Here is a 72,089-nt window from a genome sequence, read left to right as displayed (position 1 = left end):
CAATGTCGCTCCTCCTTCTCCATCCTCCATATAGCTCCTCCATATCGATCCTCCAGGTCACTCCTCCATTTAGATCCAACATATTACTCCTCCATGTCGATGTTCCATGTCGCTCCTCCATGTCACTCCAAATTGTTGCTCCTCCGTGTCACTCCAGAATGTCGCTCCACCATGTCCCTCCAGAATGTACATCCTCGTTGTCAGACCTCCATGTCGATCCTCCATGTCATTCCTCCATGTAGATCCTTCATGTTACTCCTCCATGTCGATCTTCCATGTAGCTCCTCCATGTCACTCTTCTATGTCGCTCCTCCATGTCACTTCTCCATGTCACTCCAGAATGTCCCTCCAGAATGTCCCTCCAAAATTTCACTCCTCCATGTAACTCCTCCATGTCGATCCTCCATGTCACTCCTCCTTGCTCCTCTATATCACTCCACACATGTTCCTCCAGAATGTAACTCCAGAATGTCACTCCTCCATGTCCCTCCTCCATGTCACTCCTCCATATCGATTCTCTATTTCGCTCCTCCATGTCACTCCTCCCTGTCTTCCACGTCAAACCTCCATGTAACTACTCCATGTCAATCCTACATGTCACTCCTCATGTCACTTCACCATGTCACTCCTCCATGTCACTCCTCCATGTCGATCGTCAATGTAACTCCTCCATGTCACACTTCCATGTCACTGCTCGATGTCGATCCTCCATTTTGATCCTCCATGTTGCTCCACCATGTCACTCCTCCATGTCTTCCATGTCACTCCCCCATGTACCTCATCCGTGTCGGTCCTCCATGTGACTATTCCATGTCGATCCTCCATGTTGCTCGTCCCTGCTCGTCCATATCACTCCTCCATGTCACTCCTCCATGTCACTCCTCCATGTCACCCCAGAATGTTGCTCCTCCATGTCACTCCAGAATGTCACTCCAGAATTTGACTCCAGAATATCACTCCTCCATATCCCTCCTCCATGTCAATCCTCTAAGTAGATCCTCCATATCACTCCTCCTTGTCACTCCTCCATGTCGATACCTCCACGTCACTCCAGAATGTCCCTCCAGAAAGTCACTCCAGAATGTCACTCCTCCATAAACCTCCTCCATGTCACTCCTCCATGTCAATCCTCTATTTCACAACTCCATATCTCCCCTCCATGTCACTCCTCCTCCTTGTTAGTCCTCCACGTCGATCCTCCATTGCGATCCTCCATGTTGGTCCACCATGTCACTCCTCTACGTCAACCCTCCATGTCGCTCCTCCATGTCAACCCTCTATGTAACTGCTCCATGATGATCCTCCATGTTGATCCTCCATGTTGCACATCCATTTCACTCCTCCATGTCTTCCATGTAACTCCCCTATGTACCTCCTCCATGTAGCTCCTCCTTGTTACTCCTTCATGTCGCTCCTACATGTCGATCCTCCATGTCGCTCCTCCTTGTTAGTCCTCCACGTCGATCCTCCATTGCGATCCTCCATGTTGGTCCACCATGTCACTCCTCCATGTCTTCCATGTCACTCCCCAATGTACTTACCCCATGTAGCTCCTCCATGTAGATCCTTCATGTTACTCCTCTATGTCAATCCTCCATATGTCTCATCAATGTCACTCCAGAATGTGACTCCAGAATGTCGCTCCTCCATGTCACTCCAGAATGTCTCTCCAGAATGTCCCTCCAAAATGTCACTCCTCCATGTAACTCCTCCATGTCGCTCCTCTTTGTCACTCCTCCAAGTCACTACTCAATGTCGGTCTTCCATGTCGACACATGTCGATCCTCCATGTCACTCCTCCTTGCTCCTCCATATCACTCCACCATGTCGCTCCTCCATGTCACTCCAGAATTTCAATCCAGAATTTAACTCCAGAATGTTACTCCTCCATGTCCCTCCTCAATGTTGCATCTCCATGTCACTCCAGAATGTCCCTCCATAATGTCACTCCAGAATGTCACTCCTCCATGTTCCTCCTCCATGTCACTCCTCCATATCGATCCTCTATTTCGCTCCTCCATGTCACACTTCCATGTCACTGCTCAATGTCGCTCTTCCATATCGATCCTCCATGTCGCTCCTCCATGTTACTCCTCCTTGTCGCACCTCCTTGTCACTCCTCCATGTCACTGCTCCATGTCGATCCTCCATGTCACTCCTCCAAGTTAATACTCCATGTCACTCCTCCATGTCGATCCTCCATGTCCCTAATCCTTTCTCCTCAATGTCACTCCTCCATGTCACTCCAGAATGTCGCTCCTCTATGTCCCTCCTTCCTGTGACTCCTCAATGTAACTCTTCCATGTCACTACTCCATGTCTTCCATGACACTCCTCCATGTCACTCCTCCATGTCACTCCTGCATGTCGATCCTACATGTCACTCCTTCATTTCGCTCCTCCATGTCAATTCTCCATGTCACTCCTCCATGTCACTTCTTCTTGTAACTCCTCAATGTCACTCCTCCTTGTCACTCCTCCATGTCGATCCCACATGTCGCTTATCCTTGCACCTCCATGTCAATCATCCAAGTCGCTCCTCCATGTCACTCCTCCATGTCACTCCTTCATGTCACTCCTCCATATCAATCCTCCATGTCGCTCCTCCATGTCGATCATCCATGTCGCTCCTCCATGTCGATCATGCATTTCACTCCTCCTTGTCGCTCCTCCATGTCACTCCTCCATGTCGCTCCTCCATGTAACTCCTCCATATAAATCCTCCATGTCGCTCCTCCATGTCGATCATCCATGTCACTCCTCCTTGTCGCTCCTTTATGTCACACCTCCATGTTGCTCCTCCATGTCGCTCCTACATGTCACTCCTCCATGTCGATCCTACATGTCACTCCTCCATGTCGCTCCTCCATGTCAATCCTCCGTGTCTATCCTCCATGTGGCTCCTCAATGTCACTCCTCCATTTCCCTCCTTCCTTTGACTCCTCAATGTAACTCCTCCATGTCACTACTCTATGTCTTCCATGACATTCCTCCATGTCACTCCTCCATGTCACTCCTGCATGTCGATCCTACATGTAACTCCTCCATCTCGTTCCTCCTTGACAATCCTCTATGTCTATCCTCCATGTTGCTCCTCCTTGTCACTCCTCCATGTCACTCCTCCATGTCACTTCTTCTTGTCACTCCTCCATGTCACTCCTCCATGTCGATCCTCCATGTTGCTAATCCTTTTTCCTCCATGTCGCTCCTCCATGTCACTCCTCCATATCAATCCTCCATGTCGCTCCTCCATGTCGATCATCCATGTCACTCCTCCTTGTCACTCCTCCGTGTCTTCCATGACACTCCTCCATGTCACTCCTCCATGTCACTCCTGCATGTCGATCCTACATGTCATTCCTCCATGTCACTCCTCCATGTCACTCCTTCATGTCCCTTCTTCATATCACTGCTCCATGTCGATCCTCCATGCTCGTCCATGGCACTCCTACATGTTGCTCCTCCATGTCACTCCAGAATGTCGATCCTCCATGTCATTCTAGAATGTCACTCAAAAATGTCACTCCAGTATGTCACTCCTCCATGTCCCTCCTCCATTTCACTCCTCCATCTCGATCCTCTACATTGATCCTACATGTCACTCCTCCATGTCAATCCTCCATGTCGATCCTCTATGTCGATCCTACATGTCGCTCCTCCATGTCACTCATCCATGTCTTCCTTGTCACTCCTACATGTAGATCTTCCATGTCACTCCTCCATGTCACGCCGACATGTCACTGCTCAATGTCACTCCTCCATGTCGCTCCTCTATGTCACTCCAGAAACTCGCTCCTCCATGTCACTCCAGAATGTCACTCCAGAATGTCAACCCAGAATGTCGCTCCTCCATTTCCCTCCTTCCTGTGACTCCTCAATGTAACTCCTCCATGTCACTACTCCATGTCTTCCATGAAACTCCTCCATGTCACTCCTCCATGTCACTCCTCCATGTCACTCCTGCATGTTGATCCTTCGTCACTCCTCCATGTCGCTCCTCCATGTCAATCCTCCATGTCTATCCTCCATGTCTATCCTCCATGTCGCTCCTCCATGTCACTCCTCCATGTCACTCCTTCATATCACTGCTCCATGTTGCTCCTCCATGTAACTTCTCCATGTCAGTCCTTAATGTCACTCCTCCATGTCACTCCTCCATGTCGATCGTCCATGTCACTCATCCTTACTCCTCCATGTTACTCTTCCATATCGCTCCTTCATGTCACACCAGAATTTCACTCCAGAATGTCACTCCTCCATGTCACTCCTTCATATCACTGCTCCATGTTGCTCCTCAATGTAACTTCTCCATGTCAGTACTTAATGTCACTCCTCCATGTCAATCCTCCAAGTCGATTCTCCATGTCACTCCTCCATGTCGATCCACCATGTCGCTCATCCTTGCTCCTCCATGTCATTCCAGAATTTCGCTCCTCTATGTCCCTCCTTCCTTTGACTCCTCCATGTAACTCCTCCATGTCACTCCTCCATGTCTTCCATGACACTCATCCATGTCACCCCTCCATGTCACTCCTCCATGTCACTCCATATCACTGCTTCATGTCGATCCTCCATGCTCCTCCATGGCACTCCTCCATGTTGCTCCTCCATGTCACTGCAGAATGTCGCTACTTCATGTCATTCCAGAATGTCACTCAAGAATGTCACTCCAGTATGTCACTCCCCCTTGTCCCTCCTCCGTGTCACTCTTCCATCTCGATCCTCTATGTCGATCCTATGTGTCACGCTTCCATATCACTCATCCATGTCTTCCTTGTCACTCCTCCATGTCGATCTTCCATGTCACTCCTCCATGTCACGTCGACATGTCACTGCTCAATTTCGCTCTTCCATGTCACTCCAGAATGTCACTCCAGAATGTCAACCCAGAATGTCGCCTCTCCATGTCCCTCCTTCCTGTGACTCCTCCATCTCGATCCTCCATATTGATCCTTCATGTCACTCCATGTCGATCCTCCATGTCGATCCTCTATGTTGATCATACATGTCGCTCCTCCATTTCACTCCTCCATGTTTCTCTTCCATGTAGAACGTACATGTCGCTCCTCCATGTCGATCCTCCATGTCTCTCATACTTGTTCCTACATATCCCTCCTCCATGTCACTCCTCCATGTCGCTCCTGCATGTCGCTCCTCCATGTCAATCCTCCCTGTCACTCCTCCATGTCACTCCTCCATGTCACTCCTCCATGTCACTCCTTCATATCATTGCTTCATGTCGATCCTCCATGCTCCTCCATGGCACTCCTCCATGTTGCTCCTCCATGTCACTCCAGAATGTCGCTCCTCCATGTCATTCCAGAATGTCACTGCTTCATGTCGATCCTCCATGCTCCTCCATGGCACTCCTCCATGTCGCTCCTCTATGTCACTCTTCCATCTCGATCCTCTATGTCGATCCTATGTGTCGCTCCTCCATATCACTCATCCATGTCTTCCTTGTCACTCCTCCATGTCGATCTTCCATGTCACTCGGAGGAGTGACATGTCTACGTGACATGGAGATGTCACGTAGACATGTCACTGCTCAATATCACTCCTCCATGTCACTCCTTCATATCACTGCTTCATGTTGATCCTCCATGCTCCTCCATGGCACTCCTCCATGTCGCTCCTCTATGTCACTCCAGAATGTCGCTCTTCCATGTCATTCCAGAATGTCACTCCAGAATGTCAACCCAGAATGTCGCTCCTCCATGTCCCTCGTTCCTGTGACTCCTCCATCTCGATCCTCCATATTGATCCTTCATGTCACTCCTCCATGTCGATCCTCCATGTCGATCCTCTATGTCGATCCTACATGTCGCTCCTCCATTTCACTCCTCCATGTTTCTTTTCCATGTAGAACCTACATGCCGCTCATCCATGTCTCTACTCCATGTCGATCTCCCATGTCGCTAATCCTTGCTCCTCCATTTCACTCCTCCATGTCGCTCCTCCTTGTCACTCCAAAATCTCCCTCCTCAATGTCACTCCTCAATGTCGATCCTCCATGTCGATCCTCTATGTCGATCCTACATGTTGCTCCTCCATTTCACTCCTCCATGTTTCTCTTCCATGTAGAACCTACATGTCGGTCCTCCATGTCGATCCTCCATGTCGCTCATCCTTTTTCCTCCATGTCCCTCCTCCATGTCCATCCTCCAAGTCACTCCTCCATGTAACTCCTTAATATCACTCATCACTCTCATTCTGCCATGTCACTCCTTCATGTCACAGCTTCATGTCACTCCTCCATGTTTCTTCTCCAGGTCACTCGTCCATGTCGATCCCCTATGTCACTCATCCCTCTCATTACGCCATGTCTCTCCTCCATGTCACTCCTCCATTTCTCTCCTCCATGTTACTCCTCCATGTCACTTCTTCTTGTCACTCCTCAATGTCACTTTTCCATGTCACTCCTCCATATCAAACCTCCATGTCACTCATCCTTGCGCCTCCATGTCACTCAGGAATTTCGCTCCTCCAACCCAGAATGACACTCCTCCATGTGCCCTCTTCCTGTGACTCCTCCATGTAATTCCTCCATGTCACTCCTTCATCTCTTCCATGACACTCCTCAATTTCACTCCTCCATGTCACTCCTGCATGTCGATCCTACATGTCACTTCATGTCGCTCCTCCATGTCACTCCTTCATATCATTACTCCATGTCACTCCTCCATGTCGATCCACCATGTCGCTCATCCTTGCTCCTCCATGTTACTCCTCCATGTCACTCCAGAATTTCGCTCCTCCATGTCACTCCTTCATATCACGGCTTCATGTCAATCATCCATGCTCCTCCATGGCACTCCTCCATGTTGCTCCTCCATGTCACTCCAGAATGTTGCTCCTCCATGTCATTCCAGAATGTCACTCAAGAATATCACTCCAGTATGTCACTCCCCCTTGTTCCTCCTCCGTGTCACTCCTCCATCTTGATCCTCTATGTTGATCCCACGTGTCGCTCCTCCATATCACTCATCCATGTCTTCCTTGTCACTCTTCCATGTTGATCTTCCATGTCACTCCTCCATGTAACGTCGACATGTCACTGCTCAATGTCACTCCTCCCTGTCGCTCCTCCATGTCACTCCAGAATGTCACTCCAGAATGTCAAACCAGAATGTCGCTCCTCCATGTCCCCCCACCAATGTCACTCCTCCATGTCACTACTCCATGTCACTCCTAAATGTCGATCCTACATGTCACTCCTCCATGTAACTCCTTCATATCACTGCTCCATGTCGATCCTCCATGTCACTTCTCCATGTCAGTACTCAATGTCACTCTTCCATGTCACTCCTCCATGTCGATCCTCCATGTTGCTCCTCCATGTCACTCCAGAATGACATGGAGGAGCTATGTCATTCAAGAATGTCACTCAAGAATGTCACTCCACCCTCTCACTCCGCCATGTCGCTCTCCTCCATGTCACTCCTCCATGTCACTCCTCCATGTCGCTCCTCCTCGTTACTCCAACATGTTCCTCCTCCATGTCCCTCGTCCAAGTCACTCCTTCATGTCACTCCCTAATGTCATTCATCCCTCTCACGCCGCCATGTTGCTCCTCCATGTCACAGCTTCATGTCACTCCTCCATGTTTCTTCTCCATTTCGCTCCTCCAGGTCACTCGTCCATGTCGATCCCCCATGTCACTCATCCCTCTCATTACGCCATGTCTCTCCTCCATGTCACTCCTCCATTTCTCTCCTCCATGTTGCTCCTCATTGTAGATCTTAAATGTCACTCCTCCATGTCGCTCCTCCATGTCAATTCTTCTTGTCACTCCTCCATGTAATTCCTCCATGTCCTCCATGACACTCTTCCATGTCACTCCTGCATGTCGATCCTACATGTCACTCCTCCATGTCAATCCTGCATGTCACTGCTCCATGTCACTCCTCCATGTCGATCCTGCATGTCGCTCCTCCATGTCGCTCCTCCATGCCACTCCTCCATGTCACTCCTCCATATCAATCGTCCATGTCACTTCTTCTCGTCACTCCTCCATGTCACCCCTCCATGTCGATCCTCCTTGCTCCTCCATGTCACTCCTACATGTCGATCCTGCATGTCACTGCTCCCTGTCAGTCCTCCATGTCCCTCCTCCCAGTCACTCCTCCATGTCACTCCTTAATGTCACTCCTCAATGTCACTCCTCCATGTCGATCCTCCATGTCACGCCTCCATGTCACTCCTCCATGTTGCTCCTCCATGTAGAGCCTAGATGTCGCTCCTCCATGTCGCTTCTCCATGTCGATCCTACATGTCACTCCTCCAAGTTGCTCCTCCATGTTACTCCTCCATGTCACTCCAGAATGTCACTCCTACATGACACGCCAGAATGTTACTCCAGAATGTCAACCCAAAATGTAGCTCCTCCATGTCCCTCCTTCAGGTAACTCCTCCAAGTTGCTACTCCAACTCTCTCCTCCATATCGATCCACCACGTCGCTCATCCTTGCTCATCCTTGCTCCTCCATGTCACTCCTCCAACTCACTCCAGAATGTCACTCCAGAATGTCAACCCAGGATGTCTCTCCTTCATGTCCCTCCTTCTTGTGACTCCTCCATGTAACTCCTCTATGTCACTCCTCCATGTCTTCCATGACAATCCTCCATGTCACTCATCCATGTCATTCCTGCTTGTCGATCCTACATGTCACTCCTCAATGTCGCTCCTCCATGTCAATCATCCATGTCTATCCTCCATGTCACTCCTCCATGTCACTCCTCCATGTCACTGCTCATTGTCACTTCTTCTTGTCACTCCTCAATGTCACTCCTCCATGTCACTCCTCCATGTCGATCCTCCATATCGCTAATCCTTGCTCCTCCATGTCAATCATCCATGTCGCTCCTCTAAGTTTCACCTCCATTTCACTCCTCCATGTCCCTACTCCATGTCACTACTCCATATCAATCCTCCATGTCGCTCCTCCATGTTGAGCATCCATGTCACTCCTCCTTGTCGCTCCTCCATGGCAGTCCACCATGTTGCTCCTCCATGTCACTCCTCCATGTCGCTCCTTCTTTCAGTCCAAAATGTTCCTCCTCCATGTCCCTCCTCGAAGTCACTCCTCCATGTCACTCCTTAATGTCACTCCTCAATGTCACTCCTCTATGTCGATCCTCCATGTCACACCTCCATGTCACTCCTCCATGTTGCTCCTCCATATAGATCCTAGATGTCGCTCCTCCATGTCGCTTCTCCATGTCGATCCTCCATGTTACTCCTCCAAGTTGCTACTCCATGTTACTCCTCCATGTCAATCCAGAATGTCACACCTACACGTTCCTCCTTCATGTCACTCCTCCAAGTTGCTACTCCATGTCTCTCCTTCATGTCGATCCACCATGTCGCTCATCCTTGCTCCTCCATGTCACTCCTCCATGTCTTCCATGACAATCCTCCATGTCACTCATCCATGTCACTCCTGCATGTCGATCCTACATGTCACTCCTCCATGTCACTCCTTCATGTCACACCTCCATGTCACTTCTTCTTGTCACTCCTCCATGTCACTGCTCCATGTCGATCCTCCATGTTGCTAATCCTTGCTCCTCAATATCAATCATCCATGTCGCTCCTCCATGTTGATCATCCATGTCACTCCTCCTTGTCGCTCCTCCATGTCACTCCTCCATGTCGCTCCACCATGTTGATCCTCCATGTCACTCCTCTATGTCACTCCTCCTTTCCTTCCATGTCACTCCTCTATATAACTCCTCCATGTCAATAATACATATCACTCCTCATTGTCATTCTGCCATGTCGCTCCTCCATGTCACTCCTCCATGTTGATCCTCAATGTCACTCCTCCATGTCACACTTCCATGTTACTGCTCGATGTCAATCCTCCATGTTGATCCTCCATGTGTATCTTCGATGTCTCTCCTCTATGTCACTCCTCCATCTCTACCATGTCACTCCTCCATGTAACTCCTCCATGTCGATCCACCTTGTTGCTCCTCCATGTTGATCCTCTATGTAGCTCCTCCATGTCGATCCTCCATGTAGCTCCTCCATGTCGATCCTCCATGTCACTCCTACATGTAGATCCTACATGTCACTCCAGAATTTTACTCCAGAATTTAACTGTAGAATGTAACTCCTACATGTCAGTCCTCCTTGTCAATACTCCATGTTGACTCCTCCATGTCGATCCTCCATGTCACTCCTCCATGTCACTCCTCCATGTCGATCCTCCATGTCGCTCCTCCATGTTACTCCTCCATGTCACTGCTCCATGTCGATCCTCCATGTCGATCCTCGATGTTGCTCCTCCATTTCACTGCTCCATGTCTTCCATGGCACTCCCCTATGTACCTCCTCCATGTAGCTCCTCCATGTAGATCCTTCATGTTACTTCTCTTTGTCACTCCTCCATGTCACTGCTCAATTTCGATCCTCCATGTCACTCCTCCATGTCGCTCCTCATTTTTACTCCTTCATGTCGCTCCACAATGTCACTCCTCCATGTCACTCCTCAATGTCGCTCCTCCATGTCCCTCCTTCAAGACTCCTCAATGTAACTCCTCCATGTCTTCCATGGCACTCCTCCATGTAACTCCACCATGTCGCTCCTCCTTGTCAATCCTCCATGTCTATCCTCCATGTCGCTCCTCCATGTCACTCCTCCATGTCACTCCTCCATGTCACTTCTTCTTGTCACTCCTCCATGTAACTCCTCCATGTCGATCCCCCATGTTGCTAATCCTTGCCCCTCAATGTCAATCATCCATGTCGCTCCTCCAAGTTTCTCCTCCATGTCACTCCTTCATGTCGGTCCTCCATGTCACTCCTCCATATCAATCCTCCATGTCGCTCCTCCATGTCGATCATCCATGTCACTCCTCCTTGTCGCTCCTCCATGTAATTCCTCCATGTCACTCCTCCGTGTCTTCCATGACACTCCTCCATGTAATTCCTCCATGTCACTCCTGCATGTCGATCCTACATGTCACTCCTCCATGTCGCTCCTCCATGTCACTCCTCCATGTCCCTCCTTCATTTCACTGCTCCATGTCAATCCTCCATGCTCCTCCATGGCACTCCTCCATGTTGCTCCTCCATGTCACTCCAGAATGTCGCTCCTCCATGTCATTCCAGAATGTCACTCAAGAATGTCACTCCAGTATGTCACTCTTCCCTGTCCCTCCTCCATGTCACTCCTCCATATCGATCCTCCATATTGATCCTACATGTCACTCCTCCATGTCAATCCTACATGTCGATCTTCTATGTCGATCCTACATGTCGCTCCTCCATGTCACTCATCCATGTTGATCCTCCATGTCACTCCTACATGTCGCTCCTCCATGTTAATCCTCAATGTCTATCCTCCATGTCGCTCCTCCATGTCACTCCTCCATGTCACTCCTTCATATCACTGCTCCATGTCGCTCCTCCATGTAACTTCTCCATGTCAGTCCTCAATGTCACTCCTCCATGTCACACCTCCATGTCGATCGTCCATGTCGCTCATCCTTACTCCTCCATGTTACTCTTCCATATCGCTCCTTCATGTCAAACCAGAATTTCACTCCAGAATGTCACTCCACCATGTCGCTTCTCCATGTCACTCCTCCATGTCAGTCCTCCATGCCGATCCTCCATGTCACTCCTCCATTTCACTCCTCCATGTTGCTCTTCCATGTAGAACCTACATGTCGCTTCTCCATGTCAATCCTCCATGTCGCTCATCCTTACTCCTCCATGTCACTCCTCGATGTCGCTACTCCATGTCAATCCAGAATGTCCCTCCTCCATGTCCCTCCTCCATGTCACTTGTCCATGTCACTCCTCCATTTCTCACCTCCATGTTGCTCCTCCATGTAGATCCTAAATGTCACTCCTCCATATCGCTCCTCCATGTCACTGCTTCATGTCACTTCTCCATGTCACTCCTCCATATATATCCTCCATGTCACTCCTCCATGTCGATCCACCATGTCACTCATCCTTGCTCCTCCATGTAACTCCTCGATGTCACTCCAGAATTTCGCTCCTCCATGTCCCTCATTCCTTTGACTCCTCCATGTAATTCCTCCATGTCACTCCTCCATGTCTTCTATGACACTCCTCCATGTCACTCCTCCATGTCACTCCATGTCACTCCTTCATATAACTGCTTCATGTCGATCCTCCATGCTCCTCCATGGCATGTTGCTCCTCCATATCACTCCAGAATGTCGCTCCTCCATGTCATTCCAGAATGTCACTCAAGAATGTCACTCCAGTATGTCACTCCTCCTTGTCCCTCCTTCATGTCGATCCTTTATGTCGATCCTACATGTCTATCCACCATGTCACTCATCCATGTGTTCCTTGTCACTCCTCCATGTCAATCTTCCATGTCACTCCTCTATGTCACGCCGACATGTCACTGCTCAATGTCACTCCTCTATGGTACTCCAGAATGTCGCTACTCCATGTCCCTCCTTCCTGTGACTCCTCAGTGTAACTCCTCCATGTCACTACTCCACATCTTCCATGACACTCCTCCATGTCACTCCTCCATGTCACTCCTGCATGTCACTCCTCCATGTCACTCCTCCATGTCACTTCTTCTTGTCACTCCTCCATGTCAGTCCTCCATGTCGATCCTCCATGTTGCTAATCCTTGCTCCTCAATGTCAATCATCCATGTTGCTCCTCTAAATTTCTCCTCCATGTCACTCCTCCATGTCGCTCCTCCATGTCACTCCTCCATATCAATCCTCCATGTTGCTCCTAAATTTCGATCATCCATGTCACTCCTCCTTGTCGCTCCTCCATGTAATTCCGCCATGTATCTCTTCCGTGTCTTCCATAACACTCCTCCATGTCACTCCTCCATGTCAATCCTGCATGTCGATCCTACATGTCACTCCTCCATGTCCCTCCTTCATATCACTGCTCCATGTCGATCCTCCATGCTCCTCCATGCAACTCCTCCATGTTGCTCCTACATGTCATTCCAGAATGTCGCTCCTCCATGTCATTCCAGAATGTCACTCAAGAATGTCACTCTAGTATGTCACTCCTCCATGTCCCTCCTTCATGTCACTCCTTCATCTCGATCCTCCATATTGATCCTACATGTCACTCCTCCATGTCAATCCGCCATGTCGAACCTCTATGTCGATCCTACATGTCGCTCCTCCATGTCACTCATCCATGTCTTCCTTGTCACTCCTCCATGTCGATCTTCCATGTCACTCCTCCATGTCACGCCGACATGTCAATGCTCAATGTCACTCCTCCATGTCGCTCCTCCATTTCCCTCCTTTCTGTGATACCTCAATGTAACTCCTCCATGTCACTACTCCATGTCTTCCATGACATTCCTCCATGTCACTCCTCCATGTCACTCCTGTATGTCGATCCTACATGTAACTCCTCCATCTCGCTCCTCCTTCTCAATCCTCACTGTCTATCCTCCATGTCGCTCCTCCATGTCACTCCTCCATGTCACTCCTCCATGTCACTTCTTCTTGTCACTCCTCCATGTCACTCCTCAATGTCGATCCTCCATGTTGCTAATCCTTTTTCCTCAATGTCAATCATGTCGCCCTTCTAAGTCACTCTTAAATATCACTTCTATATGATGAGCCTCCGTGTTGCTTTTCCATCTCACTCCTCCATGACGATCCTTAAATTCACTCCACCATGTCCGTCTTCCATGTCGCTACTCCTTGTCACTCCTCCATGTCACTCCTCCATGTCGATCCTCTATGTCACTCCTACAAGTCACTCCTCCATGTCACTCCTCCATGTAGCTCTTCCATGTCACTCCTCCATGTCACTCTTCCTTGCTCCTCAATGTCACTCCTCCATTTCACTCCTCTATGTCACTCCTCCATATCACTCCTCCAGGTCTATCCTCCATGTCACTCCTCCATGTCACTCCTCCATTTCGCTCCTCCATATCGCTCCTCCATGTTGCTTCCTCCATGTCACTCCTCTATGTCGATCCTCCATGTCACTACTTCATGTCATTCCTACATGGCACTCCTCCATGTCACTCCTCCATGAAGCTCCTCCATGTCACTCCTCCATGTCACTCTTCCTTGCTCCTCAATATTACTCCTCCATGTCACTCCTCTATTTCACTCCTCCATGTCACATCTCCATATCACTCCAACTTCTCACTCCTCCATGTCACCCATCCATGACACTCCTCAATGAAACTCCTCCATGTCACTCCACCATGTCACTCTTCCTTGCTCCTCAAAGTCACTCCTCCATGTCACTCCTCTATGTCACTCCTCCATGTTGCTCCTCCATGTCACTCATCCATGTCGCTCCTCCACATCACTCCTCTATGTCACTCCTCCATGTTGAGCCTACATGTCGCCCTTCAATGATACTCCTCCATGTCACTCCTCTATGTCACTCCTCCATGTTGAGCCTCCATGTCGCCCTTCAATGTCACTCCTCAATTTCACTCCTATATGTTGAGCCTCCGTGTTGCTTCTCCATGTCACTCCTCCATGACGATCCTTAAATTCACTCCTCCATGTCCGTCTTCCATGTCGCTACTCCTTGTCACTCCTCCATGTCACTCCTCCATGTCGATCCTCAATGTCACTCCTACAAGTCACTCCTCCATGTCACTCCTCCATGAAGCTCCTCCATGTCACTCCTCCATGTCAATCCTCCATGTCACTCTTTCTTGCTCCTCAATGTCACTCCTCTATGTCACTCCTCCATATCACTCCTCCATGTCTATCCTCCATGTCTATCCTCCATGTCACTCCTACATGTCACTCCTCCATGTCACTCCTCCATGAAGCTCCTACATGTCACTCCTCCATGTCACTCTTCCTTGCTCCTCAATGGCACTCCTCCATGTCACTCCTCTATGTCACTCCTCCATGTCAATCCTCCATGTCACTCCTCCATTTCGCTCCTCCATATCGCTCCTCTATGTCGCTCCTCCATGTCACTCCTCCATGTCAATCCTCCATGTCACTACTCCATGTCACTCCTCCATGTCGATCCTCCATGTCACTCCTAAATGTCCCTCCTCCAATGTAACTACTCAATGAAGCTCCTCCATGTCACTCCTCTGTCACTCTTCCTTGCTCCTCAATGTCACTCCTCCATGTCGCTCCTCCACATCACTCCTCTATGTCACTCCTACATGTCAATCCTCCTTCATGTCACTCCTCCATGTCACTCCTCCATTTCGCTCCTCCATGTCACTCCTCCATGTCACTCTTCCTTGCTCCTCAATGTCACTCCTCCATGTCACTCCTCTATGTCACTCTTCCGTGTCGCTCCTCCATGTCACTCCTCCATGTCGCCCCTCCATATCACTTCTCAATGTCACTCTTCCTTGTTCCTCAATGTCACTCCTCCATGTCACTCCTCTATGTCACTCCTCCTTGTCGCTCCTCCATGTCACTCCTCCATATCGCTCCTCCACATCACTCCTCTATGTCACTCCTCCTTGTCACTCCTCCTTCATGTCACTCCTCCATGTCACTCCTCCATTTCGCTCCTCCATATCGCTCCTCCATGTCGCTCCTCCATGTCAATCCTCCATGTCACTTCTCCATGTAACTCCTCCATGTCGATCCTCCATGTCACTCCTAAATGTCACTCCTCCATGTAACTCCTCCATGAAGCTCCATGTCACTCCTCTATGTCACTCCTCCTTGTTGCTCCTCCATGTCACTCATCCATGTCGCTCCTCCTTTTCATTCCTCCATTTCAATCCTCCATGTCACTCCTTCATATCACTCCAACATGTCACTCCTCCATGTCACTCTTCCATGTCACTCCTCCATTTCGCTCCTCCATGTCACTCCTCCATGTTGCCCCTCCACATCACTCCTCTATGTCACTCCTCCATGGAAAGCCTCCATGTCGCCCTTCAATGATACTCCTCCATGTCACTCCTCCATGTCACTCCTCTATGTCACTCTTATATGTTGAGCCTCTGTGTTGCTTCTCCATGTCACTCCTCCATGAAGATACTTAAATTCACTCCTCCATGTCCGTCTTCCATGTTGCTACTCCTTGTCACTCCTCCATGTCACTCCTCCATGTCACTCCTCCATGTCGATCCTCTATGTCACTCCTACAAGTCACTCCTCCATTCACTCCTCCATGAAGTCCCTCCATGTCACTCTTCCTTGCTCCTCAATGTCACTCCTCCATGTCACTCCTCTATGTCACTTCTCCATGTCACTCCTCCATGTCACTCTTCCATGTCTCTCATCCATGTTGCTCCTCCATGTCATTCCTCTATGTCACTCCTCTATTTCGCTCCTCCACGTCACTCCTCAATGTCACTCCTCCATGTCACTTCTCCATGTTGCTCCTCAATGTCACTCCTCCATGTCACTCCCACATGTCACTCCTACATGTTACTCCTACATGTCACTTCTCCATGTCCCTCCTCCATGACGATCCTTAAATTCACTCCTCCATGTCACTCTTCAATGTCGCTTCTCCATGTCACTCCTCCCTTTTGATCCTCCACGTCACTCCTCTATGTCACTCCTCCATGTCACACCTCGATGTCTCTCCTCCAAGTCGATCCTCCATGTCACTCCTACATATCACTCCTCCATGTCACTCCTCCATGAAGCTCCTCCATGTCACATCTCCATGTAACTCTTCCTTGCTCCTCAATGTCACTCCTCCATTTCACTCCTCTATGTCACTCAGTCCTCCATGTCGATCCTCCATGTCACTTCTCCATTTCACTCCTCGATGTTGCTCTTCCATGTAGAACCTACATGTCGCTCCTCCATGTCGATCCTCCATGTCGCTCATCCTTGCTCCTCCTTGTCACTCCTCGATGTCGCTACTCCATGTAAATACAGAATCTCCCTCCTCCATGTCGATCCTGCATGTCACTGCTCCATGTCACTCCTCCATGTCGATCCTGCATGTCGCTCCTCCATGTCACTCCTCCATATCACTGCTTCATGCCGCTCCTCCATGTCGCTACTCCATGTCGATCCTCCATTTTGATCCTACATGTTGCTCCACCATGTCACTCCTCCATGTCGCTCCTCCTTGTCACTCCAAAATGTCCCTCCTCCTTTGACCTCCTCCAAGTCACTCCTCCATGTCACTCCTTAATGTCACTCCTCAATGTCACTCTTCCATGTCGATGCTCCATGTCAATCCTCCATTTTACTCCTCAATGTTGTTCCTCCATGTAGATCCTACATGTCGCTCCTCCATGTGACTTCTCCATGTGTATCCTCCATTTAGATCCCAGATGTTGCTCCTCCATGTTGCTTCTCCATGTCAATCCTCCATGTCACTCCTCCAACTTGCTACTCCATTTCACTCCTCCATGTCGATCCACCATGTCCCTCATCCTGGCTCCTCCATGTCACTCCTCCATGTCACTCCTCCTTGATCCTCCATATCACTCCTCCATGTCAATCCAGAATGTCTCTCCAGAATTTAACTCCAGAATATTACTCCTCCATGTCCCTCCTCCATGTTGCTCCTCCATGTCACTCCAGAAAGTCCCTCCAGAATGTCACTCCGGAATGTCCCTCCTCCATGTCACTCCTCCATATCGAACCTCTATTTCGCTCCTCCATGTCACTCCTCCCTGTCTTCCACGTCACTTCGCCATGTCGCTCCTCCATGTCACTCCTACATGTCGATCCTCCATGTTGATCCTCTATTCCACACTTCCATGTCACTGCTCGATGTCGCTCCTCCATATATTTCCTCCATGTCGCTCCTCCTTGTGACTCCTCCATGTCACTCCTCCTTGTCACTTCTCCATGTCACTTCTCCATGTCGATCCTCCATTTTGATCCTACATGTTGCTCCACCATGTCACTCCTCCATGTCTTCCATGTCACTCCCCCATGTACCTCATCCGTGTCGGTCCTCCATGTGACTATTCCATGTCGATCCTCCATGTTGCTCGTCCCTGCTCGTCCATATCACTCTCCGTGTCACTCCTCCATGTCACCCCAGAATGTTGCTCCTCCATGTAACTCCAGAATGTCACTCCAGAATTTAACTCCAGAATGTCACTCCTCCATGTCCCTCCTCCATGTCAATCCTCTATGTAGATCCTCCATATAACTCCTCCTTGTCACTCCTCAATGTCGATACCTCCATGTCACTCCAGAATGTCCCTCCAGAAAGTCACTCCATTATGTCACTCCTCCATAAACCTCCTCCATGTCACTCCTCCATGTCGATCCTCTATTTCACACCTCCATGTCGCCCCGCCATGTCACTCCTCCCTGTCTTCAATGTCCCTCCTCCATGTCGATCCTCCATGTCGATACTCCATGTCGATCCTCCATGTCACTCCTCCATATAACTGCTCCATGTCGATCCTCCATGTCGATCTTCCATGTTGCACCTCCATTTCACTCCTCCATGTCTTCCATGTCACTCCCCTATGTACCTCGTCCATGTAACTGGTCCATGTCGATCCTCCATGTCGATCTTCCATGTCAAGCATGTCACTCCTCCATGTCCATCCTCCATGTTAAACTTCCATGTAGATCCTCCATGTCTCTCCTCCATGTAACACTTCCATGTCACTGCTCGATGTCGCACCTCCATGTCGATCCTCCTTTTCGATCCTCCATGCTGATGCACCATGTCACTGCTCCATGTCTTCCATGTCACTCCAGAATGTCGCTCCTCCATGTCAATCCAAAATGTCGCTCCTCCATGTCCCTCTAGAATGTCATTCCTCCATGTCTGTCCTCCAAATCGCTACGTGATGTTGCTCCTCATGTAGCTCCTCCATGTAACTCTACTATGTTTCTCCTCCATGTCACTCTTCCATCTCGATCCTCCATTTCGCTCCTCCATGTCACTCCAGAATGTCGCTCCTCCTAGTCACTCCCCCATGTTTATTCTCCATGTCGCTCCTCCTTGCTCCTCCATATCACTCCTCTATGTAACTCCTCCATGTCAATGCTACATGTCACTCCTCCATGTCACTCCGCCATGTCACTCCAGAATGTCACTCCAAAATTTAACTCAAGAATGTCACTCCTCCATGTCCCTCCTCCATTCTATTCCAGAATGTCACTCCAGAATTTACCTCCAGAATGTCACTCCCATATATATTTTCTCCATGTCAATCATCCACGTCGCTCCTCCATGTCGGTACTCCATGTTGCTCCTCCATGACACTCCTCTTGTTACTCCATGTTACTCCTCCATGACGATCCTCCATGTTGATCTTCCATGTCTCTCAACCATTTCACTCCTCCATGTCTCACTTCCATGTCATTCCTCCTTGCTCCTCCATATCACTCCTCCATGTTGCTCCTCCATGTCACTCCAGAATGTTGCTCCTCAATGTCACTCCAGAATGACACTCCAGAATTTAACTCCAGAATGTCACTCCTCCATATCCTTCCTCAGTGTCAATCCTCCATGTCGATCCTCCTTGTCACGTCTCTATGTCGATCCTCCATGTCAGTCCTCAATGTCGCTCCTCAATGTTACCCCACCATTACACTCCTCCTTGTCACTCCTCCATGAAACTGATCCATGTCAATCTTCCATGTCAATACTCCATGTTGTTCCTCCATTTCACTCCTCCATGTCTTCCATGTCATTCCCCCATGTACCTCCTCCTGATGCACCATGTCACTGCTCCATGTCTTCCATGTCACTCCAGAATGTCGCTCCTCCATGTCAATCCAGAATGTCCCTCCTCCATGTCCCTCCTCCATGTCACTTCTCCATGTCACTCCTTAATGTCACTCCTCAATGTCATTCCTCCATGTCGATTCTCAATGTCGCTCCTCCATGTCACTCCTCCATGTTGCTCATCCATGTAGATCCTAGATGTCTCTCCTCCATGTCTATCCTCCATGTCGCTCCTCCATTTCACTCCTCCATGTCATTCCTTCATATCACTGCTCCATGTCGATCCTCCATGTCACTTATCCATGTCTTTCCTCAATGTCACTCCTCCATATCACTCCTTCATGTTGCTCCTCCATGTAGATCCTAGATGTCTCTCCTCCATGTCGCTTCTCCATGTCGATCCTCCATGTCTTTCATCCTTGCTCCTGCATGTCACTCATCGATGTCGCTACTCCATGTCAATCCAGAATGTCCCTCCTCCATGTCCCTCCTCCATGTCACTTCTCCATGTCACTCCTTAATGTCACTCCTCAATGTCATTCCTCCATGTCGATTCTCAATGTCGCTCCTCCATGTCACTCCTCCATGTTGCTCATCCATGTAGATCCTAGATGTCTCTCCTCCATGTCTATCCTCCATGTCGCTCCTCCATTTCACTCCTCCATGTCATTCCTTCATATCACTGCTCCATGTCGATCATCCATGTCACTTATCCATGTCTTTCCTCAATGTCACTCCTCCATATCACTCCTTCATGTTGCTCCTCCATGTAGATCCTAGATGTCTCTCCTCCATGTCGCTTCTCCATGTCGATCCTCCATGTCACTCTTCCAAGTTGCTCCTCCATGTCACTCCTCCATGTCACTCCAGAATGTCGCTCCTCCATGTCACTCCTTCCTGTGTCTCCTCAATGCAACTCCTCCATGTCACTACTCCATGTCTTCCATGACACTCCTCAATGTCACTCCTTAATGTCACTCCTCAATGTCACTCCTCAATGTCACTCCTACATGTCGATTCTCCATGTCGCTCCTCTATGTCGCTCCTCCATGTCGATCCTCCATGTTGCTCATCCTTGCTCCTCCATGTCACTCCTCAATGTCGCTACTCCATGTTAATCCAGAATGTCCCTCCTCCATGTCCCTCCTCCATGTCACTTCTCCATGTCACTTCTCCATGTCACTCCTTAATGTCACTCCTCAATGTCACTCCTCCATGTCGATTCTCCATGTCGCTCCTCTATGTCGCTTCTCCATGTAGCTTTTCCATTTCAGTCCTCCATATCGATCAACAATGTCACTCCTCCATGTCACTCCCCCATGTTGCTCCTCCATGTAGATCCTAGATGTTGCTCCTCCATGTCACTATTCCAAGTTGCTACTCCATGTCACTCCATGTCGATCCACCATGTCGCTCCTCCATGTCACTCCTCCATGTCACTCCAATATGCCGCTCCTCCATGTCACTCCTTCATGTGTCTCCTCAATGTAACTCCTACATGTCACTAATCCATGTCTTCCTTGACACTCCTCCATGTCACTCCTCCATGTCACTCCTGCATGTCGATCCTACATGTCACTCCTCCATGTCGCTCCTCTTTGTCAATCCTCCATGTCTATCCTCCATGTCGCTCCACCATGTCACTCCTCCATGTCACTCCTCCATGTCACTTCTTCTTGTCACTCCTCCAGGTCACTCATCCATGTCGATCCCCCATGTCACTCATCCCTCTCACTACGTCATGTCTCTCCTCCATGTCACACCTCCATTTCTCTCCTCCATGTTGCTCCTCCATGTTGATCCTAAATCTCACTCCTCCATGTCGCTCCTCCATGTCACCTCTTCTTGTCACTCCTCCATGTCACTCTTCCATGTCGATCCACCATGTCGCTCATCCTTGCTCCTCCATTTCACGCCTCCATGTCACTCCAGAATTTCGCTCCTCCATGTAAATCCAGAATGTCAATCCAGAATGTCAAACCAGAATGTCGCTCCTCCATGTCCCTCTTTCCTGTGACTCCTCCATGTAATTCCTCAATGTCACACCTCCATGTCTTCCATGACACTCCTCCTTGTCACATCTCCATTTCACTCCTGCATGTCGATCCTACATGTCACTCCTTCATGTCGCTTCTCCATGTCACTCCTTCATATTACTGCTCCATATCGATCCTCCTTGATCCATGTCACTCCTCCATCTCGATCCTGTTGTTGATCCTTCATTTCACTCCTCCATGTCGATCCTACATGTCGATCCTCTATGTCGATCCTACATGTCGCTCCTCCATGTCACTCATCCATGTCTTCCTTGTCACTCCTCCATGTCGATCTTCCATGTCACTCCTCCATGTCACGCCAACATGTCTCTGCTCAATGTCACTCCTCCATGTCACTACTACTTGTCTTCCATGACACTCCTCCATGTCACTCCTCCATGTCACCCCTGCATGTCGATCCTACATGTCACTCCTCCATGTCGCTCCTCCATGTCTATCCTCCATGTCTATCCTCCATGTCGCTCCTCCATGTCACTCCTCCATGTCGCTCCTTCATATCACTGCTCCATGTCGATCCTCCATGTCACTTATCCATGTCTTTCCTCAATGTCACTCCTCAATGTCACTCCTCCATGTCGATCGTCCTTGTTGCTCATCCTTACCCCTCCATTTTACTCTTCCATATCGCTCCTCCATGTCACACCAAAATGTCACTCCAGAATGTGACTCTTCCATGTCACTGCTCCATTTCGATCCTCCATGTAGAACCTACATGTCGCTCCTCCATGTCTCTCATCCTTGCTCCTGCATGTCAATCCTCGATGTCGCTACTCCATGTCAATCCAGAATGGCCCTCCTCCATGTCCCTCCTCAATGTCACTTCTCCATGTCACTCCTTAATGTCACTCCTCAGTGTCACTCCTCCATGTCGATTCTCAATGTCACTCCTCTATGTCCCTTCTCCATGTAGCTTTTCCATTTCAGTCCTCCATGTCTATCCTCCATGCCGCTCCTCCATTTCACTCCTCCATGTCACTCCTTCATATCACTGCTCCATGTCGATCCTCTATGTCACTTATACATGTCTTTCCTCAATGTCACTCCTCCATGTCACTCCTTTATGTTGCTCCTCCATGTCGCTCCTCCATGTCACTCCTCCATATCAATCCTTCATGTCGCTCCTCCATGTCGATCATCCATGTCACTCCTCCTTGTCGCTCCTCCATGTCACTCATCCATGTCTTCCTTGTCACAAAAAAAATCTTCTGTCTTGGATTCCTTGGAAGCTGCTTTAAAACTAGATTTCCTGTGTTGTTTCTTTGATCAAAGAAAGTGCTCCATGTCGATCTTCCATGTCACTCCTCCATGTCACGCCAACATGTCACTGCTCAATGTCACTCCTCCATGTTGCTCCTCTATGTCACTCCAGAATGTCGCTCCTCCATGTCACTCCAATATGTCACTCCAGAATTTAACTCCAGATTGTTAATCCTGCACTGCTCCATGTCGACTGCTCCATGTCGATCCTCTATTGCACTCCTCCATGTCATTACTCCCTGTCTTCCACGTCACTCCTCCATGTAACTACTCGATGTCGATACCTCCATGTCACTCCAGAATGTCCCTCCTGAAAGTCACTCCTCCATGTTGACCCTCCATGTAACTCATCCCTGTCTTCCATATCACTCCTCCATGTTAGTCCTCCATGTTGCTCCTCAATGTTGCTCCTCCTTGTCGATCCTCCATATCGCTCCTCTATGTCAATCCTCCATGTCACTCCTCCATTTAGATCCTACATGTTACTCCTCCATGTCGATCTTCCATATCGCTACTCCATGTCACTCCAGAATGTCGCTCCTCCATGTCACTCCAGAAAGTCGCTCCACCATGTTCCTCCAGAATGTACCTCCTCGTTGTCAGTCTTCCATGTCGCTCCGTGATGTCGCTCCTCCATGTAGATCCACCATGTCGCTCTTCCATGTCGATCCTCCATGTCACTCCTCCATGTCAATCCTCCATGTTGCTCCTAAATTCCACTCCTCAATGTCTATCCTCCATGTCACTCCTCCATGTCGATCCTCCATGTCGCTCCTCCATTTCACTCCTCCATGTCACTCCATAATGTCGCTCCTCCAAGTCACTCCTCCATGTTGATCCTCCATGTCGATACTCCATGTTGCTCCTCCATGTCACTCCTCCATATGTTCCATGTCACTCCACCGTGTCGCTCCTCCATGTCACTTATTCATGTCGATCCTCCATGTCGCTCCTCCATGCTCCTCCATATCACTCCTGCATGTCATTCCTCCATGTCACTCCAGAATGTCGCTCCTCCATGTCACTCCAGAATGTCACTCCAGGATTTAACTCCAGATTGTTATTCCTCCATGTCCCTCCTCCATGTCACTGCTCCATGTCGATCCTCTATTGCGCTCCTCCATGTCAGTCCTCCATGTCGATCGTCCATGTCACTCCTCCATGTTGATCCTCGATGTCACTCCTCCATGTCGATCCTTCATATCGCTCTTCCATGTCAATCCTCCATGTTACTCCTCCATTTAGATCCTACATGTTACTCATTCATGTCGATCTTCCATGTCACTCCAGAATGTCGCTCCTCCATGTCCCTCCAGAATGTACCTCCTCGTTGTCAGACCTCCATGTCGCTCCGAGATGTCGCTCCTCCGTGTAGCTCCTCCATGTCGCTCTTCCATGTCGCTCCTCAATGTCGCTCCTCATAGTCGATCCTCAATGTCGCTCCTCCATGTGGATTCAACATGTTACTCCTCCATGTCGATCTTCAATGTCGCTCCTCCATGTCACTCCAGAATGTCGCTCCTCCATGTCACTCCAGAATTTCGCTCCAGAATTTAACTCCAGATTGTTACTCCTCCATGTCCCTCCTCCATGTAACTCCTCCATGTCAATCCTACATGTCACTCCTCCATGTCACTCCACCATGTCGCTCCTTCTTGTCACTCCTCCATGTCGATCCTCCATGTCACTCCTCCATGTCACAGTTCCATGTCACTCCTCCATGTCACTGCTCCATGTCGATCCTCTATTGCGCTCCTCCATGTCATTCCTCCCTGTCTTCCACGTCACTCCTCCATGTAACTCCTCAATGTCAATCCTACATGTCACTCCTCAATGTCACTCCACCATGTCGCTCCTCCTTGTCACTCCTCCATGTCGATCCTCCATGTCACTCCTCCATGTCACACTTCCATGTTACTCCTCCATGTCACTGCTCCATGTCGATCCTCCATTTCGATCCTCCATGTTGCTCCACAATGTCACTACTCCATGTCTTCCATGTCACTCCACCATGTCACTCCTCAATGTAGCTCCTCCATGCAGATCCTTCATGTTACACCTATATGTCAATCCTCCATGTTGCTCCTCCATGTCACTCCTCCGTGTCGCTCCTTCTTGTCTCTCCTCCATGTCACTACTCAATGTCGATACCTCCATGTCACTCCAGAATGTCCCTCCTGAATGTCGCTCCACCATGTCACTCCTCCCTGTCTTCCATGTCACTCCTCCATGTCAATCCTCCAAGTCGATCCTCCATGTCACTCCTCCATGTCACTGCTCCATGTCGATCCTCCATGTCGATCCTCCATGTTGCATCTCCTTTTCACTCCTCCATGTCTTCAATGTCACTCCCCTATGCACCTCCTCCATGTAGCTCCTCCGTGTAGATCCTTCATGTTACTCCTTTATGTCGATCCTCCATTTCACTCCTCCTTGATCCTCCATATCACTCCAGAATGTCTCTCCAGAATTTAACTCCATATTGTTACTCCTCCATGTCCCTCCTCCATGTTGCTCCTCCATGTCACTCTAGAAAGTCCATCCAGAATGTCACTCCGGAATGTCCCTCCTCCATGTCACTCCTCCATGTCTTCCACGTCAAACCTCCATGTAACTCCTCCATGTCGATCCTACATGTCACTCCTCATGTCACTTCGCCATGTCGCTCATCCATGTCACTCCTCCATGTCGATCCTCCATGTCGATCCTCCTTGTCACACTTCCATGTCACTGCTCGATGTCGCTCCTCCATATCAATCCTCCATGTCGTTCCTCCTTGTGACTCCTCCATGTCACTACTCCTTGTCACTCCTCCATGTCACTTCTCCATGTCGATCCTCCATTTTGATCCTCCATGTTGCTCCACCATGTAACTCTTCCATGTCTTCCATGTCACTCCCCCATGTAACTCATCCGTGTCGGTCCTCCATGTGACGATTCCATGTCGATCCTCCATGTTGCTCGTCCCTGCTCGTCCATATCACTCCTCCATGTCACTCCTCCATGTCACACCAGAATGTTGCTCCTCCATGTCACTACAGAATATCACTCCAGAATTTGACTCCAGAATGTCACTCCTCCATGTCCCTCCTCCATATCAATCCTCTTTGTAGGTCCTCCATATCACTCCTACTTGTCACTCCTCCATGTCGATCCTATATTTCACACCTCCATGTCTGCCCTTCATGTCACTCCTCCCTGTCTTCCATGTCGATCATCCATGTCGATCATCCATGTCGATCCTCCATGTCGATCCTCCATGTCACTCCTCCATGTAACTGTGCCATGTCGATCCTCCATGTCGATCTTCCATGTTGCACCTCCATTTCACTCCTCCATGTCTTCCATGTCACTCCCCTATGTACCTCCTCCATGTAGCTCCTCTGTGTAGATCCTTCATGTTACTCCTCTATGTCAATCCTCCATATCTCTCATCAATGTCACTCCAGAATTCAGTCCAGAATGTCGCTACTCCATGTCACTCCTACCTGTCTTCCATGTCACTCCTCCATGTAACTCCTCCATGTCATTCCTCCATGTCGCTCCTCCATGTCGATCCTCCATGTCGCTCCTCCATGTCGCTCCTCCTTATTACTCCTTCATGTTGCTCCTCCTTGTCACTCCTCTATGTCAATCCTCCATGTCAGTCCTCCATGTCACTCCTCCATGTCGATCCTCCGTGTCACTCTTCCATGTTGATCCTCCATGTTGCTCCTCCATTTCACTCCTCCATGTCGCTCCTCCATGTTACTCCAGAATGTCACTCCAAAATATAACTCCAGAATGTCACTCCTCCATGTCCCTCCTCCATTCTATTCCAGAATGTCACTCCAGAATTTAACTCCAGAATGTCACTCCTCCATGTCTTTTCTCCATGTCAATCATCCACGTCGCTCCTCCATGTCTATCCTCCATGTCGATCTTCCATGTCTAGCATGTCACTCCTCCCTGTCCGTCCTCCATGTCAATCTTCCATGTCGATCCTCCATGTCACTCCTCCATGTCAATCCCCCATGTCAGTCCTCCATGTCACTACTCCTTGTTACTCCTTCATGTCGATACCTCCATGTCACTACAGAATGTCCCTCCAGAAAGTCACTCCAGAATTTCACTCCTCCATATACCCCCTCCATGTCGATCCTCTATTTCAGACCTCCATGTCGCCCCTCCATGTCACTCCTCCCTGTCTTCAATGTCAGTCCTCCATGTAACTCCTCCATGTCGATCCTCCATGTCGCTCCTCCATGTCACTCCTCCATGTCGCTGCTCCATGTCGATCCACCATGTCAATCCTCCATGTTACTCCTCTATGTCTTCCATGTCGACACATGTCGATCCTCCCTGTGGCTCCTGCTTGCTCCTCCATATCACTCCACCATGTCGCTCCTCCATGTCACTCCAAAATGTTGCTCCTTGATGTCACTCCAGAATATCACTCCAGATTTAACTCCAGAATGTCACTTCTCCATGTCACTCCTCCATGTCGATCCTCCATCTCACTCGTCCATGTCACACTTCCATGTCACTCCTCGATGTCGCTCCTCCATGTCGATCCTCCATGTTGCTACACCATGTCACTCCTCCATGTCTTCCATGTCACTCCCCCATGTACCTCCTCCATGTAGCTCCTCCATGTAGATCCTTCATGTTACTCTTCCATATCAATCCTCCATTTTTTATCATCAATGTCACTCCAGAATGTTATTCCAGAATGTCGCTCCTCCATGTCACTCCAGAATCTCCCTCCAGAATGTCCCTCCAAAATGTCACTCCTCCATGTAACTCCTCCATGTCGCTCCTCTTTGTCACTACTCCAAGTCACTACTCAATTTCGGTCTTCCATGTCGACACATGTCAATCCACCATGTCACTCCTCCATGTCTTCCATGTCATGAGGTACATGGGGGAGTGCCCCCATGTACCTCATCCGTGTCGGTCCTCCATGTGACGATTCCATGTCGATCCTCAATGTTGCTCTTCCCTGCTCGTTCATATCACTCCTCCATGTCACCACAGAATGTTGCTCCTCCATGTCACTACAGAATGTCACTCCAGAATTTGACTCCAGAATGTCACTCCTCCATGTCCCTCCTCCATATCAATCCTCTATGTAGATCCTCCATATCACTCCAGAATGTCCCTCCAGAAAGTCACTCCAGAATGTCACTCCTCCATAAACCTCCTCCATGTCACTCCTCCATGTCAATCCTCTATTTCACACCTCCATATCTCCCCTCCATGTCACTCCTCCCTGTCTTCCATGTCACTCCTCCATGTCAACCCTTCGTGTCGATCCTCCATTTCACTCCTCCATGTCACTCCTCCATATCGATCCTCCATGTCACTCCTCCATGTAGCTCCTCCATGTCACTCCTCCATGTCAGTCCTCCATGTCGCTCCTAAATGTCACAACTCCATGTCACTTTACCATGTTTCTCCATCTGGTCACTCATCCATGTCGCTCCTACATGTTGCTCCACCTTGTCGCTCCTCCTTGTCACTCCTCCATGTCACTGCTCCATGTCGATCCTCCATTTCGATCCTCCATGTTGCTCCACCATGTCACTCCTCCATGTATGTCCTCCATGTTACTCCTCCATGTCTTCCATGTCACTCCCCCATGTAAGTCCTCCATGTAGCTCCTCCATGTAGATCCTTCATGTTACTCCTATATGTCAATCCTCCATATCTCTCATCAATGTCACTCCAGAATATCCCTCCAGAATGTGCCTCCAAAATGTCACTCCTCCATGTTGCTCCTCTTTGTCACTCCTCCATGTCACTGCTCAATGTCGATCCTCCATGTCACTCCTCCATGTCGACACATGTCGACACATGTTGATCCTCCATGTCGCTGCTCCTTGCTCATCCATATCACTCCACCATGTCGATCCTTCATGTCAATCCTCCATGTCGATCTTCCATATCTATCCTCCATGTCACTCCAGAATGTCACTCCTCCATGTCACTCCAGAATATCGCTCCTCCATGCCCCACCAGAATGTTATTCCTCCATGTCAGTCCTCCAAGTCGCTCCGTGATGTTGCTCCTCATGTAGCTCCTCCATGTAACTCTTCTATGTTTCTCCTCCATTTCACTCCTCCATCTCGATCCTCCATTTCACTCCTCCATGTCACTCCAGAATGTCGCTCCTCCAAGTCACTCCTCCATGTTTATCCTTCATGTCACTCCACCATTTAGATCCTACATATTACTCCTCCATGTCGATCTTCCATGTCCATCCTCCATGTCACTCCTCCATGTCCATCCAGAATGTCCGTCCAGAATGTCACTCTAGAATGTCACTCCTCCATGTCCCTCCTCCATATCACTCCTCCATATCGATCTTCAATATAACACCTCCATTTCGCTACTACATGTCACTCCTCAGTCTCCCATGTCACTCCTCCATGTCACTCCTCCATGTCGATCCTCCATGTCACTCCTCCATGTCGCTCCTCCTTTTTACTCCTTCATGTGGCTCCTCCTTGTCACTCCTCCATGTCACTGCTCCATGTCTTTAATGTCACTCCTCCATGTCTCTCCTCCGTGTCACTTCTCCGTGTCACTCCTCCATGTCTTCCATGTCAATCCCTCATTGAGGAGGTCCTCAATGTCGTTCATCCATGTAGATCCTTCATGTTACTACTCCATGTCAATCCTCCATGTCGCTCCTCAATGTCCCTCCAGAATGTCACTCCTCCATGTCACTCATCCATGTCGCTCCTCCTTTTCTTCCATGTCCCTTCCCCATCTCACTCCTCCATGTCAGTACTCAATGTCGCTCCTCAATGTCGATCCTCAATGACGCTCCTCCATGTCGATCCTCCATGTCACTCCTCATGTAGATCCTACATGTTACTCCTCCATGTCGATCTTCCATGTTGCTTCTCCATGTCACTCCAGAATGTTGCTCCTTCATGTCTCTCCAGAATGTCACCCCTCCATGTCCCTCCAGAATGTCATTCCTCCATTTCAGTCCTCCAAGTTGCACCGTGATGTTGCTCCTCATGTAGCTCCTCCATGTCACTCTTCTATGTTTCTCCTCCATGTCAATCCTCCATCTCGATCCTCCATTTCGCTCCTCCATTTCACTCCTTCATGTCACTCCAGAATGTCGCTCCTTCATGTCACTCAAGAATGTCACTCCAGAATTTAACTCCAGAATGTTATGCCTCCATGTCTCTCCTCCATGTCGCTCCTCCATGTCACTCCAGAATGTCCCTCCAGAATGTCACTCCTCCATGTCCCTCCTTCATGTCACTCCTTCATGTCGATCCTCTATTTCAATCCTCCATGTCGCTCCTCCATGTCACTCCTCCCTTCCTTCCATGTCACTCCTCTATGTAATTCCTCCATGTCAATACTACATGTCACTCCTCCATGTCACTCCTCGATGTCGATCTTCCATGTGACTCTTACATGTCGATCGTCCATGTCTCTCCTCCATGTCACTGCTCCATGTCACTAATCCTTGTTGATCCTCCATGTCAGTTCTCCATGTTGCTACTCAATGTCGCTCCTCCATGTCGATCCTCAATGTCGCTCCTTCATGTAGATCCTCCATGTCATTCCTCCATGTAGATCCAACATGTTACTCCAGAATGTCGCTCCACCATGTCCCTCCAGTATGTACCTCCTCGTTGTCAGTCCTCCATGTCGCTCCGCGATGTCGCTCCTCCATGTCGATCCTCCATGTCATTCATCCATGTAGATCCTACATTTTACTCCTCCATGTCGATCTTCCATGTCTCTCCTCCATGTCACTCCAGAATGTCACTCCACCATGTCACTTCAGAATGTCGCTCCAACATGTCGCTCCTCCATGTCAATGCTACATGTCACTCCTCCATGTCACTCCTCCATGTCACACTTCCATGTCACTCCTCCATGTCACTGCTCCATGTCGATCGTCCATTTCTATCCTCCATGTTGCTCCACCATGTCACTCCACCATGTCTTCCATGTCACTCCCCCATGTAACTCCTCCATTTCACTCCTCCATGTAGATCCTTCATGTTACTCCTCTATGTCAATCCTCCATGTCGCTCCTCCATGTCACTCCTCCATGTCTCTCCTGATTGTCACTCCTCCATGTCACTACTCAATGTCGATCCTCAATGTCACTCCTGCATTTCTTCCATGTCACTCCTCCATGTGACTATTCCATGTTTATCCTCCATGTAGCTCATCCCTGCTCCTCCATATCACTCCTTCTTGTTGCTCCTCCATGTCACCCAAGAATGTCGCTCCTCCTTGTCACTCCAGAATGTCACTCCAGAATTTAACTCCAGTATGTTACTCCTCCTTGTCAGTCCTCCATGTCGATGCTCCATGTTGATCCTCCATGTCGCTCCTCCTTGTCATTCCTTTATGTTACTACTCCATGTCGATCGTCCATGTCGCTCCTCCTTGATCATCCATATAACTCCTCCCTGTTGTTCCTCCATGTCATTCCAGAATGACGCTTCTCCATGTCCCTTCAGAATTTCCCTCCAGAATGTAACTCCAGAATATCACTCCACCATGTCCCTCCTCCATGTCGCTCCTCCATGTCGATCAGCTATTTAACACCTCCATGTCGTTCCTCCATGTCACTCCTCCAGGTCGATCCTCCATGTCACTCCTACATGTCACATTTCCATGTCACTTTTCCATGTCGCTCCTCCATGTAAATCCTCCATGTCGCTCCTCCGTGTTACTCCTTCATGTTTCTCCTCCTTGTCACTCTTCCTTGTCACTCCTCCATGTCACTGCTCCATGTCTATCCTCCATGTCGATCCTCCATGTAGCTCCTCCATGTCACTCCTCCATGTCTTCCAAGTCACTCCACCATGTACCTCCTCCATGTCACTCTAAAATGTCGCTCCTCCATGTCACTCCAGAATGTCGCTCCTCCATGTCCCTCCAGAATTTAACTCCAGAATGTCACTCCTTGTTGTCCCTCCTCCATGTCAATCCTCTCTGTCCATCCTCCAAGTCTCTCCTCCATATCAGTCCAGAATTTCCCTCCAGAATATCACTCCAGAATGTCCCTCCAGAATGTCACTCCAGAATGTCATTCCTCCATGTTCCTCCTCAATGTCACTCCTCCATGTCGATGCTCTATTTAACACCTCCTTGTTGCTCCTTTGTGTCATTCCTCCCTGTCTTCCTTGTCACTCCTCCATGTCACTCCTCCATGTCGTTCCTCCATCTCACTTCTCCATGTCGATCCTCCATGTCGCTCCTTCATGTCACACTTCCATGTCACTGCTCCATGTCAATCCTCCATTTCGATCCAACATGTTTCTCCTCCTTGTCAATCCACTTTGTCACTCCTCCATGTCACTGCTCCATGTCGATCTTCCATGTCGATCCTCCATGCTGCTCCTCCATGTTACCTCCTCCAAGTCACTCTAGAATGTCACTCCTCCATGTCAATCCAGAATGTCACTTCAGAATTTAACTCCAGAATGTCACTCCTCCATATCCCTCCTCCATGTCAATCCTCTATTTCCATCCTCCATGTCACTCCTCCATTTCACTACAGAATGTCCCTCCAGAATGTCACTCCAGAATGTCACTCCTCCAGGTCTCTCCTCCATATCACTACTCAATGTCGATCCTCCATGTCACTCCTCCAGGTCTCTCCTCCATATCACTACTCCATGTTGCTCTTCCATGTCGCTCCTCTTGTCACTCCTCTATGTCGATCCTCCATTTCTCTCCTCCATTTCACTTCTCCATGTCACTCCAGAATGTCGCTCTTCCAAATCACTCCTCCATGTTGATCCTCCATGTCGATCCTCCATGTCACTCCTCTATTAAAGTCCTCCATGTCAATCCTTCATGGCACTCCTCCATGTCACTCCTCCATGTCACTCCCCTATCTCTCTCCTCTATGTCACTCCTCCATGTAGATCCTTCATGTTACTCCTACATGTCGCTCCGCCTTTAGACTCCTCCATGTAACTACTCAATGTCGATCCTCCATGTCACTCCTCCATGTCTTCCATGTCACTCGACCGTTCCGCTCCTCCATGTCGCTCCTCCTTGATCATCCATATAACTCCTCCCTGTCGCTCATCCATGTCATTCTAGAATGAGGCTTCTCCATGTCACTCCAGAATTTCACTCCAGAATGTAACTCCAGAATATCACTCCACCATGTCCCTCCTCCATGTCGCTCCTCCATGTCGATCCGCTATTTAACACCTCCATGTCGTTCCTCCACGTCACTCCTCCAGGTCGATCCTCCATGTCGCTCCTACGTGCTACATTTTCATGTCACTTTTCCATGTCGCTCCTCCATGTAAATCCTCCATGTTGCTCCTCCGTGTTACTCCTTCATGTTTCTCTTCTTTGTCACTCTTCCTTGTCACTCCTCCATGTCACAGCTCCATGTCTATCCTCCATGTCGATCCTCCATGTAGCTCCTCCCTGTCACTCCTCCATGTCTTCCAAGTCACTCCCCCATGTACCTCCTCCATGTCACTCTAGAATGTCGCTCCTCCATGTCACTCCAGAATGTCGCTCCTCCATGTCCCTCCAGAATTTAACTCCAGAATGTCACTCCTCCATGTCCCTCCTCCATGTCAATCCTCTCTGTCCATCCTCCAAGTCACTCCTCCATGTCAGTCCTGAATTTCCCTCCAGAATGTCGCTCCAGAATGTCATTCCTCCATGTCCCTCCTCCATGTCACTCCTCCATATCGACGCTCTATTTCACACCTCCTTGTCGCTCCTATGTGTCATTCCTCCATGTCTTCCTTGTCACTCCTCCATGTCACTCCAGAATGTCGCTCCTCCATGTCCCTCCAGAATTTAACTCCAGAATGTCACTCCTCCATGTCCCTCCTCCATGTCAATACTCTATTTCCATCCTCCATCGCACTCCTCCATTTCACTCCAGAATGTCACTCCTCCATGTCACTCCAGAATGTCGCTCCTCCATGTCCATCCAGAATTTAACTCCAGAATGTCACTCCTCCATTTTACTCCACCATGTCAATCCTATATGTCACACCTCCATGTCGCTCCTGCTTGTCACTCCTCCATGTAACTACTCAATGTCGATTCTCCATGTCACTCCTCCATGTCTTCCATGTCACTCGACCTTGTCTCTCCTCCATGTAACTTCTCCATGTCGATCCTTCATGTCTCTCCTCCTTGCTCCTCCATATCATTCCTCCATGTCGTTTTTCCATGTCAATCCAGAATGTCGCTCCTCCATGTCACTCCAGAATGTCACTACAGAATTTAACTCCAGAATGTTACTCCTCGTTGTCAGACCTCCGTGTCGCTCTTCCATGTCGCTCCTCCATGTCACTCCTCCATGTCGATCGTCCATGTCACTCCTCCATGTCGATCCTCCATGTCACTCCAGAATATCACTCCGGATTTAACTCCAGAATGTCACTCCTCCATGTCACTCCTCCATGTCGATCCTCCATCTCACTCGTCCATGTCACACTTCCATGTCACTGCTCGATGTCGATCCTGCATTTCGATCCTCCATGTTGCTCCACAATGTCACTCCCCCATGTCTTCCATGTCACTCCCACATGTACCTCCTCCATGTAGCTCCTCCATTTAGATTCTTCAAGTTACTCCACTATGTCAATACTCCATATGTCTCATCAATGTCACTCCAGAATGTCGCTCCTCCTTGTCACTCCAGAATGTCCCTCCAGAATGTCCCTCAAAAATTTCACTCCTCCATGTCACTCCTCCATATCGATCCTCCTTATCACTCCTCTATGTCAATCCTCCATGTCAGTCCTCCATGTCACTCCTCCATGTCGATCCTCTGTGTCACTCTTCCATGTTGATGCTCCATGTTGCTCCTCCATTTCACTCCTCCATGTCGCTCCTCCATGTTACTCCAGAATGTCACTCCAAAATATAACTCCAGAATGTCACTCCTACATGTCCTTCTTCCATTCTATTCCAGAATGTCACTCGAGAATTTAACTCCAGAATGTCACTCCTCCATGTCTTTTCTCCATGTCAATCCTCCACATCGCTCCTCCATGTCTATCCTCCATGTCGATCTTCCTTGTCTAGCATGTCACTCCTCCATGTCCGTCCTCCATGTCAATCTTCCATGTCGATCCTCCATGTCACTCCTCCATGTCAATCCCCCATGTCAGTCCTCCATGTCACTACTCCTTGTTACTCCTTCATGTCGATACCTCCATGTCACTACAGAATGTCCCTCCAGAAAGTCACTCCAGAATTTCACTCCTCCATATACCCCCTCCATGTCGATCCTCTATTTCAGACCTCCATGTCGCCCCTCCATGTCACTCCTCCCTGTCTTCAATGTCAGTCCTCCATGTAACTCCTCCATGTCTATCCTCCATGTCGCTCCTCCATGTCACTGCTCCATGTCGATCCTCCATTTCGATCCTCCATGTTGCTCCACCATGTCACTCCTCCATGTCTTCCATGTCACTCCCCCATGTATGTCCTCCATGTTACTCCTCCATGTCTTCCATGTCACTCCCCCATGTACGTCCTCCATGTAGCTCCTACATGTAGATCCTTCATGTTACTCCTATATGTCAATCCTCCATATCTTTCATCAATGTCACTCCAGAATGTCCCTCCAGAATGTCCCTCCAAAATGTCACTCCTCCATGTTGCTCCTCTTTGTCACTCCTCCATGTCACTGCTCAATGTCGATCCTCCATGTCACTCCTCCATGTCGACACATGTTGATCCTCCATGTCGCTGCTCCTTGCTCATCCATATCACTCCACCATGTCGATCCTTCATGTCAATCCTCCATGTCGATCTTCCATGTCTATCATCCATGTCACTCCAGAATGTCACTCCTCCATGTCACTCCAGAATATCGCTCCTCCATGCCCCTTCAGAATGTTATTCCTCCATGTCAGTCCTCCAAGTCGCTCCGTGATGTTGCTCCTCATGTAGCTCCTCCATGTAACTCTTCTATGTTTCTCCTCCTTGTCACTCCTCCATCTCGATCCTCCATTTCACTCCTCCATGTCACTCCAGAATGTCGCTCCTCCAAGTCACTCCTCCATGTTTATCCTTCATGTCACTCCACCATTTAGATCCTACATATTACTCCTCCATGTCGATCTTCCATGTCCATCCTCCATGTCACTCCTCCATGTCCATCCAGAATGTCCGTCCAGAATGTCACTCTAGAATGTCACTCCTCCATGTCCCTACTCCATATCACTCCTCCATATCGATCTTCAATATAACACCTCCATTTCGTTACTACATGTCACTACTTCGTCTCCCATGTCACTCCTCCATGTCACTCCTCCATGTCGATCCTCCATTTCACTCCTCCATGTCGCTCCTCCTTTTTACTCCTTCATGTGTCTCCTCCTTGTCACTCCTCCATGTTACTGCTCCATGTCTTTAATGTCACTCCTCCATGTCTCTCCTCCGTGTCACTCCTCCGTGTCATTCCTCCATGTTTTCCATGTCACTCCCTCATTGAGGAGGTACTCAATTTCGTTCCTCCATGTAGATCCTTCATGTTACCACTCCATGTCAATCCTCCATGTCGCTCCTCAATGTCCCTCCAGAATGTCACTCCTCCATGTCACTCATCCATGTCGCTCCTCCTTTTCTTCCATGTCCCTTCCCCATCTCACTCCTCCATGTCAGTACTCAATGTCGCTCCTCAATGTCGATCCTCAATGATGCTCCTCCATGTCGATCCTCCATGTCACTCCTCATGTAGATCCTACATGTTACTCCTCCATGTCGATCTTCCATGTTGCTTCTCCATGTCACTCCAGAATGTTGCTCCTTCATGTCTCTCCAGAATATCACCACTACATGTCCCTCCAGAATGTCATTCCTCCATTTCAGTCCTCCAAGTTGCTCCGTGATGTTGCTCCTCATGTAGCTCCTCCATGTAACTCTTCTATGTTTCTCCTCCATGTCAATCCTCCATCTCGATCCTCCATTTCGATCCTCCATTTCACTCCTCCATGTCACTCCAGAATGTCGCTCCTTCATGTCACTCAAGAATGTCACTCCAGAATTTAACTCCAGAATGTTATGCCTCCATGTCTCTCCTCCATGTCGCTCCTCCATGTCACTCCAGAATGTCCCTCCAGAATGTCACTCCTCCATGCCCCTCCTACATGTCACTCCTTCATGTAGATCCTCTATTTCAATCCTCCATGTCGCTCCTCCATGTCACTCCTCCCTTCCTTCCATGTCACTCCTATATGTAACTCCTCCATGTCAATACTACATGTCACTCCTCCAGGTCACTCCTCGATGTCGATCTTCCATATGACTCTTACATGTCGATCGTCCATGTCTCTCCTCCACGTCACTGCTCCATGTCACTAATCCTTGTTGATCCTCCATGTCAGTTCTCCATGTTGCTACTCAATGTCGCTCCTCCATGTCGATCCTCAATGTCGCTCTTTCATATCGATCCTCCATGTCATTCCTCCATGTAGATCCAACATGTTACTCCAGAATGTCGCTCCACCATGTCCCCCCAGTATGTACCTCCTCGTTGTCAGTCCTCCATGTTGCTCCGCGATGTCGCTCCTCCATGTAGCTCCTCCTTGTCGCTCCTACATGTCGATCTTCAATGTCGCTCCTCCATGTCGATCCTCCATGTCATTCATCATGTAGATCCTACATGTTACTCCTCCATGTCGATCTTCCATGTCGCTCCTCCATGTCACTCCAGAATGTCACTCCTCCATGTCACTTCAGAATGTCGCTCCAACATGTCGCTCCTCCATGTCAATGCTATATGTCACTCCCCCATGTACGTCCTCCATTTCACTCCTCCATGTAGATCCTTCATGTTACTCCTCTATGTCAATCCTCCATGTCGCTCCTCCATGTCACTCCTACATGTCTCTCCTGATTGTCACTCCTCCATGTCACTACTCAATGTCGATCCTCAATGTCACTCCTGCATTTCTTCCATGTCACTCCTTGGTGTCACTCCTCCATGTGACTATTCCATGTTTATCCTCCATGTAGCTCATCCCTGCTCCTCCATATCACTCCGTCTTGTTGCTCCTCCATGTCACCCAAGAATGTCGCTCCTCCTTGTCACTCCAGAATGTCACTCCAGAATTTAACTCCAGTATGTTACTCCTCCTTGTCAGTCCTCCATGTCGATGCTCCATGTCGATCCTCCATGTCGCTCCTCCTTGTCATTCCTTTATCTGACTACTCCATGTCGATCGTCCATGTCGCTCCTCCTTGATCATCCATATAACTCCTCCCTGTCGCTCCTCCATGTCATTCCAGAATGACGCTTCTCCATGTCACTTCAGAATTTCCCTCCAGAATGTAACTCCAGAATATCACTCCACCATGTTCCTCCTCCATGTCGCTCCTCCATGTCGATCCGCTATTTAACACCTCCATGTCGTTCCTCCATGTCACTCCTCCAGGTCAATCCTCCATGTCGCTCCTACATGTCACATTTCCATGTCACTTTTCCATGTCGCTCCTCCATGTAAATCCTCCATGTCGCTCCTCCGTGTTACTCCTTCATGTTTCTCCTCCTTGTCACTCTTCCTTGTCACTCCTCCATATCACTGCTCCAAGTCTATCCTCCATGTCGATCCTCCATGTAGCTCCTCCATGTCACTCCTCCATGTCTTCCAAGTCACTCCACCATGTACCTCCTCCATGTCACTCTAAAATTTCGCTCCTCCATGTCACTCCAGAATGTCGCTCCTCCATGTCCCTCCAGAATTTAACTCCAGAATGTCACCCCTCGTTGTCCCTCCTCCATGTCAATCCTCTCTGTCCATCCTCCAAGTCATTCCTCCATATCAGTCCAGAATTTCCCTCCAGAACATCACTCCAGAATGTCCCTCCAGAATGTCACTCCAGAATGTCATTCCTCCATGTTCCTCCTCCATGTCACTCCTTCATGTCGATGCTCTATTTAACACCTCCTTGTTGCTCCTATGTCATTCCTCCCTGTCTTCCTTGTCACTCCTCCATGTCACTCCTCCATGTCGTTCCTCCATCTCACTCCTCCATGTCGATCCTCCATGTCGCTCCTTCATGTCACACTTCCATGTCACTGCTCCATGTCAATCCTCCATTTCGATCCAACATGTTTCTCCTCCTTGTCAATTAACTTTGTCAATCCTCCATGTCACTGCTCCATGTCGATCTTCCATGTCGATCCTCCATGCTGCTCCTCCATGTTACCTCACTCTAGAATGTCACTCCTCCATGTCAATCCAGAATGTCACTTCAGAATTTAACTCCAGATTGTCAATCCTCGTTGTCCCTCCTCCATGTCAATCCTCTATTTCCATCCTCCATGTCACTCCTCCATTTCACTCCAGAATGTCGCTCCTCCATGTCCCTCCAGAATTTAACTCCAGAATGTCACTCCTCGTTGTCCCTTCTCCATGTCAATCCTCTATTTCCATCCTCCATGTCACTCCTCCATTTCACTACAGAATGTCCCTCCAGAATGTCCCTCCAGAATGTCACTCCTCCAGGTCTCTCCTCCATATCACTACTCAATGTCGATCCTCCATGTCACTCCTCCAGGTCTCTCCTCCATATCACTACTCCATGTTGCTCTTCCATGTCGCTCCTCCATGTCACTCCTCTATGTCGATCCTCCATTTCTCTCCTCCATTTCACTTCTCCATGTCACTCCAGAATGTCGCTCTTCCAAATCACTCCTTCATGTTGATCCTCCATGTCGATCCTCCATGTCACTCCTCCATTCAAGTCCTACATGTCAATCCTTCATCTCTCTCCTCTATGTCACTCCTCCATGTAGATCCTTCATGTTACTCCTACATGTCGCTCTGCCTTTACACTCCTCCATATAACTACTCAATGTCGATCCTCCATGTCACTCCTCCATGTCTTCCATGTCACTCGACCGTTCCGCTCCTCCATGTCGCTCCTCCTTGATCATCCATATAACTCCTCCCTGTCGCTCCTCCATGTCATTCCAGAATGAGGCTTCTCCATGTCACTCCAGAATTTCCCTCCAGAATATAACTCCAGAATATCACTCCACCATGTCCCTCCTCCATGTCGCTCCTCCATGTCGATCCGCTATTTAACACCTCCATGTCGTTCCTCCTTGTCACTCCTCCATGTAACTACTCAATGTCGATTCTCCATGTCACTCCTCCATGTCTTCCATGTCACTCGACCTTGTCGCTCCTCCATGTCACTTCTCCATGTCGATCCTTCATGTCTCTCCTCCTTGCTCCTCCATATCATTCCTCCATGTCGTTTTTCCATGTCAATCCAGAATGTCGCTCCTCCATGTCACTCCAGAATGTCACTCCAGAATTTAACTCCAGAATGTTACTCCTCCATGTCCCTCCTCCATGTCGCTCCTCCATATCACTCCAGAATGTCCCTCCAGAATGTCACTCCAGAATGTCACTCCTCCATATACCTCCTCCATGTCAATCCTCCATGTCGATCCTCTGTTTTGCTCCTCCATGTCGCTCCTCCATGTAACTCCTCCCTGTCTTCCACATCACTCATCCATATAACTCCTCCATGTCAATCCTTCATGTTACTCCTCCATGTCACTCCGCCATGTCGCTCCTCCATGTCACTCCTCCCTGCCTTCCATGTCACTCCTCCAAGTCGATCCTCCATTTTAATCCTCCATGTTGCTCCACCATGTCACTCCTCCATGTCTTCCATGTCACCCCCCCCATGTACGTCCTCCATGTCACTCCTCCATGTCTTCCATGTCACTCCCCCATGTATGTCCTCCATGTAGCTCCTCCATGTAGATCCTTCATGTTACTCCTGTGTCAATCCTCCATATCTCTCATCAATGTCCCTCCAGAATGTCCCTCCAAAATGTCATTCCTCCATGACACTCCTCCATGTTGCTCCTCTTTGTCACTCCTCCATGTCACTGCTCAATGTCGATCCTCCATGTCACTCCTCCATGTCTTCCATGTCGACACATGTCGATCCTCCATGTCGCTCCTCCTTGCACATCCACATTACTCCACCATGTTACTCCTCCTTGTCACTCCTCCATGTTTATACCTCCATGTCACTCCAGAATGTCCCTCCAGAAAGACACTCCAGAATGTCTTTCCTCCATATACCTCCTCCATGTCACTCGTCCATGTCGATCCTCTATTTCACACCTCCAGGTCACCCCTCCATGTCACTCCTCCCTGTCAATCCTCCATGTCACTCCTCCATGTCGATCCTCCATGTCGATACTCCATGTTGCTCCTCCATGTCACTGCTCCATGTCGATCCACCATGTCACTCCAGAATATCACTCCAGAATTTTACACAGGAATGTTGCTCCTCCATGTCGATCCTCCATGTCAATCCTCCATTTAGAAATTACAAGTCACTCCAGAATTTCACTCCAGAATTTAACTATAGAATGTCACTCCTCCATGTCAGTCCTCCATGTCAATACTCCTTGTCGCTCCTCCGTGTCGATCCTCAATGTCGCTCCTCCATGTCGATCCTCCATGTTATTCCTCCCTGTCAATCCTCCATTTCACTCCTCCATGTTGATGTTCCATGTCGATAATCCATGTTGCTCCTCCATGTCACTCCTCTATGTCTTCCATGTCACTCCCCCATGTCACTCCTCCATGTCGATCCTCTATTTCACTCCTCCATGTCACTCCTCCCTGTCTTCCATGTCACTCCTCCTTGTCACTCCTCCATGTCGATCCTCCATGTCACTCCTCCATGTCGTTCCTCCATGTCACTCCTCCATGTCGATCCTCCATGTCGCTCTTACATGTCACATTTCCATGTCACTGCTCCATGTCGCTACTCCATGTAAATCCTCCATGTCGCTCCTCCGTGTTACTCCTTCATGTTTCTCCTCCTTGTCACTCTTCTTTGTCACTCCTCCATGTCACTGCTCCATGTAGCTCCTCCATGTCACTCCTCTATGTCTTCCATGTCACTCCCCCATCTCATGTCTCCCATGTCTTCCATGTCACTCCAGAATGTCGCTCCTCCATGTCACTCCAGAATGTCACTTCAGAATTTAACTCCACCATGTCCCTCCTCCTTGTCGCTCCTCCATGCCACTACAGAATGTCCCTCCAGAATGTGACTCCAGAATGTCACTCCTCCATATACCTCCTCCATGTCACTCCTCCATGTCGATCCTCTATTTTGCTCCTCCATGTCGCTCCTCCATGTAATTCCTCCCTGTCTTCCACGTAACTTCTCCATGTAACTCCTCCATGTCACTCCTCCATGTCACTCCTCCATGTCGATCCTCCATGTCAATCCTCCATGTAGCTCCTCCATGTCACTCCTACATGTCAGTCCTCCATTTCGCTCCTCAATGTCACAACTCCATGTCACTTCACCATGTTTCTCCTTCCGGTCACTCATCCATGTCGCTCCTCCATGTCGCTCCACCATGTTGCTCCTCCTTGTCACTCCTCCATGTCACTGCTCCATGTCGATCCTCCATTTCGATCCTCCATGGTACTCCACTATCTCTTCCATGTCACTCCCCCATCTCACTCCTCCATTTTGCTCCGCCAAGTCGTTCCTCGATGTCACTCCTCCATGTCGATTCTCCATGTCACTCCTCCATGTCACACTTCCATGTCACTCCTCCATGTCACTGCTCCATGTCTTCCATGTCACTCCCCCATGTTACTCCTTCATGTGACTCCTCTATGTCAATCCTCCATGTCGCTCCTCATTGTCACTCCTCCATGTCACTACTCAATGTCGATCCTCAATGTCACTCCTGCATGTCTTCCATGTCACTCCTCCGTGTCACACCTCAATGTGTCTATTCCATGTTGATCCTCCATGTCGCTCGTCCCTGCACCTCCATATTACTCCTTCTTGTTGCTCCTCCATGTCACCCCAGAATGTCGCTACTCCATGTCACTCCAGAATGTCACTCCAGAATTTAACTCCAGAATGTTACTCCTCCATGTCCCTCCTCCATGTCGCTCCTCCATGTCAATGCTCCATGTCGATTCTCCATGTCGATCATCTATGTTGCTCCTCCATTTCACTCCTACATGTCTTCCATGTCGCTCCTCCATGTCACTCCAGAATGTCGCACCAACATGTCCCTCTAGAATGTACCTCCTCGTTGTCAGTCCTCCATGTCGCTCCGCGATGTCGCTCCTCCATGTAGCTCCTCTATGTGGATCCTTCATGTTACTGCTCTATGTCAATCCTCCAAATCTCTCATCAATGTCACTCCAGAATGTCACTCTAGAATGTCGCTCCTCCATGTCACTCCAGAATGTCCCTCCAGGATGTCCCTCCAAAATGTCACTCCTCCATGTAACTCCTCCATGTTGCTCCTCTTTCTCACTCCTCCAAGTCACTACTCAATGTCGGTTTTCCATGTCGGCACATGTCGATCCTCCATTTCGCTCCTCCATGTCGCTCCTCCTTGTCACTCCTCCATGTAACTACTCAATGTCGATTCTCCATGTAACTCCTCCATGTCAATCCGTCCATGTGATCCACGTCACTCCTCCATGTCAATCCTCCATGTCGATCCTCCATGTCGATACTCCATGTTGCTCCTCCATGTCACTGCTTCATGTCGATCCTCCATGTCACTCCAGAATATCACTACAGAATTTTACTCCGGAATGTCACTGCTCCATGTCGCTCCTCCTTGTCACTCCTTCATGTAATTACTCAATGTCGATTCTCCATGTCGATCCTCCATGTCACTCCAGAATGTCATTCCAGAATTTAACTCCAGAATGTTACTCCTCCATGTCCCTCCTCTTTGTCGCTCCTCCATGCCACTCCAGAATGTCCCTCCAGAATGTCACTCCAGAATGTCACTCCCCAATATACCTCCTCCATGTCACTCCTCCATGTCGATCCTCTATTTTGCTCCTCCATGTCGCTCCTCCATGTAACTCCTTCCTGTCTTCCACGTCACTCCTCCATATAACTCCTCCATGTCAATCCTTCATGTCACCTTTCCAAGTCATTCCACCATGTCGCTCCTCCATGTCACTCCTCCCTGCCTTCCATGTCACTCCTCCATGTCACTCGTCCATGTCGATCCTCCATTTCGATCCTCCATGTTGCTCCACCATGTCACTGCTCCATGTCTTCCATGTCACTCCAGAATATCACTCCAGAATTTGACTCCGGAATGTCACTGCTCCATGTCGCTCCTCCATGTCGATCCTCCATGTCACTCCTCCATGTCGCTCCTCATTGTTACTCCTTCATGTGGCTCCTCCTTGTCACTCCTCCATGTCACTGCTCCATATCGATCGTCCATGTACATCCTTCATGTTACTACTCCATGTCAATCCTTCATGTCGCTCCTCAATGTCACTCCAGAATGTTGCTCCTCCATGTCACTCCAGAATGACCCTCCAGAATGTCATCCCTCCATGTCACTCATCCATGTCGTCCCAATTTGTCACTCCTCCATGTCACTACTCAATGTCAATCCTCCATGTCACTCCTCCATGTCACTCCTTTATGTCGCTCCTCCATGTCACTCCTCCTAGTCAATCCTCCATGTTGCTCTCCCATGTCACTCCTTTGTTACTCCTTCATGTCACTCCTCCCTGTCTTCCATGTCACTCCTCTCATGTCGATCATCCATGTCACTGCTCCATGTCACTCCTCCATGTCACTCCAGAATTTCCCTCAGGAATTTTACTCCAGAATGTCGCTCCTCAATGTCACTCCTCCATTTCGATCATCCATGTTACTCTCCATGTCACTCCTCCTTGTTACTCCTTCATGTCACTCCTCCATGTTGATCCTCCATGTCTCTCCTCCTTGTTACTCCCTCATGTTGCTCCTCCTTGTCACTACTTCAAGTCACTACTCAATGTCGATCCTCCATGTCTTCCATGTCACTCCTCCGTTTCGATCCTCCATGTCGCTCCTAATTGCTCATCCATATCACTCCTCCATGTCACTCTAGAATGTTGCTCCTCCATGTCACTCCAGTATGTCACTCCAGAATGTCACTCCTCAATGTCCCTCCTCCATGTCAATCCTCTATGTCCATCCTCCATGTCACTCCTCCATGTCACTCCAGAATGTCCCTCCAGAAAGTCACTCCTCCTTGTCCCTCCTCCATATCACTTCTCCATATCGATCCTCAATTTAACACCTCCTTGTCACTCCTCCATGTCGATCCTCCATGTCACTCCTCCATGTCTTCCATGTCACTCCCCCATGTATGTCCTCCATGTCACTCCTCCATGTCTTCCATGTCACTCCCCCGTGTACGTCCTCCATGTAGCTCCTCTATGTAGATCCTTCATGTTACTCCTATATGTCAATCCTCCATATCTCTCATCAATGTCCCTCCAGAATGTCCCTCCAAAATGTCACTCCTCCATGTCACTCCTCAATGTCGCTCCTCTTTGTCACTCCTCCACTTCACTGCTCAATGTCGATCCTTCACATCACTCCTCCATTTAGATACTACATGTTACTCCTCCATGTCGATCTTCCATGTCGCTCCTCCATGTCACTCCAGAATGTCGCTTCTCAATGTCACTCCAGAATTTCTCTCCACCATGTCCCTCCAGAATGTACCTCCTCGTTGTCAGTCCTCCATGTCACTCCGCATTGTCGCTCCTCCCTGTAGCTCCTCCATGTCACTATTCCATGTCGCTCCTCCATGTCACTCCTCCATGTCGATCATCAATGTCACTCCTCCATGTCGATACTCCATGTTGCTCCTCCATGTCACTCCTCTACGTCTTCCATGTCACTCCCCCATCTCACTCCTCCATGTCGCTCCTCCTTGTCACTCCTCCATGTCAATACTCAATGTTGATCCACCATGTCACTCCTCCATATCTTCCATGTCACTCCACCGTGTCGCTCCTCCATGTCACTCCAGAATGTCACTCCAGAATGTCACTCCTCCAGGTCCCTCCTCCATGTAACTCCTCCATGTCATTCCTACATGTCACTCCTCCATGTCACTCCACCATGTCGATCCTCCATGTCACTCCTCCATGTCGATCCTCCATGTCACTCCTCCATGTCACACTTCCATGACACTCCTCCATGTCAATGCTCCATGTCGATCCTCCATTTCGATCCTTCATGTTGCTCCACAATGTCAGTCGTCCTTGTCATCCACGTCACTCCTCCATGTAACTCCTCCATGTCAATCCTACATGTCAGTCCTCCATGTATATCTTACATGTAGGATCGACATGAATAAGTGACATGGAGGACCGACACGGTGGAGTGACTTGTAGGAGCGATATTCTGGAGTGACATGGAGGAGTGAAATGGAGGAGCGACCTGGAGGATTGACATGGAGGATTGACATGGAGGAGTGACATGGAGGAGCGACAAGAAGGAGTGACACGGAGGAGTGACATGGAGGAGCAACATTGAGGAGCAACATGGAGGACTGACATGGAGGAGCAACATGGTAGAGCTACTAAGAGGAGCTACATGGAGGAGCGACATTGCAGAGCGACATGGAGGACTGACTCGTAGGAGTGACATGGAGGAGTGATATGGAAGACAGGGAGGAGTGACATGGAGGGTTGACATAGAGGTGTAACATGAAGGATCTGCATGGAGGAGCTACATGGAGTAGTGACATGGAGGAGTGACAAGAAGGAGCGACATGGAGGAGTGACATGAAGGAGCAACATGGAGGATTGACATAGAGGTGTAACATGAAGGATCTGCATGGAGGAGCTACATGGAGGAGTGACATGGTGGAGTGACATGGAAGAAATGGAGTAGTGACATTGTGGAGCAACATGGAGGATCGAAATGGAGGATCGACAGGGAGCAGTGATTTGGAGGAGTGACATGGAATTGTGACATGGAGGAGTGGCATGGAGGATCGACATGGAGGAGTGACATGGAGGAGCGACATGGTGGAGTGACATGGAGGAGTGACATGTAGGTTTGACATGGAGGAGTTACATGGAGGAGTGACATGGAAGACAGGGAGGAATGACATGGAGGAGCGCAATAGAGGATCGACATGGAGCAGTGACATGGAGGAGGGACATGGAGGAGTAACAATCTGGAGTTAAATTCTGGAGTGACATGGAGGAGCGACATTCTGGAGTGACATGGAGGAATGACATGGAGGAGTGATATGGAGGAGCAAGGAGGAGCGACATGGAGGATCGACATGAATAAGTGACATGGATGACCGACACGGTGGAGTGACATGGAAGATATGGAGAAGTGACATGGAGCAGCAAGATGGAGTATCGACATGGAGGATCAACATGGAGGAGTGACTTGGAGGAGTGACATTCTGGAGTGACATGGAGGAGTGAAATGGAGGAGCGACATGGAGGATCGACATGGAGGAGTGACATGGAGGAGCGACATGTAAGATCGACATGGAGGAGTAACAGGTAGGATCTAAATGGAGGAGTGACATGGAGGATTGACATGGAAGAGCGATATGGAGGATTGACAAGGAGGAGCAACATTGAGGAGCAACATGGAGGACTGACATGGAGGAGCAACATGGTAGAGTGATTAGGAGGAGCTACATTGAGGAGCGACATCGCGGAGCGACATGGAGGAATGACATGGATGAGTGACATGGAGGAGTGATATGGAAGACAGGGAGGAGTGACATGGAGGGTCGACATGGAGGAGTGACATGGAGGAGGAATATGGAGGAGTGACATTCTGGATTTACTTTTAGGAGGGACATTCTGGAGTGACATGTAGGTATCGACATTGAGTAGTGACATGGAGGAGTGAAATGGAGGAGCGACATGGAGGATCGAAATGGAGGAGTGACATGGAGGATCAACATTGAGGACTGGAATGGAGGAGCGACATGGAGGATTGACATGGAGGAGTGACATGGAGGAATGACATGCAGGAGTAATATGGAGGAGCATGGAGGTGCAACATGGAGTATCGACATGAATAAGTGACATGGAGGAGCAACACGGAGGAGTGACTTGGAGGAGCGACATTCTGGAGTGACATGGAGTAGTGAAATGGAGGAGCAACATGGAGAATCGACATGGAGGAGTGATATGGAGGATCGACATTGAGGAGTGGAATGGAGTAGCGACATGAAGAATTGACATGGAGGAGTGACATGGAGGAGCGACATCACGGAGCGACATGGAAGACTGACAACGAGGAGGAACATTCTGGAGGAACATGGTGGAGCGACATTCTGGAGTGACATGGAGGAGCGATATGGAAGATCGACAATGAGGAGTGACATTGAGGATCGACATGGAGGACTGACATGGAGGATAAACAAGGAGGAGTAACATGGTGGAGTGATATGGATGAGCAAGGAGGAGCGACATGGAGGATCGACATGTGTCGACATGGAAGACATGGAGGAGTGACATGGAGGAGCGACATGGAGGTATGACATTTTGGAGGGACATTCTGGAGTGACATTGATGAGAGATATGGAGGATTGACATATAGGAGTAACATGAAGGATCTACATGGAGGAGCTACATGTAGGACGTACATGGGGGAGTGACATGGAAGACATGGAGGAGTGACATGGAGGACGTACATGGGGGGGTGACATGGAAGACATGGAGGAGTGACATGGTGGAGCAACATGGAGGATTAAAATGGAGGATCGACTTGGAGGAGTGACATGGAAGGCAGGGAGGAGTGACATGGAGGAGCGACATGGCGGAGTGACATGGAGGAGTGACATGAAGGATTGACATGGAGGAGTTATATGGAGGAGTGATGTGGAAGACAGGGAGGAGTTACATGGAGTAGCGACATGGAGAAGCAAAACAGAGGATCGACATGTAGGAGTGACATGGAGGAGGTATATGGAGGAGTGACATTCTGGAGTGACTTTCTGGAGGGATATTCTGGAGTGACATGGAGGAGCGACACGGAGGAGGGACATGGAGGAGTAACATTCTGGAGTTAAATTCTGGAGTGACATTCTGGGGTGACATGGAGGAGCGACATTCTGGAGTGACATGGAAAAACGACATGGAGGAATGATATGGAGGAGTAAGGAGGAGAGACATGGAGGATCGACATGGAGAAGTGACATGGAGGAGCGACAAGGTCGAGTGACATGGAAGACATGGAGGAGTGACATGGAGAATCGACATTGAGTAGTTACATGGAGGAGTGACAAGGAGGAGCGACATGGAGGTGTGACATATAGGATTGACATGGTGGAGTGAAATGGAGGAGTGACATTCTGGAGTTAAATTCTGGAGGGACATGGAGGAGCGACATTCTGGAGTGACATGGATGAGTGACATTCTGAAGTGAAATGGAGGAGTGCGATGGAGGATGGAAATAGACGATTGACAGAGGAGGGACATGGAGGAGTGACATTCTGGAGTGATATGGAGGAGCAACATTCTAGAGTGACTTGGAGGAGGAACATGGAGGAGTAGCATGGAGGATCGACATGGAAGATCGACATGGAGCAGTGACATGGAGGAACCACATGGAGGAGTGACATGGAGGAGTGACAAGGAAGACAGGGAGGAATGACACATAGGAGCGACAAGGAGGTGTGAAATAGAGTATCGATATGGAGGAGTGACATGGAGGAGGGACATGGAGGAATGACATTCTGGAGTGACATTCTGGAGGGAAATTCTGGACTGACATGGAGGAGTGACTTGGAGGATGACAGAGAGGATTGACATGGAGGAGGGACATGGAGGAGTGACATTCTGGAGTTAAATTCTGGAGGGACATGGAGGAGCGACATTCTGGAGTGACATGGAGGAGCGACATTCTAGAGTGACATGGAGGAGGTACATGGGGGAGTGACTTGGAAGACATGGAGGAGTGACATGGAGGAGCTACATGGAGGATCGACATGGAGGATAGACATGGAGCTGTGACATGGAGGAGTGACAAGGAAGAGTGACAAGGAAGAGAAACATGAAGGAGTAACACGGAGGAGCAACATGGAGGATTTACATGGAGGAGCGACATGGAAAAGTGACATGGAAATGTCGCACGTAGGAGCGACATGGAGGATCGACCTGGAGGAGTGACATGGAGGAACGACATGGAGGTGTTAAATAGCGGATCGACATGGAGGAGCGACATGGAGGAGGGACATGGTGGAGTGATATCCTGGAGTTACATTCTGGAGGGAAATTCTGGAGTGACATGGAGAAGCGTCATTCTGGAATGACATGGAGGAGCGACAGGGAGGAGTGACATGGAGGAGTGACATGGGAGACGGAGGAGTGACATGTTGTAGCGAAATGGAGGTGTTATATTGAAGATCGATATGGAGGAGTGATATGGAGGAGGGACATGGTAGAGTGATATTCTGGAGTTACATTCTGGAGGGAAATTCTGAAGTGACATGGAGAAGCTTCATTCTGGAATGACATGGAGGAGCGACATGGAGGAGTTATATGGATGATCAAGGAGGAGCGACATGGACGATTGACATGGAGTAGTCACATAAAGGAATGAAAAGGAGGAGCGACATGGAGGATCGACATGGAGCATCGACATGGAGGACTGACAAGGAGGAGTAACATGGAGGAGTACCTCCATGTCGCTCCTCCATGTCACTCCTCCATGTCGATCCTCCATGTCACTCCTCCATGTCACACTTCCATGTCACTCCTCCATGTCAATGCTCCATGTCGCTCCTCCATGTCACTCAAGAATGTCGCTCCTCCATGTCCCTCCAGATTGTAATTCCTCCATGTCAGTCCTACAGGTCACTCCGTGATGTTGCTCCTCATGTAGCTCCTCTATTTAACTCTACTATGTCGCTCCTCCATGTCACTGCTCCATGTCGATCCTCTATTGCGCTCGTCCATGTCACTCCAGAATGTCTCTCCTCCATGTCACTCCAGAATGTCGCTCCACCATGTTCCTCCAGAATGTACCTCCTCGTTGCCAGTCTTCCATGTCGCTCCGTGATGTCTCTCTTCCATGTAGATCCTCCATGTCGCTCTTCCATGCCGCTCCTCCATGCCGCTCCTCCATGTCACTCTTCCATGTCGATCCTCAATGTCACTCCTCCATGTCAATCCTCCATGTCGCTCCTCCATTCCACTCCTCAATGTCGATCCACCATGTCACTCCTCCATTTCACTCCTCCATGTCACTCCAGAATGTCGCTCCTCCAAGTCACTCCAGAATGCCGCTCCACCATGTCACACCTCTCTGTCTTCCATGTCACTCCTCCATGTCAATCCTCCATGTCGATCCTCCATGTCATTCCTCCATGTCACTGCTCCATGTCGATCCTCCATGTCGATCCTCCATGTTGCATCTCCATTTCACTCCTCCATGTCTTCCATGTCACTCCCCTATGTACCTCCTCCATGTAGCTCCTCCGTGTAGATCCTTCATGTTACTCCTCTATGTCGATCCTCCATTTCACTCCTCCTTGATCCTCCATATCACTCCACCATGTCGCTCTTCCATGTCACTCCAGAATGTCTCTCCAGAATTTAACTCCAGATTGTTACTCCTCCATGTCCCTCCTCCATGTTGCTCCTCCATGTCACTCCAGAAAGTACATCCAGAATGTCACTTCGGAATGTCCCTCCTCCATGTAACTCCTCTATATCGATAATCTATTTCGCTCCTCCATGTCACTCCTCCCTGTCTTCCACGTCAAACCTCCATTTAACTCCTCCATGTCAATCCTACATGTCACTCCTCATGTCACTTTCGCCATGTCGCTCTTCCATGTCACTCCTCCATGTCACTCCTCCATGTCGATCCTCCATGTCGATCCTCCATGTCGCTCCTCCTTGTTACTCCTTCATGTTGCTCCTCCATGTCACTCCTCCATGTCGATCCTCCATCTCACTCGACAATTTCAGACTTCCATGTCGCTCCTCCATTCCACTCCTCAATGTCGATCCACCATGTAACTCCTCCATGTCATTCCTCCATGTCGCTCCTCCATGTCGATCCTCCATGTCGATCCTCCATGTCGCTCCTCCTTGTTACTCCTTCATGTTGCTCCTCCATGTCACTCCTCCATGTCGATCCTCCATCTCACTCGTCCATTTCAGACTTCCATGTCACTGCTCAATGTCGCTCCTCCATGTCGATCCTCCATGTTGCTACACCATGTCACTCCTCCATGTCTTCCATGTCACTCCCCCATGTACCTCCTCCATGTAGCTCCTCCATGTAGATCCTTCATGTTACTCTTCCATATCAATCCTCCATATCTCTCATCAATGTCACTGTAGAATGTCACTCCAGAATGTCGCTCCTCCATGTCACTCCAGAATCTCCCTCCAGAATGTACCTCCACAATGTCATTCCTCCATGTAACTCCTCCATGTCACTCCTCTTTGTCACTCCTCCAAGTCACTACTCAATTTCGGTCTTCCATGTCGACACATGTCGATCCTCCATTTCACTCCTCCTTGATCCTCCATATCACTCCAAAATGTTACTCCTCCATGTCCCTCCTCCATGTTGCTCCTCCATGTCACTCCAGAAAGTCCATCCAGAATGTCACTACTCCATGTCCCTCCTCCATGTCACTCCTCCATATCGATCCTCTATTTCGCTTCCACGTCAAACCTCCATGTAACTCCTCCTTGTAAATCCTACATGTTACTCCTCATGTCACTTCGCCATGTCGCTCCTCCATGTCGATCCCCCATTTCACACTTCCATGTCACTGCTCGATGTCGCTCCTCCATATCAATCATCCATGTCGCTCCTCCTTGTGACTCCTCCATGTCACTCCTCCTTGTCACTCCACCATGTAGTGACATTTCAATCCACCATGTCACTCCTCCATGTCTTCCATGTCACTCCCCCATGTACCTCATCAGTGTCGGTCCTCCATGTGACGATTCCATGTCAATCCTCCATGTTGCTCCTCCCTGCTTGTCCATATCACTCCTCCATGTCACTCCTCCTTCTCACTCCTCCATATCACTCCTCCATGTCACTCCTCCATGTCGATCCTCATGTCACTCCTGCATGTCACTCCTCTATGTCGCTCCTCCACATCACTCCTCTATGTCGCTCCTCCATGTCGCTCCTCCATTTCGCTACTCCATATCGCTCCGCCATGTCGCTCCTCCATGTCCCTCCTCCATTTCAATCCTCCATGTCGCTCCTCCACATCACTCCTCTATGTCACTCCTCCATGTAACTCCTCCATATAACTCCTCCATGTCACTTCTCCATGTCACTCCTCCATGAATTTCCTCCATATCACTCCTCCATGTCACTCTTCCTTGCTCCTCAATGTCACTCCATGTCACTCCTCCATGTCAATTTTCCATTTCACTAAAACATGTAACTCCCCCATGTCGATCCTCCATATCGCTCCACCATGTCACTCCTCTTTGTCACTCTTCCTTGTTCCTCAATGTCACTCCTCCATGTCACTCCTACATGTCACTCCTCCATGAAGCTCCTCCATGTCACATCTCCATGTCACTCTTCCTTGCTCCTCAATGTCACTCCTCCATTTCACTCCTCCATATCACTCCTCCATGTCACTCCTCCATTTCGATCCTCCATGTCACTCCTACATGTCACTACTCCATGTCACTCTTCCTTGCTCCTCAATGTCACTCCTCCATGTCACTCCTCTATGTCCTCTCCTCCATGTCGCTCCTCCATGTCACTCCTCCATGTCGCTCCTCCACATCACTCCTCTATGTCGCTCCTCCATGTCGCTCCTACATGTCAATCCTTCATGTCACTCCTCAATGAAGCTCCTCCATGAAACTCCTCCAAGTCACATCTCCTTGTCACTCTTCCTTGCTCCTCAATGTCACTCCTCCATTTCACTCCTCCATATCACTCCTCCATGTCACTCCTCCATGTCGATCCTCCATGTCACTCCTAAATGTCACTCCTCCATGTCACTCCTCCATGTCACTCTATGTCACTCTTCCTTGCTCCTCAATGTCACTCCTCCATGTCACTCCTCTATGTCACTCCTCCTTGTTGCTCCTCCATGTCATTCCTCCATGTCGCTCATCCACATCACTCCCCTATGTCACTCCTCCATGTCACTCCTCCATTTCGCTCCTCCATATCGCTCCTCCATGTCGCTCCTCCATGTCACTCCTCCATGTCAATCCTCCATGTCACTCCTACATATCACTCCAACATGTCACTCCTCCATGTCACTCCTCCATGTCACTCTTCCTTGCTCCTCAATGTCACTCCTCCATGTCACTCCTCTATGTCACTCCTCCATGTCGCTCCTCCATGTCAATCCTCCATGTCACTCCTCCATGTCGCTCCTCCACATCACTCCTCTATGTCACTCCTCCATTTTGAGCCTCCATGTCGCCCTTCAATGAAACTCCTCCATGTCACTTCCCCATGTCACTCCTCTATGTCACTCCTCCATGTTGAGCCTCCATGTCGCCCTTCAATGTCACTCCTCAATATCACTCCTATATGTTGAGCCTCCGTGTTGCTTCTCCATGTCACTCCTCCATGACGATCCATAAATTCACTCCTCCATGTCCGTCTTCCATGTCGCTACTCCTTGTCACTCCTCCATGTCGATCCTCTATATCACTCTTACAAGTCACTCCTCCATGTCACTCCTCCATGAAGCTCCTCCATGTCACTCTTCCATGTCACTCTTCCTTGCTCCTCAATGTCACTCCTCCATGTTGCTCCTACATGTCACTCCTCCATGTCACTCCTCCATGAAGCTCCTCCATGTCACTATTCCTTGCTCCTTAATGTCACTCCTCCATGTCACTCCTCTATGTCACTCCTCCATGTCGCTCCTCCATGTCACTCCTCCAATGTCGCTCCTCCACATCACTTGTCTATGTCACTCCTCCATGTCACTCCTCCTTCTCACTCCTCCATGTCCTTCCGCCATTTCAAGCCACAATCTCATTCCTTCATGTCACTCCTCCATGTCACTCCTCCATTTCGCTCCTCCATGTCGCTCTTCCATGTCACTCCTCCATGTCAATCCTCCATGTCACTAATCCATGTCACTACTCCATGTCACTCCTCCATGTCAATCCTCCATGTCACTCCTAAATGTCACTCCTCCATGTCACTCCTCCATGAAGCTCCTCCATATCACTCTGTCACTCTTCCTTGCTCCTCAATGTCACTCCTCCATGTCACTCCTCTATGTCACTCCTCCTTGTCGCTCCTCCATGTCACTCCTCCATGTTGCTCCTCCACAACACTCCTCTATGTCACTCCTCCATGTCAATCCTCCTTCATGTCACTCCTCCATGTCACTCCTCCATTTCGCTCCTCCATATCGCTCCTCCATGTTGCTCCTCCATGTCCCTCCTCCATGTCCCTCCTCCATGTCAATCCTCCATGTCACTCCCACATATCACTCCAACATGTCACTCTTCCATGTCACTCTTCCTTGCTCCTCAATGTCACTCCTCCATGTCACTCCTCTATGTCACTCCTCCATATCTCTCCTCAATGTCGCTCCTCCATTTCACTCCTCCAAGTCGCTCCTCCACATCACTCCTCTATGTCACTCCTCCATGTTGAGCCTCCATGTCGCCCTTCAATGATATTCCTCCATGTAACTCCTCCATGTCACTCCTCTATGTCACTCCTCCATGTTGAGCCTCCATGTCGCCCTTCAATGTCACTCCTCAATATCACTCCTATATGTTGAGCCTCCGTGTTGCTTCTCCATGTCACTCCTCCATGACGATCCTTAAATTCACTCCTCCATGTCCGTCTTCCATGTCGCTACTCCTTGTCACTCCTCCATGTTACTACTCCATGTCGATTCTCCATGTAGACCTTCCAAGTCACTCCTACATGTCACTCCTCCTGGTCTACCTTGTAACTCCTCGATGTCACTCCTCCATGTCGATTTTCCATGTCGATCCAACATGTAACTCCTCCATGTAGATCCTACAGCTTACTCCTTCATGTTGATCTTCCATGTCACTCCTCCAAGTCACTACAGAATGTCCCTCTTGAATGTGACTCCCGAATGTCAATACTCCACGTCCCTCCTCCTTGTCACTCCTCCATGAAGCTCCTCCTTGTCACTCCTCCATGTCACTCCTCCATGTCGATCCTCCATGTCAATCCTCCATGTTGCTCCTCCATGTAAATCCTCCATGTCGCTCCTCTATGACGCTCCTCTGTCACTCCTCCATTTCGATCCTCCATGTCAATCCTCTATGTCGCTCCTCAATGTTGCTCCTCCATGCCACTCCTCCATGTCACTACTCCATCCCGACCCTCCATGTTGATTCTCCATGTTGCTCCTCCATGTTTCTCCCCCTTTTCACTCCTCCATGTCGCTCCTACATGTCACTCCATGTCTACCATGTCACTACTCCATGTCACTCCTCAATGTCGATCCTCTATGTTGATCCTCCATGTAACTCCTTCATGTTGCTCCTCCATGTAGATCCTACATGTTACTCCACCACGACGATTTTCCATGTCGGTCCTCCAAGTCACTCCCGAATGTCAATCCTCCATGTCGCTCCTCCATGTAACTCTTCCATGTCGATTCTCTATGTCGCTCCTCCATGAAGCTCCTACTTGTCACTCCTCCATGTTGCTCCATCATGTCAATAATCCATGTCGATCCTACATGTTACTCCTCAATGTCAATCCTCCATGTCACTCCAGAAAGCAACTCTTCCATGAGCCTCCTCCAAATCACTCCTCCATGTCGCACTTCCTTGTCACTCCTCCATGTCGCTCCTCCTTTTCACTCCTCCATGTCTGTACTCAATGTCGATCCTCCATGTCACCCCTCCATGTCGCTCCTCCATGTTGCTCCTCCATAGCGCTACTCCTTTTCACTCCTCCATGTCTGTACTCAATTTCGATCCTCCATGTCTATCCTCCATGTCACTCCTCCAAGTCGCTCCTCCATATCGCTCCTTCATGTCCTTCCTCCATGTCGCTCCTCCATGTCTTCTATTTAATTCCTCCTTGTCACTCCTGCAGAATGTCGATCCTCCATGTCGCTCCTCTTTGCTCCTCCATGTCATTCCGCCATGTCGCTCCTCCATTTCAATTCAGAATGTAACACCAGAATGTAACTCCAGAATGTCCCTCCTCCATGTCCCTCCATGTCAGTACTCCATGCCAATCCTACATGTTACTCCTCCATGTCAATCCTACATGTCACTCCAGAAAGAAACTCTTCCACGAGCCTCCTCCATGCCACTACTCCATGTCGATTCTCCATGTCGACCTTCCATGTCGCTCCAACATGTCACTCCTCCATGTCTACCATGTCACTCCTCCATGTCGATCCTCCATGTCGATCCTTCATGTCACTCCTCCATGTTGTTTGTCCATGTCAAACCTCCATGTAGCTCCTCCATGTCACTCCAGAATTTCCCTCCAGAATGTCTCTCCAGAATGTCAAACCTCCATGTCCATCCTCCATGTCCATCCTCCATATCGATCCTCAATGTCAGTCTTCCATGTCGCTCCTCCATGACGCTCCTCTTTGTCACTCCTGCATGTCACTCATCCATTGCGCACCTACTTGTCACTCCCTCATGTCGCTCCTCCTTTTTACTCCTCCATGTCTGTACTCAATGACAATCCTCTATGTTGATCCTCCATGTTGCTCCTCCATGTCACTCCTTCATGTCGCTACTCCGTTTCACTCCTCCATGTCTGTACTCAATTTCGATCATCCATGTCGATTCTCCATGTCACTCCTCCAAGTTGATCCTCCATATCGCTCCTTTATGTCCTTCCTCCATGTCTCTCCTCCATGTCTACAATTTAATTCCTCCTTGGCACTCCTCCATTTCGCTTCTCCATTTCATTCCTCCTTGTCACTCCTCCATGTAACTCCTCCATGTCGATCCTCCATGTTACTCCTTCTTGTCCCTCCTCCATGTCGCTCCTCCATGGCATCCACCATGTCACTCCCACATATCACTCCTCAATGTCGCTCCTTCATGTCGATCCTCCATGTCACTCGTCCATGTCACTCTTCCATGTCAATCCTCCATGTCGATCTTCCATGTCGCTCCTCCTTTTCACTCTTCCATGTCTGTACTCAAAGTCGATCCTCCATGGCACTCCACCATGTCACTCCTCCATATCCCTCCTCCATGTCGCTCCTTCATTTCGATCCTCCATGTCACTGCTCCTTGTCTCTCCTTCAAGTAACTCCTCCTTGTCGATTCTCCATGTCGCTCCACCTTGCTCCTCCATGTCGCTCCTCCATGTCACTCCTCCATGTCTCTCCCCCATGTTGTTCCTCCATGTCACTCCACCATGTCACTCCTCCATGTTGCTCCTCCATGTCTTCTCCTCCATGTCTTCCATATAATACTTCCATGTCACTCCTCCATGTCGCTTCTCCTTGTCACTCCTCCAAGTCGCTCCTCCAGGTCACCCCTCGATGTCGCTCCTCCATGCCAATCTTCCTTGTCGCTCCTCTATGTCACTCCTATATGTCATTCCTCCCTGTCGCTCCTCCATGTCGCTCCTCCATGTCATTACTCCTTGTCATTCCTCCATGAAGCTCCTCCAAGTCACTCCTCCATGTCGATCCTCCATGTCGCTCTTCCTTGCTCCTCCATGTCTCTCCCCCATGTTGCTCCTCCATGTCACTCCACCATGTCACTCCTCCATGTTGCTCCTCCATGTCTTCTCCTCCATTTCTTCCATATAATACTTCCATGTCACTCCTCCATGTCACTCCTCCATGTCGCTCCTCCTTGTCACTCCTCCAAGTCGCTCCTCCAGGTCACCCCTCGATGTCGCTCCTCCATGCCAATCCTCCTTGTCACTCCTCCATGTCAATACTCCTTGTCACTCCTCCATTAAGCTCTTCCAAGTCACTCCTCTATGTCGATCCTCCATGTCGCTCTTACTTGCTCCTCCATTTCACTCCTCCATGTCGCTCCTCCATGTCGCCCCTCCATGTCACTCGTCCTTGTCACTCCTCCATGTCTCTTCTCCATGTCGATCCTCCATGTCACTCCTCCATGTCGCTTCTCCATGTCGCTCCTCCAGGTCACCCTTCCATGTCGCTCCTCCATGCCAATACTCCATGTCGCTCCTCTATGTCAATCCTTTTTGTCACTCCTCCATGTCACTGCTCCATGTCACTCCTCCATGTCTTCCATGTCACTCCTCAATGTCACTACTCCATATCGATCCTCAATGTCAGTAATCCATGTTGATCCTCCATGTCGCTCGTCCTTGCTCTTCTATGTCACTCCTCCATGTCGCTTCCCCATGTCACTCCAGAATAGCGCTCCTCCATGTTACTCCAGGATGTCACTCCAGGATTAAAATCCAGAATGTCACTACTCCATCTCGATCCTTCATGTCAGTCCTCCATGTTGCTCCTCCATGTCAATCCTCCTTGTAACTCCTCCATGAAGCTCCTCCAAGTCACTCCTCCATGTCGATCCTCCAAGTCGTTCTTCCTTGATCCTCCTTTTCACTCCTCCATGTATCTCTTCCATGTCGCTCCTCTATGTCACTCCTCAATGTCGCTCCTACATGTCACTCCTCAATGGCAGTACTCCATGTCACTTTTCAATGTCGATCCTCCATGTCGCTCTTCCTTGCTCTTCCGTGTCGCTCCTCCATGTCGCTTCCCCATGTCACTCCATAATTGCGCTCCTCCATGTTACTCCAGGATGTCACGCCAGAATGTCACTCCAGAATGAAACTCCAGAATATCACTACTGCATAACGATCCTCCATGTCACTCCTCCATGACGCTCCTCCATGTCGCTCCTATATGTCAGTCCTCCATGGCGCTGCTCCAAGTTACTCCAGAATGTCACAACAGAATGTAACTCCAGAACGTCGGTCCTCCATGTCGGTCCTCCATGTCAGTCCTCCATGGCTCCATGTCGCTCTTCCTTGCTCCTCCATTTCACTCCTCCATGTCGATCCTCCATGTCACTCTTCCTTGCTCCTCCATTTCACTCCTCCATGTCGCTCCTCCATGTCAGTCCTCCATGGCGCTGTTCCATGTTACTCCATAATGTCACAAGAGAATGTAACTCCAGAATGTCGGTCCTCCATGTCGGTCCTCCATGTCGCTCCTACATGTCGCTCCTCCATGTCGCTCCTCGAGGTCACTCCTCCATGGCGCTCCTCCATGTCGCTCCTCCTTGTTAGTCCTCAATGTCGCTCCTCCATGTCGCCCCTCCATGTCGCTCGTCCTTGTTAGTCCTCCATGTCGCTCCTCCTTGTCACTCCTCCATGTCACCACTCCATGTCGATCCTCCAGGTCACTCCTCCATGTCGCTCCTCCATGTCGCTTCACAGCCTGTGAAGATTGAAGGTCTAGGAGTGGGCGGGCCATCATATTCATCTGACCGTGGACGATTTATCCGACCGTGGCTGAATTATCCGTCCGTGGCCAACCAGGGCTCACGAACCCTCAGGACGTCCCACGTTCGTGTAGGAGAGGCTCACCAGGGTCCAAGGCAGGATGAATTTTCGACCTTGATCGAAATACGTCCAGAGTTGATTTTTCACGGGAGATGTCCACCCTAGCGCGGCTGAATCATCCGACCGCAGTTCAATCACCCGACCACGGCCGAATCCTCCCACCGCGGCTGAATCATCCGACCGCGTCTGAATTATCCGACCTTGGCTGAATTATCCGACCGTGGCTGAATTATCCGACCGTGGCAAACCAGGGCTCACGAACCCTCAGGAGGCCTCACGTTCGTGTAGGAGAGGCTAACCAGGGTTCAAGGCAGGATGACTTTTCGGCTGAATCATCCGACGGCAGCTGAATCATCCGACCGCGGCTGAATAATCCGACCGCGGCCGAATCATCCGACCGTGGCCAAATTATCAGACCGTGCCTGAATTATCCGACAGTGGCTGACCAGGGCTCACGAACCCTCAGGAGGTCCCACCTTCATGAAGGAGAGGTTCACCAGGGTCCAAGGCATTATGACTTTTCGGCTGAATCATTCGACGGCAGCTGAATCATCTGACCGCGGCTGAATCATCCTACCGTGGCTGAATCATCCGACAGTGACCAAATCATCCGACCGTGGCTGAATCATCCGAATGCGGCTGAATCATCCGACCGTGGCTGAATCATCCGACCGTGGCCGATTTATCCGACCGTGGCTGAATTATCCGTCCGTGGCTGACCAGGTCTCACAAACCCTCAGGAGGTCCCACGTTCGTGTAGGAGAGGCTCAACGCAGGATGACTTTTCGACCTCGACCGAAACACGTCAAGAGTGGATTTTTCACGGGAGATGTCCACCCTAGCTCGGTCACTGACAGCCTGTGAAGCTTGTAGGTCTAGGAGTGGGCGGGCCACCATATTCATCGGACCCTTGCGAATCATTCGACCGTGGCCGAATCTTCGGACCGTAGCTTAATTATCCGACCGTGGCCGACCAGGGCTCACGAACCCTCAAGTATGAGAAGCTCACCAGGGTCCAAGGCAGGATGACTTTTCACTGACAGCCTGTGAAGAATGTAGGTCTAGGAGTGGGTGGGCCACCATATTCATCCGAACGTGGCTGAATCATCCGACCGTGGCCGCATCACCCGACCGTGGCGGGATCATCCGACCGTGGCCGAATTATCCGACCGTGGCTGAATTATCCGATCTTGGCCGACAAGGGCTCACAAACATTCAGGAGCTCACACGTGTCGATCTTCCATGTCGCTCCTCCAAGTCACTCCAGAACGTCACTCCCGAATGTCAATACTCCACGTCCCTCCTCCATGTCACTCCTCCATGTCGATTCTCCATGTCGCTCCTCCATGAAGCTCCTCCTTGTCACTCCTTCATGTCACTCCTCCATGTCGATCCTACATGTCAATCCTCCATGTCTATCCTCCATGTCAGTCCTCTATGTCGCTCCTCAATATTGCTCCTCCATGTCGCTCCTACATGTCACTACTCCATCTCGACCCTCCATGTTTATTCTCCATGTCGTTCCTCCATGTCTCTCCCCCTTTTCACTCCTCCATGTCGCTCCTACATGTCGATCCTCCATTTCGATCCTCCATGTAACTCCTCCATGTTCCTCCTCCATGTAGATCCTACATGTTACTCCTCCATGACGATCTTCCATGTCGCTCCTCCAAGTCACTCCAGAATGTCCCTCTTGAATGTCACTCCCAAATGTCAATCCTCCACATCCCTCCTCCATGACACTCCTCCATGTCAATCATACATGTCAATCCTCCATGTCGATCCTCCATGTCAGTCCTCTATGTCGCTCCTCAATGTGGCTCCTCCATGTCGCTCCTACATGTCACTACTCCATCTCGACCCTCCATGTTGATTCTCCATGTCGCTCTTCCATGTCTCTCCCCCTGTTCACTCCTCCATGTCGCTCCTCCATGTCGATCCTCCATGTAACTCCTCCATGTTCCTCCTCCATGTAGATCCTACATGTTACTCCTCCATGACAATCTTCCATGTCGCACCTCCTTGTTACTCCCTAATGTCGCTCCTCCTTTTCACTCCTCCATGCCTGTACTCAATTTCGATCATCCATGTCGTTTCTACATGTCACTCCTTCAAGTCGCTCCACCATGTTGCTACTCCATGTCACTCATTCATGTCGCTACTCTTTTTCACTCCTCCATGCCTGTACTCAATTTCGATCATCCATGTCGATTCTCCATGTCTCTCCTCCAAGTCGCTCCACCATATCGCTCCTTCATGTCCTTCCTCCATTTCTCTTCTCCATGTCTACAATTTAATTCCTCCTTGGCACTCCTCCATGTCGTTTCTCCTTGTCATTCCTCCTTGTCACTCCTCCATGTAACTCCTCCATGTTGATCCTCCATGTTACTCCTTCTTGTCCCTCCTCAATGTCGCTCCTCCATGTCGATCCTCCATGTCACTCCTCCATGTCACTCTTCCATGTCAATCCTCCATGTCGATCCTCCATGTTGCTCCTCCATGTCACTCCACCATGTCAGTCCACTATGTCGCTCATCAATGTTGCTCCTCCATCTCGCTCCTCCATGTCACTACTCCATCTCGACCCTACATGTTGATTCTCCATGTCGCTCCTCCATTTTTCTCCCCGTTTTCACTCCTCTATGTCGCTCCTACATGTCACTCCTCCATGTCTACCATGTCACTCCTCCATGTCACTCCTCCATGTCGATCCTCTATGTAACTCCTCCATGTTCCTACTCCATGTAGATTCTACATGTTACTCCTACATGTCGATCTTCCATGTCGCTCCGCCAAGTATCTCCAGAATGTCCCTCTTGAATGTCACTCCCGAATGTCATTCCTCCACGTCCCTCCTCCATGTCACTCCTCCATGTCGATTCTCCATGTCGCTCCTCCCTGAAGATCCTCCTTGTCATTCCTCCATGTCGCTCCTCCATGTCAACCCTCCATGTCGCTCCTCCTTTTCACTCCAGAATGTCGCTCCTGCGTGTCAATCCAGAATTTCCCTAGAGAATGTCACTCCAGAATGTCAATCCTCCATGTCGATCCTCCATGTCCATCCTCTGTGTTATGGAGAATGTTAGTCCTCCATATCGATCTTCAATGTCAGTTTTCCATGTCGCTCCTCCATGAGGCTCCTCTTTGTCACTCCACCATGTCACTCTTCCATGACGCACCTCCTTGTCACTCCTCCATGTCACTCCTCCTTTTCACTCCTCCATGTCTGTACTCAATGTCGATCCTCCATGTCGCTCCTCCTTTTCACTCCTCCATGTCTGTACTCAATGTCGATCCTCCATGTCGATCCTCCAAGTTACTCCTTCTTTTCTCTCCTCCATGTTGATCCTCCATGGCACTCCACTATGTCACTCCTCCATATCCCTCCTCCATGTCACTACTCCATTTCGTTCCTCCATGTCACTCCTCTTTGTCTCTCCTTCATGTAACTCCTCCTTGTCGATTCTCCATGTCACTCCTCCTTGCTCCTCCGTGTTGCTCCTCCATGTCACTCCTCCATGTATCTCCCCCTTGTTACTCCTCCATGTCACTCCTCCTTGTTACTCCTCCATGACACTGCCCCATGTCACTCCTCCATGTCTTCCATGTCACTCCTCAATGTCACTACTCCATATTGATCCTCAATGTCAGTACTCCATTTCACTCCTCCATGTCGATCCTCCATGTCGCTCTTCCTTGCTCTTCCATGTCACTCCTCCATGTCGCATCCTCATGTCACTCCAGAAAAGCGCTCCTCCATGTTACTCCAGGATGGCACTCCAGGTCTAAAGTCAAGAATGTCACTACTCCATATCGATCCTTCCTGTCACTTCTCCATATTGCTCCTCATTGTCAATCCTCCTTGTCACTCCTCCATGAAGCTCCTCCAAGACACTCCTCCATGTCAATCGTCCAAGTCGTTCTTCCTTGCTCCTCCTTTTCACTCCTCCATGTATCTCTTCCATGTCGCTCCTCCATGTCACTCCTCCATGTCGCTCCTACATGTTGCTCCTCCATTTCGATCCTCCATGTCACTCCTCCTTGTCTCTCCTCCATGTAACTCCTCCTTGTTGATTCTCCATGTCGTTCCTCCTTGCTCCTCCGTGTCGCTCCTCCATGTCACTCCTCCATGTCGCTCTTCCTTGCTCTTCCGTGTCACTCCTCCATGTCGCTCCTCCATGTCGCTCCTCCATGTCAATCCTCCTTGTCACTCCTCCATGAAGCTCCTCCAAGTCACTCCTCCATGTCGGTCCTCCATGTCACTCCTCCATGTCGCTCCTACATGTCGCTGCTCCATGTCGCTCCTCGAGGTCACTCCTCCATGGCGCTCCTCCATGTTGCTCCTCCTTGTTAGTCCTCCATGTCGCTCCTCCATGTCGCCCCTCCATGTCGCTCCTCATTGTTAGTCCTCCATGTCGCTCCTCCATGTCGCCCCTCTTTGTCGCTCGTCCTTGTTAGTCCTCCATGTCGCTCCTCCTTGTCACTCCTCCATGTAACCGCTCCATGTCGATCCTCCATGTCACTCGTCCATGTCTTCCATGTCACTCCTCCATGTCGCTTCTCCATGTCGATCCTCCATGTCACTCCTCCATGTCGCTTCTCCATGTCGATCCTCCAGGTCACTCTTCCATGTCGCTCCTCCATGTCACTCCTCCATGTCGCTCCTCCATGTCGCTTCTCCATGTCGCTCTTCCAGGTCACCCCTCCATGTCGCTCCTCCATGCCAATCCTCCATGTCGCTCCTCTATGTCAATCATCCCTGTCGCTCCTCTATGTCACTCCACCATGTTACTCCTCCATGTTGCTCCTCCATGTCCCTCCTCCATGTCTTCTCCTCCATGCCTTCTATATAATTCTTCCATGTCACTCCTCCATGTCACTCCTCCTTGTCACTCCTCCAAGTCGCTCCCCTTGTCAGTCCTTCATGTTGCTTCTCCATGACACTCCTCCATGTCGCTCCTCCATGTCGCTCCTCCATGTTGCTCCTCCTTGTTACTCCTCCATGTCGCTCTTCCTTGTCACTCCTCCATGTCACTGCTCCATGTCGATCTTCCATGTCACTCCTCTGTCTTCCATGTCACTCCTCCATGGCAATCCTCAATGTCAATCCTCCATGTCAATCCTCCATCTAGCTCTTCCATGTCCCTACCTCATGTCGCTTCTCCATGTCATCATCGGACCGTGGCCGAATTATCCGACCGTGGCTGAATTATCCGACCGTGGCCAAACAGGGCTCACGAACCCTCAGGAGGTCTCATGTTCTGTAGGAGAGGCTAACCAGGGTCCAAGGCAGGATGACTTTCCGGCTGAATCATCCGACAGCAGCTGAATCATCCGACCGTGGCTGACAGCCTGTGAAGATTGTAGGTCTAGGAGTGGGCGGGCCACCATTTTCATCCGACCATTGCCGAATCATCTGACCGTGGCCGAATTATCCAATCGTGGCCGACCAGGGCTCACGAACCCTCAGGAGGTCCCATGTTCGTGTAGGAGAGGCTCACCAGGGTCCAAGGCAGGATGACCTTTCGGCTGAATCATCCAACGGCAGCTGAATCATTCGAGTGCGGCTGAATCATCATACCGTGGCTGAATTATCCGACCGTGGCCGACCAGGGTTCACCAACCCTCAGGAGGTCCCACCTTCGTGTAGGAGAGGTTCACCAGGGTCCAAGACATTATGACTTTTCGGCTGAATCATCCAACGGCAGCTGAATCATCTGACCGCGGCTCAATCATCCTACCGCGGCTGAATCATCCGACAGTGGCCAATTTATCCGACCGTGGCCGACCAGGGCTCACCAACCCTCAGGAGATCCCACCTTCGTGTAGGAGAGGTTCACCAGGGTCCAAGGCATTTTGACTTTTCGGATGAATCATCCGACGGCAGCTGAATCATCCGACAGCAGCTGAATCATCCGACCGTGGCTGACAGCCTGTGAAGATTTTAGGTCTAGGAGTGGGCGGGCCACCATATTCATCCGACCGTGGCTGAATCATCCGACCGTGGCCGAATCATCCGACCGTGGCAAGAACATCCAACCGTGGCCGAATCATCCAACCGTGGCTGAATTATCCGACCGTGGCTGACCAGGGCTCACCAAACCTCAGGAGGTCCCACGTTCGTGTAGGAGAGGTTCACCAGGGTCCAAGGCAGTATGACTTTTCGACCTCGATCAAAGCACATCAAGAGTAGATTTTTCATGGGAGATGTCCACCCTAGCTCGGTCACTGGCAGCCTGTGAAGATTGTAGGTCTAGGATTGGGCGGGCCACAATATTCATCCGACTGCGGCCGAATCATCCGACCGTGGCAGAATCATCCGACCGTGGCCGGATCATCCGACCGTGGACAATTTATCCGACCGTGGCCAATTTATCCGACCGTGGCCGATTTATCCGACGGTGGCCGACCAGGGCTCACGAACCCTCAGGAGGTCCCACGTTCGTGTAGGAGAGGCTCAACAGGGTCCAAGGCAGGATGACGTTTCGGCTGAATCATCCAACGGCAGCTGAATCATCCGAGTGCGGCTGAATCATCCTACCGTGGCTGAATTATCCGACCGTGGCCGACCAGGGCTCCCCAACCCGTCGGATGATTTAACGCGGCTAAATCATCCGACGGCAGCTGAATCACCTGACCGCGGCCGAATCATCCGACCGTGGCCAAATCATCCAACCGCGGCTGAATTATCTGACAGTGGCTGACCAGGGCTCACGAACCCTCAGGAGGTCCCACCTTCGTGAAGGAGAGGTTCACCAGGGTCCAAGGCATTATGACTTTTCGGCTGAATCATCCGACGGCAGCTGAATCATCCGACCGCGGCTGAATCATCCTACCGTGGCTGAATCATCCGACAGTGGCCAAATCATCCGACCTTGGCTGAATCATCCGACCGTGGCCGGATCATCCGACCGTGGCCGATTTATCCGACCGTGGCCAATTTATCCGACCGTGGCTGAATTTTCCGACCGTGGCCGGATCATCCGACCGTGGCTGAATTATCCGACCGTGGCCAAACAGGGCTCACAAACCCTCAGGAGGTCTCATGTTCTGTAGGATAGGCTAACCAGGGTCCAAGGCAGGATGACTTTCCGGCTGAATCATCCGACAGCAGCTGAATCAACCGACCGTGGTTGACAGCCTGTGAAGATTGTAGGTCTAGGAGTGGGCGGGCCACCATATTCATCCGACCGTGGCTGAATCATCCGACCGTGGCCTGATCATCCGACCGTGGCAAGAACATCCAACCGTGGCTGAATCATCCAACCGTGGCTGAATTATCCGACCGTGGCTGACCAGGGCTCACCAACCCTCAGGAGGTCCCACGTTCGTGTAGGAGAGGTTCACCAGGGTCCAAGGCAGTATGACTTTTCGACCTCGATCAAAACACGTCAAGAGTTGATTTTTCATGGGAGATGTCCACCCTAGCTCGGTCACTGGCAGCCTGTGAAGATTGTAGGTCTAGGATTGGGCGGGCCACAATATTCATCCGACTGCGGCCGAATCATCCGACCGTGGCCGAATCATCCGACCGTGGATGATTCATGTGACCGTGGCTGAATTATCCGACCGTGGCAGAATCATCCGACCGTGGCCGGATCATCCGACCGTGGCCGATTTATCCGACCGTGGCCAATTTATCTGACCGTGACCGATTTATCCGACTGTGGCCAAACAGGGCTCACGAACCCTCAGGAGGTCTCATGTTCTGTAGGAGAGGCTAACCAGGGTCCAAGGCAGGATGACTTTCCGGCTGAATCATCCGACAGCAGCTGAATCATCCGACCGTGGCTGACAGCCTGTGAAGATTGTAGGTCTAGGAGTGGGCGGGCCACCATATTCATCCGACCGTGGCCGAATCATCCGACCGTGGCTGAATCATCCGACCGCGGCCGAATCATCCGACCGTGGCTGAATTATCCGACCGTGGCCGATTTATCCGACCGTGGCCGACCAGGGCTCACGAACCCTCAGGAGGTCCCACGTTCGTGTAGGAGAGGCTCAACAGGGTCCAAGGCAGGATGACTTTTCGACCTCGATCGAAACACGTCAAGAGTGGATTTTTCACGGTCACTGACAGCCTGTGAAGAATGTAGGTCTAGGAGTGGGCGGGCCACCATATTCATCCGACCGTGGCTGAATCATCCAACCGTGGCCGAATTATCCAACATTGGCTGAATTATCCGACCGTGGCTGAATTATCCGACCTTGGCCAACCAGGGCTCACGAACCCTCAGGAGGTCCCATGTTCGTGTAGGAGAGGCTCACCAGGGTCCAAGGCAGGATGACTTTTCGGCTGAATCATCCAACGGCAGCTGAATCATCCGAGTGCGGCTGAATCATCCTACCGTGGCTGAATTATCCGACCGTGGCCGACCAGGGCTCCCTAACCCGTCGGATGATTTAGCGCGGCTAAATCATCTGACGGCAGCTGAATCACCCGACCGCGGCCGAATCATCCGACCGTGGCCAAATCATCCAACCGCGGCTGAATTATCCGACAGTGGCTGACCAGGGCTCACAAACCCTCAGGAGGTCCCACCTTCGTGAAGGAGAGGTTCACCAGGGTCCAAGGCATTATGACTTTTCGGCTGAATTATCCGACGGCAGCTGAATCATCCGACCGCGGCTGAATCATCCTACCATGGCTGAATCATCCGACAGTGGCCAAATCATCCGATCGTGGCTGAATCATCCGACCGTGGCCGGATCATCCGACCGTGGCCGATTTATCCGACCGTGGCCAATTTATCCGACTGTGGCTGAATTATCCGACTGTGGCTGAATTATCCGACCGTGGCCAAACAGGGCTCACGAACCTTGAGGAGGTCTCATGTTCTGTAGGAGAGGCTAACCAGGGTCCAAGGCAGGATGACTTTCCGGCTGAATCATCCGACAGCAGCTGAATCATCCGACCGTGGCTGACAGCCTGTGAAGATTGTAGGTCTAGGAGTGGGCAGGCCACCATATTCATCCGACCGTGGCTGAATCATCCGACCGTGGCCGGATCATCCGACCGTGGCAAGAACATCCAACCGTTGCCGAATCATCCAACCGTGGCTGAATTATCCGACCGTGGCTGACCAGGACTCACAAACCCTCAGGAGGTCCCACGTTCATGTATGAGAGGCTTACCAGGGTCCAAGGCAGGATGACCTTTCACTGACAGCCTGTGAAGATTGTAGGTCTAGGAGTGGGCGGGCCACCATATTCATCCGAACGTGGCCGAATCATCCGACCGTGGCCGCATCATCCGACCATGGCCGAATTATCCGACCGTGGTTGAATTATCCAACCGTGGCCGACCAAGGCTCACGAACCCTCAGGAGGTCCCACGTTCGTGTAGGAGAGGCTCAACAGGGTCCAAGGCAGGATGACTTTTCGACCTCGATCGAAACACGTCAAGAGTGGATTTTTCACGGTCACTGACAGCCTGTGAAGAATGTAGGTCTAGGAGTGGGCGGGCCACCATATTCATCCGACCGTGGCTGAATCATCCGACCGTGGCCGAATTATCCAACATTAGCTGAATTATCCGACCGTGGCTGAATTATCCGACCTTGGCCGACCAGGGCTCGCGAACCCTTAGGAGGTCCCATGTTCGTGTAGGAGAGGCTCACCAGGGTCCAAAGCAGGATGACTTTTCGGCTGAATCATCCAACGGCAGCTGAATCATCCGAGTGCGGCTGAATCATCCTACCGTGGTGAAAACTAAACTCTGCGCTGGTATTAAACATACTGACCAAGATACTAACGTCGGAGTACCAGACCCTACAGGAGACACTACAGTTCCTAAACCCAAACAGATGGAAGATAAAATGGCCATTACTCAGACCCAAATCGATAATCTGACCAAGCTTTTGCAGCAGCAGCAGCCGGCTCTGCCACAGCAGCAACAATATCAGAAGTCTCAAGCGCAACTACAAGCTCTACAGAGTTTGATACAGTTGGTCGCCATACTTCAACATTTTACCCAACCCAAAAACCCAAGATCTGTGGAATCCTCAGCAGCAGCAGACAGGCAAAGGGTTCGTCAGGGGGCAGACGTTCTACAGCCCGAGCGGTGTATCAAATCCTGGGGATAAATCGTTTCAGTACGGGACTCTGACCGAAGAGCAAAGGAGGAAGATAGTGATGGAGTATAACAAGGAGGAATCTGAGAGACAGGCAGGCTTCCAGAAAGAGCAAGAGAAGATGCTCGATTCGATCAAGGCTAGCATAAGAGACGTAATACTAGAACAACAGCACAGCTCGGGGTTGCAAGACCCCTCGTCTAACCAGACCAATATGGATATGTTGCAGGGTTTGGCGAGAGACACCCCATATAATCGTGTGCGCAAACAAGGCAAGGATTATTGGGACCCTGGGGATATCTCTACATTGATGAACGAACTATGCAAACTTACGAAGCAGATCTCGAAGCGCGGTAGTAACGGAACAAGCGAGGAGAGCGTTGAAGTGGTCACGATGGACACGGAGGACGTGAGGAAACCCACAACATGCGCGTCCAACAACCAACAGTGTCAGCCATCCTTACAGCAGTCCAATACAAAGAAGCAACAAGCTGGATACTCGGTACCCACGGGTGCAGGCAGAGCCCTGAAGACTTCAACATCCATGGCAGATTTCATCTCAGCAGTTGTCACAAAGATGTAACGATAACTCCATATGGCGTTACCATGACAGCGTACTGCAAGGTATTGGAAGCATAATTGTTGTACACCATATCAAGCGTAGCGTTAGTTCAGGCAGGCCATGATGTCAAGCTCTGCTCATACGACGGCTATCAGCTGAAACAGCTGATCTTAAGCCAGCCCAATCAGCTGATGCATCAGCTGACGGATCAGCTGATTCCTCTCAATGCATTCATTGGTAAATTTCATACAGGGCGCCTTATTTAAGCTGCTTCAGCCGGCCTACCGTTGCTGCTTCCTCTACAAGCCGCTCGCAACATGAGAACAACCAGATTTTCCACGTACAAGCTTCAACTTACCCTGCTGCTCATCATGTCGATTTCCGTCCATGATGACTGGGCTATGGAGTCACAACAACAGCATCCGAGGCAGAGGAAGCCATCGGCAAAGAGAGCCCGTTCCCTATCCGCCGGAGCTCGCATCTGATAAGTAGACATTCAAGTTCTGCTCCCAGCATTTCCTAATGGCCAGTGTCCAGGCTCCTACAAGTCCTGGTTGAAAACCACATCACGGCTCCAGTCGGGTCTTCTCATGAAGAGCTTTTTGAAATGTTTTTGGAAAGCGTCCATGGCAAAACTCCACCAGCAGATCTTCTCAAATCCTGCGCTCCCAGGAAAGCCGCTGAGAAAAGGAAAGAAAGTGCCCGAAACTCCGCTGCAGTCCCAGCTACGGCCGCTGAGCCGCCTTCCAAAAGAGCACGAGATCCAGCGGTCCAAGCCCCGGTCCGAGCCCCAGTCCGAGGCCCGGTCCAAGCCCTGGTCCAAGCCCAGCAGTCCGAGCTCCAGCGGCCCGAGCTACAGCCCCGGCAACCGGCTCCCTGGAGCAGGAGGACAACCCTGTCATGACAGCTCTATCCAGCATCCAGTCGTCACTCGCCAATATGACTCCAGATCCAAGCCCTGGACTCTGTGTCGGCATCTCCAGCAAGCCGGCTTCTTTCAAAACACGGAAGGGCCGTCACCTCTAAGCGCGCCGCAGATCGATGACGTCATTCCATCGAGCTTTGATGACGTCACAGTCCCGCGGAGATTTCTGGGAATTGCAGTCCAAATCTCCACCAGGGTCCATTATTTCCACCTGCTGCTGCAATTTCGCACAATCTGAGAAGCCAAATCCTTGCAGCCATCCTTCATAAAGGGTGCTTTGGTGCTTACACAGACCTGATATTAGAAAC

Source organism: Sebastes umbrosus, chromosome 23 (genome assembly GCF_015220745.1).
Source record: "Sebastes umbrosus isolate fSebUmb1 chromosome 23, fSebUmb1.pri, whole genome shotgun sequence".
Classification (NCBI taxonomy): Eukaryota; Metazoa; Chordata; class Actinopteri; order Perciformes; family Sebastidae; genus Sebastes; species Sebastes umbrosus.
This window is presented reverse-complemented; position numbering follows the sequence as displayed.